The sequence below is a fragment of the Castanea sativa genome, chromosome 9, assembly GCF_040712315.1.
Source record: "Castanea sativa cultivar Marrone di Chiusa Pesio chromosome 9, ASM4071231v1".
Classification (NCBI taxonomy): Eukaryota; Viridiplantae; Streptophyta; class Magnoliopsida; order Fagales; family Fagaceae; genus Castanea; species Castanea sativa.
In genome coordinates this window covers 35,954,610-36,026,074 of record NC_134021.1, presented here as the reverse complement: position 1 = coordinate 36,026,074, position 71,465 = coordinate 35,954,610, and the positions used below count along the sequence as shown (strand labels likewise).

At 36.9% G+C, this 71,465-nt stretch overlaps 3 protein-coding genes across 18 annotated transcripts; all 3 read left to right on the top strand.

The window, feature by feature from the left end:
• The first annotated feature begins 19,226 nt into the window (after nt 1-19,226).
• LOC142609874 (uncharacterized) lies at nt 19,227-37,871 on the top strand. 15 transcript variants are annotated; one of them, XM_075781597.1, is made up of 9 exons: nt 19,227-19,487; nt 19,588-19,654; nt 20,394-20,533; nt 20,627-20,737; nt 21,532-21,611; nt 33,925-33,978; nt 34,585-34,760; nt 36,121-36,306; nt 36,440-37,871. In XM_075781597.1, the coding sequence occupies exons 7-9, from the start codon at nt 34,601-34,603 to the stop codon at nt 37,411-37,413; spliced, it is 1,320 nt and encodes a 439-aa protein (XP_075637712.1). In that variant the 5' UTR covers nt 19,227-19,487; nt 19,588-19,654; nt 20,394-20,533; nt 20,627-20,737; nt 21,532-21,611; nt 33,925-33,978; nt 34,585-34,600; the 3' UTR covers nt 37,414-37,871. The 15 variants fall into 15 exon arrangements, 2 of the variants coding, with proteins under 2 accessions (XP_075637712.1, XP_075637714.1); XR_012839711.1 differs by lacking the exons at nt 33,925-33,978; nt 34,585-34,760; nt 36,121-36,306; nt 36,440-37,871 and adding exons at nt 21,837-21,891; nt 21,971-22,010; nt 23,222-23,449 and having other exon boundaries at nt 20,627-20,691; XR_012839708.1 differs by lacking the exons at nt 33,925-33,978; nt 34,585-34,760; nt 36,121-36,306; nt 36,440-37,871 and adding exons at nt 21,971-22,010; nt 23,222-23,449 and having other exon boundaries at nt 20,627-20,691; nt 21,532-21,891.
• Nucleotides 37,872-42,110: 4,239 nt separating this feature from the next.
• On the top strand, nt 42,111-44,377 carry LOC142609135 (sugar transport protein 10-like). Its single transcript, XM_075780758.1, has 4 exons — nt 42,111-42,240; nt 42,615-42,940; nt 43,207-43,836; nt 43,958-44,377. The coding sequence occupies exons 1-4, from the start codon at nt 42,111-42,113 to the stop codon at nt 44,375-44,377; spliced, it is 1,506 nt and encodes a 501-aa protein (XP_075636873.1).
• A 1,525-nt stretch (nt 44,378-45,902) lies between these two features.
• Nucleotides 45,903-69,895, top strand: LOC142610380 (ubiquitin carboxyl-terminal hydrolase 5). 2 transcript variants are annotated; one of them, XM_075782190.1, is made up of 15 exons: nt 45,903-46,168; nt 47,745-47,999; nt 50,470-50,614; nt 50,725-50,784; nt 50,895-50,990; nt 53,750-53,780; nt 53,889-54,169; nt 59,324-59,464; nt 59,548-59,718; nt 65,860-66,117; nt 66,210-66,358; nt 66,869-67,447; nt 68,220-68,496; nt 68,832-69,061; nt 69,417-69,895. In XM_075782190.1, exons 1-14 carry the CDS (start codon nt 46,029-46,031, stop codon nt 69,012-69,014), a joined length of 2,766 nt encoding a protein of 921 aa, XP_075638305.1. In that variant the 5' UTR covers nt 45,903-46,028; the 3' UTR covers nt 69,015-69,061; nt 69,417-69,895. The 2 variants fall into 2 exon arrangements, with proteins under 2 accessions (XP_075638305.1, XP_075638304.1); XM_075782189.1 differs by having other exon boundaries at nt 53,750-54,169.
• The last annotated feature ends 1,570 nt before the right edge of the window (nt 69,896-71,465 follow it).

Sequence of the window (71,465 nt, the reverse complement as noted above, 5' to 3'; positions counted from 1 at the left end):
CTATCAGTCAAAAAATAAATAAAAAATTACCCCCTGTCCAAGGCCTGATTAATCTCTTGCTGTGTTTGAATAGTGAATACATGCACAAAATTGTTAACGGGATTGTGTGTTGTAGAATAAATAATAAATTTCCAAAAAATTTTGACTATTTCCCCTCACTTTCCCATCTTTTCTTCTTGGTTTTTAATTCAAAACTGGAACGTTTTTCATCTGCAATCTTATACTTTTGTAATAACTATAAACCTTAAATGACTAGGCCCCAAGTTCAATTCAGTGCATCATTTGAAGGTTACTTCAACTTATTTATACTAGTAGTCTCTTAAACAAATCTTTTACTTGTGTACATATCTCTTTCTTTCCAAGAATTCTACTTGGAAAGTATCTCAGCCTAAGCTAGACGCTTTGCCTTAGACCATGTAACTTGACTTGTTTGTGTTTTCCTTTCCAAGAATCCTACTTGTTTGACTATTTAAATTTGGAAAAATATAGACAACCAGGCAGAAATGAAGGGGCTGAAGATCAAATTGCCAATGCGTAAAGGAAGTGAAACCAGTTTGACCCCAAAAGTTTTGGTAAGCGGAAGGGAAGAAATATGCATAGCAACAATTCCCCAATATTCCTTGGGGAGAGAGCTGTTTCACCAAGGGGTTCAAATGCTGCCTGGAAACAAAAAATTACTCAATTGTGAAAAATCAAAAAATTGAAAAGAAATATGATTTGCAAATATAAATTTGTATTGATAAATAATTAGTACAATCTCTATTTCAATTCTTTTACAAAAGAATATCCTCTGTTTCTATCTTCATTGAACTTAACTCGAACAAGAAATCTTCTTGACTTTAGTAACAGTCTCCACAACTTTATGGAGGCTTTTTCAACTGAATTCCAATAGAACTCCAAAGAACTTATTTGAATGTTCTTCATGTGTTCTTGAGGTAAAATTTTTCCATAGCTTTGACGTCTTAGAAAAAATTCTCCTCAAAATGAGAGAGGATGTCCTCTATTTATAGTGGTTTCAGAGGATAAGCTCTCCTTTGAATTGATATGCTTGAAAATATGTAATAGGCTCTTGATTGGCCCAAATTTTGCTTAGAGATAATTAATTCTAATTATCTATTTTGATAAATATCACATGTTGATATAGATAATAATCAACAAAGATAAATAATTATCTCTATTTAATTTATTTATTTTAATAAAGATAATAATCCATCAATTCTGAATAGAAAATTTATCTTTATCTTTATTTTATTTATTTTAATAAAAATAATTATCCACAAACTTTGAATAGTGGATTTATCTTTATCTTGTAGGCCAAGTGACACGTGGCAAATTTCAATATGCCAATGTAATATCCATTTGGATGACACATGTTACCATTTGATTTAATTAATTTAATTACATATTAATCTATAATTTGTCATTAAATTTTTGATGTGGCATTTTGTAATTGGCTTGATAATTTTTTGCCTCCTACACTGCCACATTGAATCAAGGTAATGTGTCTTGCTTTTTTTCTTTCTTGTTTCTTTTCTTTTCTTTTCTTTTCTTTCTTCCTTTTTGGAGTGTGTTTTTGCTCTACTTAAACATGAGCTATCTTTGCTTCTTTATTTGAATTATTTCTACCAACGGATTTTCTGTGATGCAGAAACTGTTTCTCCTGACAATGAAATTCAAGGAAATAAAGAAGCAAAAGGTGCAATAGACGATGCATGAACAAGCAGGTGTCACCAGAAAAGATATTGAAGTGCAAACTTCTAGGAACATTGCTACAGAAGCTTGTGAGAATTCTCTTGCCATGTTTACATCAATGGCTTCTGAGCAAAATGTCCACGGTGCAGAAGTTGTATCCCCTGATAATGACCCTCAAGGATATAACGATGGACAGGTTCATTATTTTAGCTAAAATGGCATTAATGCATCACTTTTTATAAATTCAAGTACCTCTTTAGAGTCCTTGAGCTCAGATGACACCTGTATAGATGTTGCAGGAGAAAGAAGTATAATATTGGCAAATCAAGAGCTTAAAGGTGCCTTGGAAAAAACATTTGAGACAGACATTCATGAGGAAACTGCTGATGGTGCCGGTGCCAATGTTGCTGCCATTTTAACCATCATGCCTTCAGAACAAGATGTTCGAGATGCAGCTGTTGTTTCCCTAGACACTGCTCTTAAAGGAGATAATGAAGGAATGGATACGTATAGTCTAGATCGTGTGAGCTGTAAGAGTTTGGTCCCATCAATTTTTCACATGACAAGACCTTCTACACTACAAAAAAAAGACCTATTGTGGCGGGCCAAAACTGTTGCTAAAGCCCCAAAAACTGCCATTATAGGTACATTTGACCTTTAGCAGCGGGGGCCATTACGGTAGTTCTACCCGCCAGCCTTGAGGCGCCATAATAGCTCTATTGCGGCAGTACAAAAAAGCGCCGCTATAGATACACCTTTTAGCGACGGTTTTAGTCTATTGTGGCGGGCATAAAACTGCCGCCATACGACGTTCGAATTCGTGTCAAATGACTTTTAGCGGTGGGTTGTGTCCGCCGCTATAAGCTATCAAGTAAAACGAACTAATTGTACTTTTAGTGGCGGGTGGAAACACCGCTATATGTGCGTACCCTTAGCGACGGGCGATAAGCGCCGCTATAAGGTATCATTTAATACATAAAATGTGCACCTATTGCGGTGCTTTTTGACCGCCGCTATAGGTTCTTTTTTCTATTTTTTCCCGTGGGCTTTAAAACCACTGTTTTGCATCAAATATATTGTTGACCTGTTACAAAGAACCTGTAATAGTTTTAGCTCTACTAACACAATACCACAAATGTAATTAATTAACAACACCACCAATGCCTTCAAACTAACATTATATTAACATAGAAATATATTATCAAATATATAACATTGTCTATAACCATTATCATAAAATTAACAAAAAAAAGATATGGTCCTTTGTATGCAAAAAGTCCTTCAACACTTAAATTAAACTAATACTGTAAGTGCACAATTGCACCTGGCCCCAAGAACAGTTATAGGCCCAGGCCCAATGAGCCTTAAACAATATGAATTTGTAGAGTGTGGGCTTGAAACCCAGGTTAGAAGTGTATGAGGATTAAATGACAAACTAAAGATTACAAGTACTTGGAAACAACAAGGAATATTGTAAATCAGCTCCCTCGGATGTAAGCCGAGAGTTGTTCTTATATTATATCTTTCTCTTTGTTTCTTTTTCCTTTTTGGTTACAAAAAGACCGTCCCCTTTTTTGTTCCAGGTTCCTCCTTAAATACTCCTCTTTTTAATACTTTGTACACGTGTTGCCCCAACTCCCCCTTAGCCTAGATATTTCTTTTCTTAGTGCCTTTGACTAGTAACCAGAAGTTTCCCTTCCACTGTTCAAGTGTCACTTCCCCATTAATGCGGCCAGGGTGGTAGGTGCAGGGTCTTTAATGTGGAGGTAGCAGCCTTTATCTTTGACACTTTTCCAACATCGGTGCTTCTAAGACATTCAAGGGTTCACCCCCTTTAACCATTGGTGTTGTCCGTGTCCTTCCCTAACCTTTACCATGGAGTCCCGGGTTTTTCAGTGTCAATCCGAAGGGAAAAATCATCCTCGGCTGGATCCTCAGACCCTCGGCGTATGGGCCGACCCGTAGTACTAACAAGTCCTAAACCCAAGAGCAGGTCGGCCTTCCTTAGCATGACCCCACGGCCCATATTCCCATCAAGGTCTTTTTACCTCCCACAATAGCCCTTCAAAACTCTAATTTTCGACATCCGAGGAGAAAAATAGGGTTTTGATCTAACGAGGATCCATTTCACACACTTTATAAGTGATGGCACGTGTGGAAATCGTTTCGCGTCCCAGAAGATGCCACTTGGCGGTTTTATTTTCAAAAACGCGCGCATTTATTACTGTAAGTTACTCTTTGTCTCCCATGTTCAACGGTGAGATGGGCATCCAACGGTCCTCGTTACTCCACGAAATTTTAGGCGGGACAAATATAATTTCGAGGCCGCCTTTTCGCACGTCGTGACGCTTCGAGAACCTGCGCCTTCATTAAATTCATCAGGGACTAATCCCATCAAAACATCAACAATCATACTTTACCTGCAGAAAACCGTGGAAACCTGAACCTTCAACTTTGTAAGTTCTTGCTCTCTCTCTATTCTTAAACTTTTCTCCTCGGATACAGTCCTCGGCTGTCTTCGTAAATATTCTCCCCTTTAGAGTTTAGCCTTTCGTTCTTTTCTAATGGGTAGATTTAAGTGTCTAGTTGATACCGCTGCTGGGATGGAAGGCTTTAGGGCCAAATACCATATTCCCAGCGATGTAGGGTTAAAATATTGCCCGGCAGAAGCCGTGGCCGGTTCTAGGAAAGAGATAGAGGTTATCATCCCAATGATAGCCTTTATAGAGGGTGGGATGACCCTTCCAATGAAACCGGTAACTAGGGAGTACCTTCGCAACCACCGGTTGTGTCCCGATCAGTGCCTCCTAAACGTTTTTAGAGTTTTGGGTAGTGTAGATGCTCTGAACGAGCAAATGGGTTTAAACCTCACATGGCACGATGTTGTGTTTCTATATGAGTCCCATAAGCTTTCCAACGTAGGTTACTACATTAAGTCCCGTTCTAGTGTCGTTAGATTAATCTTCTGTCTGCCCAAATCCAACAAAGGCATGAAGGACGACCACCTGATCGTCTCTGGGAATTGGCACGACGGCTTCCACTGCCCAGTTGAGTGAGGGAATCCAGGTGCGATGCCGTAGGATTAATCTCCCCACATCACAACTTCTTCTAACACACACAGAAATGCATATTCATACTTACTTATACTTGTTAAATATTTGTGTGAATCTGACCAGGTTTGTTTGTTTTGATGTCTTTTTTGCAGATAAGCAACACGTGCGTCCTCGTCTGAGTCACTGTAACGTCGCAGATCTAAACCGAGTACTTTGCTCCGAGGTGTTCGTTAGCGAAGACTTACAACTCCGAGCTGCTCATCTCATTCTAGGGTACACTCCCCTTTCCTCGGACTTCCAGGAGATAGAAAACGCCATAGTTGCGGGTGACCGAAGACGAAGGAGGATAAACGTAGCTCGGCCCCACTTTCTGGACGACCGCGACCTCCCGGACGCTCCTAACACCGTTTTGTTCAACCAGCCTATAGCAGCAATTCCCCTCGCCGTGCACTCACAAGCAACTGTCGTTCCAGAAGAACAGGTGTCTTCTTCACATACTCTTGACGACGAGATAGATCAATTCCATTTCGCAGACACCGAGAGACCTCGCGGGAATCAGTTCGTTGTACTTTCCGACGAGGAGGAAGAAGCCACCGAGGCCTCTGGAATTGCAGGGTTTGTGGTCGCCCTACCCGAGGACGAATCTGAAGAAGACATGGGAAGAATGCAGGGTCTCCTCACCAATAGAGCTGCTAAGGTTGTAGAGAAAAAGACGGGGACGTCTCAAGTTCCCCCATCTTTACCACCTCCCCCTCCTCCAGCTGAGCCAAAACTTCCAGCCGAGGATCCCAAGAAGAAGAGGAAGGGGGATACCGATGGGACGATCAATAAGGACCCCAAGAAGCCACGACAACAACTCCCTCCGGTTCAGCAGCAGAAGCTGGACAAAGGCAAGGGTAGGGCCCGCTCGGTTGAAATTGGGGAAATCAGGGACGAGGCTGAAGTGCACCGAGCACCGACCACCTGGTCCCCCGATCTAAGACTGGACGGCGCACCCATCTCCTGCCAGTCCAGTATAAGGGCGGTTCAACAAGGCCATGCCCACCACTTGGCCGAAGTGTTGGAACGCCCTCTCCTGCTGCCCAAGGACATGGAGACCTTGGAAAAGATGGGCCAGCCACAACTATTCCTCTCACTAAAAAGAGACTTAGCGCTGGTAAGTTTTTTCCCTTTTTAAAGAAGATTCCACTTTTAACAATATTTATAGATGAGTTTTTTTTACAATTCCTAATTCCATCATACTTTGTTACAGGCTATTCAGGAGGTCTTTGTAGCCGAGAAGTTTATAGAAGACACTCGGAAGATAGCCAGAACTGAGCTCGAAATCGAGCCGGAGGCGAGAAGTCCTTGGGCACAGCCCTTGCTGAGAATGAGAAGCTGACCTCAAAGGTGGCTGATCTGAGGAGAGAGAAAAATGGGGTCGAGTCAAACTTAAAGACCATGAAGACCCAGATAGAAGGACAGCGTAAGCTCCTTCGCGAAAGAGATGAAGAGCTCTCCCAAGCTCAAAGGGAGTGCTCGGATCTGAAAAAGGAACTGGCGCTGATGAAGGAAGAAGCCAGCTCCTTCCAACTCTCTCTCCAAGCCGCCAAGCGAGGCAAGTTTCGATGAAGGGGTAGCAACTACCGAGGAGCGGTGACAAAGGAGTTCGCGGCTTTGTGCGGGAATACTGTCAAAAAGTATGGGGGAAGCTTTAAACGTAGCGGGAGTTCCCCAATCTTCGGATGCGAGGAAGTCCGAGAACGTTTGGCTTCCCCTAGAAATACAGGAGATTGAAGAGGCTCCTGCTGCTACTCCTACCCCCGAGACAACTCTTCCTGCTCTACCTCCGGTGGTCCCACAGCAAATTCCTGATCCTACAGAGCCTTCTGGTTCCAACAAAGAGAAGGAAGGAGGAGGGGATGCAGAGAAGGACTTGAGCCAGACAATTGAACCCAACGTCCTTCCAACGAAGACAGCAGAAAAAGGAAAGCAAGTTTTGACTCCTTTTGAGCTGGAGTTGAGAAAGACCGAGGGCACCAGTACCTCTCAGCAAGACCCCCCTCCAAAGGCTTAGGACTTATCTTTAGGACTTCTCTTTTTCCATATTTGAATTATATTTTAATGTATATTTGACTGATTAATGAAGAACAATTTCATTTGCTTTTCACTCGGGTTGTATCTGTTTTTACTTTATTCTTTTTGTACTTATTACAAAAGTTTCCCATTAAGTCATAGCAAAAGTTTCTCAGAGTACACAAATCTAACTCCAAGGATTGCACAATCATAACTTCCACATAATCATGCGCATATTATTAAAGATTTAATAAAAGGTGACATGGTTAATATATTTGAACAATGCCTCGATTAAAAAGAAGAGAGGACCTCATATAACGATTAAACCCTTGTAATGCATAGCACTGTTTCTAGTAAGATGTAAGATCCGAGGACCATTCCTTACACAAACTTACTTAACACTTAAAGATATAAAACTTAAAACGCATTAACATCCAGACATAATAAGGAGATAACTTTGATCAAAGTTGTGGCCCGAAGATAAGACTTACCCAATTCTCCGTTTGATTCTTAAAAATTATAACTTCAAATGTAAAATTTCCAAAAGCAGGAGGTCCGAGAACCCGGCATAGCTAAGGTTCTGTTTAACAAATGACAAGACATCAATTTCCACAAGGTTTGTGGTCCGAGGACTGCACTTAACCAAGTTTCTGTTTGATTCTTAAAAATGATAACTTCAAATGTTAATTTTCTCAAAGCAGGTGGTCCGAAGACCCGACATAGCTAAGGTTCTGTTTAACAAATGACAAGACATCAATTTCCACAAGGTTTGTGGTCCGAGGACTGCACTTAACCAAGTTTCTATTTGATTCTTAAAAATGATAACTTCAAATGTTAATTTTCCCAAAGTAGGTGGTCCGAAGACCCGACATAGCTAAGGTTCTGTTTAACAAATGACAAGACATCAATTTTCACAAGGTTTGTGGTCCGAGGACTGCACTTAACCAAGTTTCTGTTTGATTCTTAAAAATGATAACTGCGAGCGTCAGAACTACTCATAACTTTGAAATATTAATTGACAAAAGCTCATTTCATTAATAATAATACCTTATAAGATTATTTACATTCCATGGACGTGGTACAATTCGTTCGTCCAAATCAGCTAGCCTATATGACCCTATGCCTGCTATTGAAATAATGCGATAGGGGCCTTCCCAGTTAGGTCCCAACTTACCCCAGGCTGGGTTCTTAGAAGTGCCTACAACTTTCCTTAATACAAGATCACCAGGTGCGAGTGGCCTTAGCTTCACGTGGGCATCATATCCTCGTTTTAGCTTCTGCTGATAATAAGCCAATTGGACCATAGCTGCCTCACGCCGTTCCTCAAGTAAATCAAGATCTTTCTCTAGAAGTCCCTGGTTATTCTCTAGGCTAAAAGAACTTGTCTTTAGAGTAGGAAAACCAGATTCTAGTGGTATCACCGCCTCGGCTCCATAGGTCATAGAGAATGGCGTTTCTCCAGTGGACCTGCGCGGTGTGGTCCGATACGTCCACAGGACATGAGGGAGCTCTTCTACCCATTTGCCTTTCGCATCATCCAACCTCTTCTTGAGCCCGTTGACTATGACCTTGTTAACGGCCTCGGCTTGTCCATTTCCTCGAGGATAAGCTGGGGTAGAGTATCTATTTGTGATACCCATTTCACCACAATATTGCCTAAAGGTGTTGCTGTCAAATTGAACACTATTATCTGAGATAAGTGTATGCGGTATACCAAATCTAGTGACAATATTTTTCCATATAAATTTCTTGGAATCAACATCTCGGATATTGGCTAAGGGCTCAGCTTCAACCCATTTAGTGAAGTAGTCTGTTCCCACGAGCAGCCATCTTTTGTTTCCAGCAGCTCTCGGAAATGGCCCTACAATGTCCAAGCCCCATTGTGCGAAAGGCCAAGGGCTGGAGAAAGGGTTAAGAACCCCTCCAGGTTGATGAATATTAGGGGCGAACCTCTGACATTGATCACATTTTCTGGCATAGTCCTGAGCCTCCCTCTGCATATTGGGCCACCAATAACCCTGAGTCAGGGCTCTATGGGCTAATGACCCTCCCCCAGTGTGGCTACCACAAATTCCCTCATGCAATTCCTCTAGTAATGCTTCTGTTGATTCAGGGTGTACACACAACAAGTACGGTCTTGAAAAGGATCGTTTGTATAGTTTCTGGTCCTCGGACAACCAGAAACGCGGTGCCTTTTGACTTACTTTTTCTGCTTCAGCCCTGTCCTCGGGAAGGATGTCATTCTTAAGAAAATATATGATCGAATCCATCCAGCTAGGACCAGGCCTTATTAGATGGATGCGAGGCGCGTTAGCAGTTACAAGAGAAGGTTCTACCAAATCCTGAACGAGGATAACCCTTGGTAAACCTTGAGCCGAGGATGTCGCCAACGTAGCCAAGGAATCTGCATGAGTGTTTCCACTCCTAGGAACGTGAGCTAAGGCAAAGGAGTCGAATTCAGCCTGCTGGCGTTTGACCTGGGCCAAGTATTCCTGCATTCTGGGGTCTCTAGCCTCCATGGTCCCCATGACCTGGCCGACCACTAACTGAGAGTCTAAGAACACATGGATTTCCTTGCCACCCATCTTATGTACCATCTACATGCCTACTAAGACTGCTTCATACTCGGCCTCATTGTTAGTAGCCGAGAAGGCCAATCTTAAAGATTTTTCGAAGACAATTCCTTCAGGGGACATTAGAACAAGTCCAACACCAGACCCTTTTTGATTAGCAGCCCCATCCACATAAACTCTCCAAGCCGAGGGCGATACTGCCGTGATCACACCAACAGATTTTTCACCCATGTGTGCTTCTTTCAAAGTTTCTTCTAACAATGGTTCAGTAAACTCTGCCACCAAATCAGCGAGGACCTGACCCTTTACCGAAGTGCGAGGCTTGTATTTAACATCAAAGGCTCCCAAAATGGTTCCCCATTTTGCCACCCTGCCAGAATAATCAGCACTACGCAACACAGCTTTGAGAGGCAACTGGTTCAAAACAACCACAGTATGAGATTGGAAATAATGAGGAAGTTTGCGCGTGGCGTGGACTACAGCCAGAAGCGCTTTTTCCAAGGGCAGATAGCGCACCTCAACCTCATTCAAGGACTTACTAACGTAATAGATAGGTCTTTGCACTCCGCTTTCACTCCTTATGAGGACTAAGCTCACCGCGTGGACAGCCACGGCCAGATAAGCAAACAAAACCTCGTCCACCTCAGGGCGAGATAAAATGGGTGGGCGAGAAAGATAATGCTTAAGCTGTTGGAAAGCTAACTCGCAGTCCTCGGTCCATTGAAACCCTTTCCACTTGTTCAATAACTGAAAGAAAGGACGGCATCGGTCAGCTGACCGAGAGATAAATCTATTCAACGCAGCAATCATTCCGGTCAATTTCTGAATCTTTTTTGGGTTCCGAGGCGGCTGCAAATTCTGAATAGCCTTAACCTGCACTGGGTTTACCTCTATGCCCCTATGAGTAATCATATATCCCAAGAACTTACTAGATCCCATGCCAAAAGAGCATTTGGAGGCGTTAAGGCGCAACTTATACTTCCTTAGCATCTGGAAGGTGTCGGCCAGATCAGTCATGTGTGAACGTATTGTCTTACTCTTCACCACCATATCATCCACGTATACTTCTATGGTTTTTCCCAGTTGCTGTTCAAACATTCGGGTCATCATTCTTTGGTAAGTAGCCCCAGCATTTTTTAATCCAAATGGCATGACCTTATAATGATAGTTCCCGGTTGGAGTAATGAAAGCAGTCTTCTCCTGATCTTCTAACGCCAAGGGAATTTGGTGATAACCCTGGAAGGCGTCCAAGAAACTCATCCGAGGATGTCCGACAGTGGCATCTACCAGTTGATCAATCCGTGGCATTGGGAACGAATCTTTAGGACAGGCCTTGTTCAGATCAGTAAAGTCCACACAGACTCTCCACTTGTCGTTCTTCTTTTTAACAACAACAGTGTGAGCCAACCACTCAGGGTAAAAAACTTCTTTGATAGCCCCCGCCCTTTTGAGTTTAAGAACCTCTTCCTTCACAGCCTCAGAATGTTTTCTGGAAGATCGCCGAGGTGGCTGCCTCCTCGGAACAATGGCAGGATTCACGTTTAAACGATGACAAATGAAGCTCGGATCTACGCTTGGGGCCTCATAGGGGTCCCACGCAAAGACATCTAAATTATCCTTCAGAAATTTCAACAACTCCATCTTCTCTTGGTGTGGCAAACGTATGACAACTTGGAAGAACCTCTCTGGATCATCTGCTATTATAAACTTCTCTAACTCCTCACAAGCAGCCTCATCTCCTATCATCGCTCCAGGTGCCTCCGGAGCTATTAATTGCTATGACTCCTGGATGGGCAAAGTTGATAACTCAATTTCTGACTGACGTAATACTACAGCCGATATGCATTGCCTGGCCACTACTTGGCTGCCGAGGATTTCCTCAACATGTTCCCCCGAGGGGAATTTAACCTTAACGTGCAAGGTAGAGGAGACGGCTCCCAGAGTGTGCAGCCATGGCCTAGCGAGGATGGCTGTATATGGAGAGTACGCGTCAACCACAATGAAATCCACCTCAACCGTTTCGGTGCCGGATTGAACAGGTAAACGGATCTGTCCCTTTGGCACAACGGCTCTCCCTTCAAAGCTTATAAGTGGGGAGTCATAAGGAGTTAGATCTTCCAACTCCAACCTTAACCCTTTAAATAGATCAGGGTACATGATATCTGCACCGCTGCCCTGATCTATCATCACCCTTCTCACATCATAATTCCCTATCCTGAGGGTAACCACAAGAGCATCGTCATGGGGCTGGATAGTCCCAACTTTATCCTCCTCGGAGAAACCCAAGACGGGTAAAGTGCCCTTTAATCTCTTCGGCCTGCTACCCACATCCTCGGCCTGAGGATGGGAAACCGCCATCACCCTAGTGGGACCTGAGCCGGTCCTACCAGGTGCAGCGAAGATAACATTAATTGTTCCCAATGCTGGCCGAGATGAATTGTTCCTCTGGTTATTTGAACTAACTTAACTGACCTGCCCAGTGGGCTGACACAAGTGCTGTTTTAACTTTCCCTCACCGACGAGCTGCTCTAGATGGTTCCACAGGGTCCGACAGTTCTCGGTAGTGTGGCCCACATCCTGATGGTACTGACAAAAGAGGTTTTGATTTCTTCTCGCAGGGTCTCCTGCCATCTTGCCAGGCCATCTGAAGAAAGGCTCTTTACGAACTTTTTCTAATAACTGATGCACTGGTTCTCGGAACACAGTACTTACAGCCTGAGGTGCTGCCGAGTCGGATTGTCCGAAGTAATCCCTCCTCGGCTTGTTGTTGTGATACTTGTCCGACCTGAAATCCCTTCTCTCCTGCGGGATAACCTTCTCCTTTCCTTTCCCCTGCTACTGGTCTTCCTCTACCCTTTTGTACTCATCAATACGATCCATAAGACGGCGTACGCTGCGGACGGGCTTTTTCGTCAAAGACTTTCTTAGGTCGTGATCAGTAGGGAGACCCACCTTAAAGGTATTAAGCGCCACCTCATCAAAGTCGCCATCTATTTCATTAAACATCTCCCAGTATCGGTCGGAGTATGCTTTCAGTGTCTCCCCTTCCTTCATGGCCATGGATAGCAACGAGTCCAATGGCCGAGGGACTCTACTACACGTAATGAACCGCGAAGCAAATGCCCTAGTTAGCTCCCCAAATGAGCCTACAGACCCCGATTTGAGACCGTTAAACCATCTCATAGCCACAGGTTCCAAGCTGGAGGGGAAGACTTTACACATCAGAGTCTCGTTGTGAGAGTGCACAGCCATCCTCTGGTTGAAGTGACTCACGTGCTCCACCGGATCAGTCCGGCCATTATAGATGGTAAAGGTGGGCTGGGTGAACCTCCTGGGAAGCCTCCCCCTCTCAATCCTCCGTGAAAACGGAGATTTAGAGAGTTGGTGCAATGCCCTACTCATGGTATCGTTACCTAAGCCCCTAGAACGAAGCTTCTTACGTCTGCGGGTTGGCTGGTCGTCCTCCTCACCGGAGGATGTTGCGCTGGCGGGGGAACACGACCTTGAACTGTAGCCAACTCCCCTATCCTTCTCCGAGGAAGAACTAGACGAGGATGGGGCAACCTTACGTTTAGCACGGCGTAACTTCCTCTTCAAACGATTAATTTCCTTCTGCATGGATTTAGAACCTTCCTCGTGGTTAATGCTAAGCCCACCATGAGTATGACTAGCCCCTGGGTACTCTGTATGGACGCTTACCTCACGATCCCTTCGACGTTCAAGACGTTCGAAATGATCTTCCGGTTGTGATCCTTGTGACTCTGCATGGTGAGAGCCTAAGTCTGCCATAATATCCCTACCTCTTCTAGACTAGGTCCCCACAGACGGCGCCAATTGTAAGTGCACAATTGCACCTGGCCCCAAGAACAGTTATAGGCCCAGGCCCAATGAGCCTTAAACAATATGAATTTGTAGAGTGTGGGCTTGAAACCCAGGTTAGAAGTGTATGAGGATTAAATGACAAACTAAAGATTACAAGTACTTGGAAACAACAAGGAATATTGTAAATCAGCTCCCTCGGATGTAAGCCAAGAGTTGTTCTTATATTATATCTTTCTCTTTGTTTCTTTTTCCTTTTTGGTTACAAAAAGTCCGTCCCCTTTTTTCTTCCAGGTTCCTCCTTAAATACTCCTCTTTTTAATACTTTGTACACGTGTTGCCCCAACTCCCCCTTAGCCTAGATATTTCTTTTCTTAGTGCCTTTGACTAGTAACCAGAAGTTTCCCTTCCACTGTTCAAGTGTCACTTCCCCATTAATGCGGCCAGGGTGGTAGGTGCAGAGTCTTTAATGTGGAGGTAGCAGCCTTTATCTTTGACACTTTTCCAACATCGGTGCTTCTAAGACATTCAAGGGTTCACCCCCTTTAACCATTGGTGTTGTCCGTGTCCTTCCCTAACCTTTACCATGGAGTCCCGGGTTCTTCGGTGTCAATCCGAAGGGAAAAATCATCCTCGGCTGGATCCTCGGACCCTCGGCGTATGGGTCGACCCGTAGTACTAACAAGTCCTAAACCCAAGAGCAGGTCGGCCTTCCTTAGCATGACCCCACGGCCCATATTCCCATCAAGGTCTTTTTACCTCCCACAACTATTAATATTTGATCACCTTGAAATTTTGTAATCATGACAAATATATGAAGATAATGTAATCTAACGGTAGATTTGTCAAAATTCACATTGAATTAAGAAATATAGGGTTGGGTTCAAATTACACCTGATGTAACTCTAAAAAATGTTACACCAACCAATAACTTATTATTGAATTCATATTTTGAAAATCCAACCGTTGGATTACATGTTCTATATGTTCTTAATGTGCATGCCAATTTTCATGCCAATTTGGTGTAATTTACCATTTGATCTTTAAGTGGAAAGTCGAAAAAAATAGAGGGAAATTTTGGGGCTGGAAAATTTGAAGGTCTATTGCAGCGGTCCAACCCACCGCAAAAAGAAGTGCATATTGCGGCAGTCCAACCCGCTGCAAAAAGGAGTACATATTGCGGCGGTCATCTCACCGCCGCTATAACTTACATATTGCGGCAGTTTTCTATACCGACACTATAGAAAATGCGCAAAATGATATATTTATTGCGGCGGGATTTTGGAGCGCAGCTATATTGTAGTTATTGTAGCTAAAACATGCCTATTGCAGCGGTTTTATGTCCCGCTGCTATAGGACTCCGTAAAAAACCCTACCTATAGCAACGGTCACAAAAAACGACGCAATAGATCACATGTACAGTGGCGGGCCAAAAACGCCTCGCAATAGGCCTGCCGCAATAGCTCAGTTTTCTTGTAGTGCTATGACATTAGCTCTGATGCAACAAGCTCTGTAGATAACACTCTTGAACAAGTTGGTTCATATTGTGTGAGTGCTGAGTGTGCTCCGACTCTTCTTGCCATAATTAAGAAGTATGGTGACATTGTTAGAAATTGTACGCTCGAGTCTCCTAAGATGATTAATTACTTACTGGAGAAAGTTTGCACAGCTGTTCTTGATCTGCAGGAAATACCATTTAGTAAGCTCAAGAAGCATCATCTAGCTTCTGTTAATGATGTTATAGTTTTGTCTGATGCTGCGAGGCTGTATGTAGAATGGCTTTGTGACCATCATGATGAAATTAGGGAGATTATTGTGGATAACATTCCTTACTACAATGATTTGAAAACTGATTTAGCAAATTCCACTGAATTGCTCAAATTGAAGAAGACATCTCTTGATAATAAGAAGCTTGAAAGGTTGAAGTTGCAAGCTGAATTGCGAATGCTAGAGTGTAAGATTGAAAATGAGGAATGTCAGTTGCAACGCATTACAAAAACAGTGAAGGAACTAATTGAGAAGAAACGCAAAGTTCAATCCAAATTGCAATAATTTTGTTAGGTTCTAAGACTTTAAGAACTAATGTATTAGAACTTCAATTTGTATGTGTTGACAAACCATGATCAAAAGTTTGGTCTAAATTAAGTTTGTAATCAAGTAATTGCAGGAAATTATTATTCAATTTCTACAAAGCTCGATCGATCGAAAGTCGCATATTAACAAAAATCAACAAACATAAAAGTGCTATAACTTATCCGTTTGAAGCCCAAATTGCGATCCGTTTTTTTCCAGTATTTAAATGACATCATAAGCTAACCTTAGAGAGAGTTTTCAAAGTTTTTTTTAGAGAGATTAGAGTACATCTTATGCCTCTTTTGTAGATCTAGGTTTGTGTACCTAAAAGCTCTCTAAAGTCTTCTATCGGTTCTATTCCTTGAAGAATCTCAAGATCTGGTATTATTGAAATTGTTGCATACAAGATCAATGTCTAAGGAGATCCAAAACTTTTGAGTGGAGTCTCAAAGTCACAAGTCTGGGTGTTGTGTTGCAAAGGCCTAATAGAGAATGAGTCTATGGATTCAGAGCTTGCATATAATCATGTCAATAAGTTTTACATGTGGTAGCAATAAGATGTTAGTGGTCTAAGTCTTATTGTAAACTTCGATTATCTATAGTGGATTTGCTTTTTACCTTAAGGATAATTAGGTTTAATCCTCCCAATGTTTTTTACCGGTTTGGTTTTCTTGGGTGATTATATCATTGTGTTCTATATTTTTTGCTGCTTTGCGTGATATGATTGTTTTGTTTTAACCTAGATCTGAATAATAAACCTAAGTATTCACTTGGTTAATTAATTAGGTTAAACAATCTAGTTTACAGGGATCTAAAATCATACAAGTGGTATCAGAGCAGGTTAGCTTTTGATTTAGGTTATCATACCTAGAGTTGATCCTTGATCCCTGTTATCATGGATAATTTTAAATGTCTTACTGTTTTTTATTGTGATGTTTTGAATAAAAATGACACTATTGTTTCAGTTGATCTTTTTGAGGCTTGTGAAAGGAATTTGCAGAATTTCTGTCTTTCTTAGAAGATTGGTGTAATCCCTCAAATTCACTCTGCTTCTCATGAATTTTCACCTACAAAGCCGAAGACTTGTGCTATGTGGGTGAGAAAATATTCTCTAAGGTGAGTGTTGCTGATTTGTCCCTAATTTAATTCTTTCAATTATTTGTGGACATGTTCACTTTTAGTTTTAGGTTGTATTCAAAAATCCAAAAACATTAAAAACTTTCAAAAAGACAAATTTTTTTTTATTTATTTTGTGTCTTGTTTTATTTGTTTTGAGGATTACATGAGTTATAATATCTCTCTCTTGATTTAGAACATGCTTGACATTGTGAAGAAACTTGAATAGTATGTGTTGCATAAGTGCTAAGCTAATTCTAATTTTGTGTGAGTATGTACTAGTTTGTACATGTACTCGTGGGTTAATTAAGAAATTGGTAGTTCTTGTTTTTGTACCCTTTACAGCTTAGTTGAGCAATATCATGCATAGCTTTGCATTGTTCATTTAGCATAATGTGTGCTTTTATTTTTGGTCATAAAATTTTTTTAAAACCAAAAAGATTTTTATTTGTTTTAAACCATGGAAGTTGTAGTTACATTTTAGAGCAAGTGCTTTTATTAGCTTCACTAGTTCTTTTATCACTTCTGCAAAGTGACACCACATCCCAATCAAAGGGGCCTTATTAAGATTAGCAGTCACGTATAGAGCCTTGAGCTTAGCTAAACAAATTAATTTTATACTCCAGTTAGAGTTACAGTACAGTTAATTAAACCCATTTGAAAAGTTGACACTTCTGAACAATTATTAACATCTGGTGCTTAAATAACAGTTGCTCATAATGATAGAGCTCAATGATGCAAAACAAATTCTTTATTTCAAACCATCTAGCACTAGCATGACAACATTTAGCAATGAAAATCCAACTTTACAAATAGAAGTTCCCATTGCATCAGCAAGCTCAGATAAACAAAAGTCAGAGTGAAACATAATCGTCAGAAGTACTAGTTCTTTTCACAACAGCATTGCAAAGCTCGAAAATTTCTAAATTGGAAGACCATCAAGCCTCTCATCATAACTGAAAATTTCAAACACATTGGGAATGACATACAAACCCCTTGCACCAATGGAGACCCCCTTCACCATCAAATGATAATGAGTACAGTCAGCCCTTTCCCTGGTCTTCATGAAGCTCAGCATATAGCATTTTAAGGAGGGCATATAAAGTGAATAATAGCTAACAGCATTAGCTACACAAGCAATAAGGCATTTTTCCAATCAAATGTATTTTCCAATCAGATGCTCAATCAATAAGGCATTATTCCCCAAGCAACAAAGCCACCACAAATTAACTTTCTAGACTAGTCTTTTGATAATTGCACCTTGCAAGAAAATATTTCCATTATGCCAGACCCTTGGTTGAAAAAGCATTAAATCCTCCATGCAAGTTCTACCTGCTACTTGCTGCTTCTAAAAATCTACCTGCTGCTTTGAAAACTCAGTAATACAAATAAAATATGCTGCATTAAAAAAAGTCTACTACTTTGACAGCAAACTCAGTAATACAGAAAACTGCAAGATTGAAGCTGCTAGAATGAAAAAATATGCTGCTTTGAAAACTCAGTAATACCAAAAAAATTATGCTGCTTTGACAGCAAAACTCAGTTATACAAAACACCACTTTGCATAAACCCAATTTCATTCCAATTAATTTGAACCTCAAAACACTTATCTTTGACAGTAACTAGCCACTCAAACCTGGCAACGAGGCAATCCTATTCCCACCTGCTAATTTTAATAAAGTTAGATAATTTGGCCAATCTACGAAACTCCCAGAGTCAGATAATTTAATGGACGAATTTCTAGTTCAATGGCCACTTTGCAGAAACCAGAAAGTAAAAGAACATGTCAAAATTAAAACATGGCCACTTTTACTTTGCAGAAACCCAATTTCAAAAAAAAAAAATAACAAAACCCTAGGTTTCAAACATTAAATCTACCTAGGATAAGAGAAAAGGAGCAAATGAAAGTAAAAGAAAAATCAAAATTTCATGGCTTAGAACATCTAAAGTAGCTCACCAAGTAAAGAGAAACACGAAAGGATTCAAGACCCAAAATGGTCCCAAACACGAATCCATGCGTCTCCTTCTTCCAGAATCCATGGGTCTACTTCTCGGTGTCTTTGCACAAACAAAACCCAGTCGATTCTTGGTTTAGAATGGATAAGCAAGTGTGAGAGAGAATGTGGGAGAGGAGTTTTTGATCTGATTTCTTGTTTGATTTTTAGATGAAACGTGTTAAAGTAATGGAATATTTAGAGGTGGGTTACAGAGCACCGACGAAATGAACCACAAGAGGGCAAAGTGTCAAAGATGAAACCACAGGTGGGTAAGTTAAATTTGAAGTAAACTACAAGTGGATAAGTTGTAATTACCCCATATTTGTTATGTGCCTCCAGTTGAGTATTCTAATATATATATACTATTACTCTGCCTCGATTTCAACATTTTGCATACTAAAATACTTTCGTACAAATTATTAAAATCTCTAAAATATCTCTATCTTTTAGTTAAATAATTTTAAATTAAAGGGAAATACTAATGGATGCCCTTAGGGCACTAGTTAACAATCTATTTAAAGAAAGTTTTATGGGAAAAGAAAAAAAATAATTAATATTTTGACAGCTTTTCTCATCTATATCTATATCTATATAATACTAAAAGCTAAGACGTAGCATTTAATATTGCTACCCTCTCATTAAGTCACATCAGCAACTATGTCATTACCAACATTTTTTTAAAATTTCTCTTATAATTTAAAATGCATTTCCCAAATTTTAAAATATTAATAAAAGAAAAATGATTCCCAATCTTTATCCCACCATAAAGCCCAACCTTTATAGCTTTAATTATAGACACTTATCTCACATTAATGATGACTAGCATGAAGCCCAACCTATATGTTGTCCACCATAAAGTCCAAACCCAGCCGAATGGTCTTTTATTTTTAACGGCAAAAAACCCTTTATGTCTCCCCACCTTTTGCCTTACCCCTGTTTCACGGTTTCAAGCTTGCTAACGGCAGCCTCTCTCTCTTCCAAAGACAGTTTCAAGTTCAGACTTCAGATTCATAATGCCAGGGCTCTCCCCCTCTTCCTTCCTCCAGATGTTCAAGTCCTTTCAGTTGCTGCCATTTCAGAAAAACCAAAGGCAGAGTATTTAACGCAAGGTGAATTTTTTATGGTCTTCATGTATCTTTTAGTTTTGTTTTTAATTTTTCCATTCTACTTATCTTTCAACCTTACAATGCCATGGCTACACAATTGAAGAGCTCATCACCAAGAGCCTCAACAATGTCATCTAGCAATCAGATTGGCTAGATGAATATGGAGAAAGGTACATCATGACAACAATACCTAATCTTTCTCCCTCTCTCTCTCTTTGGTATTGGAACATCCACGTTTCATTTTTTAATCCTTTTGGGTTTTCAATTCTGGCATATTTTTATTTTATTTAGTTTCTCAATTTTTGGAATTCTAATTTTTTTTTTTATTTGGTTTCTTTTTGCCACTCAAGTGTTTGAAGAAATGCTTAAACTGAACTTTGGATTGGATGTGTGGAACCCAATTGCTTATGCACGTGCAATGCTATTTACATATTTCTTTTAAATTTTGTTGTCAATTGTGATATCAATATTAATTCTTTGGACATTTGGTTTTCTTTTTAATGTTGTGGTTTTATTCAAGTATATGTATGTGAGATTGACCTATGTAAGCTCTACATATATATTCATATTGATATATTCAATTTGTGTTTGCTAATTGGGTTTGTGTGTGGCCTTGGGTCCTTGCTACCTAATTGTTACTTTCTCTCCCTCAAAAGGCTGAAACTTTGTTATGTTGAGTTATTTGGGTTTCGTTTGAATGGTTTTCGTGGTTTTTTATAGGTAAACTTTGGCTTTGGGAATTTTTTTTTTAAAAATTTTCTGTTAATAAAGCATATTTACACTCAAAAGTTGTTGGGTTAGTAAGTGAAGGGTTCCAGTGTTGATTAGCTTCTTATTTCTGGTTTTTAGGGTGCATATACTTTATAGGAATTTGTAAATGTTTTGGTGTTTTGGCTGCTTTTTGTTCAGGTGAATTTCATGTAAGATGTGGTTGAGATTTGTAATAGAAATTCAATGTGAAGTTGACCACAAAGCACTTGCATGCCTTAAAATCAAATCCACCATCTGGTATGGTTGTGCATATTCTACCTCCAGTTCTTAGAGTACAGGTAATGCCCTCTTCAGACTTATCAATCTTTGAAGCCTATTTAGTTACATGATAAATCATTTTATCTTGTGTCTTTCACATCTTATTTCCCCAGGACCATTATTTTCCATAAATTCAACCATTAGTGCAAATTGTTCAATGTTGATTGGCTTCTAAAAGGTTAGGCCTAACAAGTTTTCATGGGGAATTCAATTGCCGACTTTTGGTAAGTTGGGTTCAGCAAATTAACAAATCATTTTTTTTTTTTTCACGAGTCCTTCATTTGCTACTTAATATAACATTGCAAGTGAGATTTTAGATGGTGGTTTGTTCTAAACCTCATGGATGCTATTTCAATGTAAAGGACCTGGTCACTTTTCTGAACATGTTAGCCAAGCAAATTATAAGTTTGAGTTTCTTGGTTGCAGTTAATCATTTTGGGGGGGGGGGGGGGGGGGTTATTTTAAATTGCAAAAATTTGGAACTTTTCTATGCAATTTGGATTTTTTTTTTTATATGAAAATTTCAATCTAGGACCATTAGCTATTTAGGTTTTGCAATGCTAGCCAACAACTACAGCTCCTAAAACATGGCAATGGTAGCCACCTATTTCTCCTCATCTCAAATTGAATATGGCACTAACCTTTTTCGAAAAGCCACCAATTATGCAGGTTTGGGCATTATTGTTAAAGATAGTTATGGTTCTCTTATTATAGTCCATACTGAATTAATTCCTTGTCAAAGAATGTGGATGGCTGCCACAGCTATGTTGAGAGCATCACATGCGTTAATTTAACATTTTCATTTGAATACAGCAAATTGATTTACAAAGCAAGCAATGTTATGGTCAAGGGTGAAAGTTTTTAATTTGAGTATTTTCCCTTGGCTTTTAGATCCTTTGGGCATATTTTGATATGATTAGGTAAGGTTACTGTGCAAAATCCATTGTACCATTTAGAGTACTTAATATTTTGCATTTCTTACTCTATGCGAATTGAGTGCATTTTATTTTATTTGTAGGAACTAAGGGCAACAATGCCAAAGCACAAGAAAATATGGTGGCATTGATGAATAACTACCAAATTTGAAAGCCATTAAAGGTACTCCCTTTCTCTATCTCTCTTGCCTTTATTTTTTTTTCTTTGAATTGTATATGGAGGTTCCATTTTTTAGGTTTTAAGTAGTTATTGAAGAGAGACACAACTTGATTATTTACTATTTAATGGTCCTTTCTTCTTCTTCTATTTTTTTATTTATTTGGTTTTGTTGTGTGGATTGCAAATTGTCAAAGTTGAACTTTAATCTGAAGGAAAATTACTGGCTAGGGTGCCTTAACGTTATTTTGGAGCATGGGATGCTTTTTTCACTATAGTGAGGAAGGTCAATTTACTTTCTATAATATTGTGCCTTTTGTTTTCCGTATCTTAATGCATTATTTCTAATACCTTTTAAAAATTAGGATCTCTATGGACTGATCTCAGAACCTCCAACTTTATTAGGTAAATCAATTAATTTATGAGAGGTTTATGTATAGATTATTGTGTACAAGTCAGATTAAATTTCTTGAGAGGTTCATGCTTTGAAGGAACGGAACGGTCGACTCTTGAGATTAAATCTCTCCTTCTCCACTCTCTGTTTGCTTGGTGTTCTGCTTTCTCTTCTTTTTCTTGCTCTAATCTTTTTGTTATGCTTGATCATTGTAATTTTCGATTTTGATGTAAATCTTTCCATGTACACTCCTGGTGTACCTGGGGCTTTTGTTTTATGAAATATCATTATCTATCAAAAAAAAAAACTGTGTAGAAATCATATGGATACAAGGAAAATAGAGAGATTGCAGAGAAATGGGTTCAACTATTTAGTACTCCCTATATCTTAGTCACAGCTATGAATGCAATGGACACATTCAGTTGATAAAAATTAACTTTACAAATTAGTTGGCTAGAAATATGAGGCATCATAATTGCAAATTGTTTATAAAATCCTTGACATGAATAAAGGAATTGTCTTAGAGTGATTTGTAAGTAGATTTTAATACGGTAGAAAAATAAATTTAAATTTCCATTTTATATGTTGGGTATGATTTGGTGCACATCAATCAATCATTACATTCATGCTTTGTTCATAATTTCTTTATATACTGTTATCAAATTAATCCAAGATGTGGAAGGAGTTGAACTATGTGGTACCCTTAAAAACTTTGTTGACTTAGCAACATGTTAGTAGTACAATTTAGTTCTTTCTCTTCTTCTTTAAACAATTTTTATAAGTAATGGAAGAATTATTCACTTATGGGACAGGTTTTTTGGATGACTTGGAGATGGGAAATAAGAGATGAGGGCATTTACCAAGTTATTGTTTTCATTTGTCAAGGATACCACCCTCTTTAAGATCCATGGTGTGGTTGATCTGAATAGAACATGCTATAAGGAAGTAGATAATTGTAACATTTATTCATGCATAATCTGCAGAAAGAAACAACTATAAGTTTACAGCATAAAGGCAAGTTAAATGATTTGCAATATAAATGCACAGACCCATAAGATAATTGGAGAGAACTAGATAGTTTACCAATGGTTTCTGTGCTATATTACATGGAAAAAAATGCTAAGATTAAGTACTTTTAATGATCTTTTTGTGCAAGGATAATTTCTAATTAAAAATATATATGTGCAACATAGCAGCATGACATAAATGTTTTGGTTTACAGACTCATCAAGTTTAAATGTCGAGGTGCTTCAATTCTAGGGGTAGTAGCTTGAGATGAAATGCAGTCTTATGTTAAATCTTGGACAAAGAAATTTACTTTGAATGATCCTTCAATGGCAGAAGCAGTGGTCATTAAAGGATCACTGTAATCAAAGGGTTGGAGCATATGGTTTATTGTGTAGGGACTGTGGCATTATTATGAATCCAATGGATGGATATTTTTAATAGAGGAGTTTAAACAGATACTTTGATTTGTACAATCTCTCTCTCTCTCTCTCTCTCTCTCCAACACGAGTTGCCCATATTTTTGTAATGAAGCTGAAAAGGATAGAAGTTGTTAACATGCATATTCTTTTGAAAAGCTTTGAGAATACAATGCATTTAAACAGATATTTCAAAGTATCTTTCTCGTGCATCGCACGGGTTAGCGACTAGTTTCCCATAAAAGTGGTGTCAAAAGTTTTCTTAAATGGATTATTAATCATTGTCCTAAGGGCACTCATTAGCATGACCCAAGCACAAACTAGTTAAAAGAATAATTTATTGTTCCTAAGTTTTACTTTTTCCTTTATCTTCTCTATTCAACCTAAAACTTAGGACATTATCTCTATTTCATTTTTAAACATTATTTCACTTTACCTCACCTCTTTCTTTTCAAAAAAAAAAAAAAATACACATCGTTTTAACCTCAAACCACTCCCACCTCCTTTGCACCTTTACAAACCTTTTAATTGACAAAAAAATACACGGCATTAAAATGGAGCATGAATCAATGGATCTATTTCATTTATAATCAATAATAATTTACTACCTAGAATTTGTTATAAAGATATTGTAGACGTAACACATTTCATTACAATCAACCCCTAAACAGGTTAGGCTCATTTATAGTTGTACTCTAGTTATATAATGTATTATAAACTCGGTTTAAAACACTATTATTATATTTGTGTGTGTTCTAATAAGTATTATTATTTACTTTTAAAAAAAGCTACTTATTAATAATTATAATGAGAAAAAAAGGACTAGCTAGAAACCATTGCACTGTTTATTTATTCTTTTCCTCAAATAACATCATTATTCATTTCAAACTTCACATTCTCAAAAAAAAAAAAAAAAATCAAACTTTAAAACAGTTAAAGCCTCCACTCATTCTTTCCACGTGTCATTGGCCTGTCCTTTCTCAAGAAGCTCATACCAAATATGCGCATGGCATGACAAGCTTTGCAGGAGACCTATTAACTTCATCAACTTCTATCTATAGAAACAACCCAAAAAACCACGACACTTTACACCCATGAAATGAAATGCCTATGTCCAAAGATTTTTTTAAAAAAGAGAGTAAGAAATTTAAAAAATGAAAAAAAAAAAAAAAAACAGTCCCAAACTCATATAATCCAAACCAATATATAACTTGGGTCAGCTTTTGTAAAACTATTCTGTCTCTCTTTCTCACTCACTCCCTTTGGTTTTGCAAACTGCGTTTGGTACTGGTCCAAGGGTCACTAAGAAGACAAAGCAAGTAAGAAAAAAAAAACATTATTTTCTTGTTTGACTACTTTTCTATTGTTTTTGTTCACCCTTTTGCATGTATACATGTGGGTGTGGGTGTGGGTGTGGGTGTCAGTATTTGTGATGTGTCTGAACTTCTGATGGGTATTAGAGGCGGCAAGGCTGAGCTTCATATAATGTTTTAATGTTTGAAAATTTATAAAATGAAAATAAAAGGAAGAATTTTTGAGATGGGTTGGGAATGTTATGGTTGTTTGTTACGTGGAACCCAAGAAAGGAAAAACCTTTAAAATTCGATCTGTTGAGTTGGGGGATTTTTTATCCCTTACAAATCCCAAAAGACATAAGACAACATTTTCTTTTATGTTGCTCTTACTGAGATTTCTCAGTCAACAAAAAGGGCTAAATGATTTGATGAGAATGAGGCCTTTACAATCACCTTTTAGTTTTTGGTAATTTACAGTTTGAGGGTTATCTTTTTAATTTATAGTCCCACTGTTATTATAGTTTTCTTTTTGACAATCAAGACAAATCTTAAGTGAAAACAAGCAGCCATAATAGCAACACAAATTACAACAACATAGAATACAACTGGCTTATATGCCAGCAATCACCTATTCATTAGTTTAAACAGAAGGCCTACAAGACCTAAGAAAATCTGTAGATAGTCCCCATTTGCAGCAAATTTCCCTGTTCTCTTTAGCACAAGGGAATGACCATTTGAACTCAAGTCTCATTTTCACTTGCTTCTTAATTGAAGTAATAATCTGCTCTTCAGAACTAGGACAGCCTTGATGCAACACAGCAATACTGCATTTCCATAGTTCATAAACAGTAGCTCCCAAGCCAAATTTACAAATTACAGCCTTCAAGCTCTGCCCTCTCCATTGGTGTTTACAGCCCAACTAACTATGTTTTCCCAACCAAACTCAGGAACACATTGTAGACTGAATTCCACAATCACTTTCCAGACTCTTTGTGGAAAAGGAAATTCAAAGAATAAATGGTCCTGACTCCCTAAAGTTGCACTGCATAATAGACACAGTACATCACTGCTTACTCCCCATATCTCCAATCTAGCCATTGTTAGCAACCTGTCTTTCATTGCTAACCAGCATATAATGGTATGACTAGGAATCATTTGTGGAAAACACCCTTGTATCTGACTTGTTCCCCAGTTGAATCACAAGGGTAGCAGCCATTTGCATGCACCCAAACCACCTGGTCTGAGTCCCCAATAACTATCCTAGGAAGCTTACATTGTATACTTACAAGGTCTTCAGACCTAGCAGGCAGCCAAGACCGGGAATGGTTGCTAATGACTGAGGAGAGCTTAGCATTTGTAGTGCTGGCAGTATGACACACCACATGATGTTCACACTTCAAATACAAAGGACCATCCTGGTATAAAAAAACATACTAGAGCCATCACCAACCTGGAAGTTGATACTTGGTCTCACTAACTCTTGAAATTTTAGGATTTTCATCCAACCTTAAGAACATTGTTGAGGAACCTTCACTTGCCAAAAGCATTGGTTCTTCAACAAGTTGTTCCTGACCCATGCAACCCAAAGAAAGCTAGCCTGCTTGAACAAGAGCCAAATGGATCTCATAATTGCTACTTTACTCCATTCCTCACATCTCTTCAAGCCCAATCCAACCTCCCTTTTGGGACAGCACACTTCTTTCCAAGAAACCCTAGCCCTTGGGGCAGAACTTTTGGCACCATTCCATAAGAACTGGTTTAGAATTTTCTCAATAGCTTTCAAAACCTTTTTTTGGGAGGATGAACACACTCAACCTATAGACTTGAATGCTAAATAACACTTTTTTATAGTTTCACTTGAAAATACAAATGATTCAAGGTGGGAGGGGGGGGGGGTGAACTCCCACCTATCTCAAGAATTTAACTTTCCAAAAAAACTCTTTATTTTTACAATGAAATATCTTTTTTAATGGATAGGATTAACAAGGGTTACGTGTAACACATTATGCTTACCTTTCTTAATAATGGACCTGGTGCGGACACAAGATACAGGCTCCCAATTATACACACGTATGGGAGGAAGAGCGAAAAGAAGACGGCCCAACCTGTGGCCTTATGGATGGAGCCTATTAGTTATTGGGCTTGAGATTAAGCAAGCTTGAACATTTAATAATTAGGGTTTTGTGTTGTTAGCTATTTAAACACTTTTTCTGATTATTGTAACACAACTTTTGAGAATTATAAAAAAACGTTTGTTTTCTTTTACACTGGTGCCGACTCCAATTTGCTTGGTGCTGACTCCAAGCGGCCCTTAGGTGCTGACTCCTAGGGTTATCCTATTATTTTCTGTTCTATTATACTATTGTGGTTGTCCTACGTCAGTTTTGGTATCAGAGCAGACTTCTGATCCATTCAATACAACCGTAGACAACCACGTCAAAGCAAAACCATCAAAAAGAGCAAGCCAACCATGACAGTACCTTTCAAGTTTTTGCCCCATGAGATCTTGAACAAGCCCAAGCCCAAGCCAGCCTCTGCAATCCGTGTATTCCCCCAAGCCCCACATGAGTTTCTCACCCCCAAACCAATAGAGAAGCCAGCGACGCCTCCCAAGCCGGTGACCACCATCTGTGCCTACCTCTGATCGCAGAACCCACAGCCCCAAAAAAAAAAAAAAAAAAAGACCCACGAAAGACCCAGCCACCAACACCAACAAAATAAAAAAATAAAATAAAAAAAAGAGACAACCCACGCATGACCCAGCATTCACCAGCCGCCAAAACCCACAACACTAACGCCCACTGCCGCGAAACCCAACAACCACCAGCCATCAGCCGCCGCAAAACCCAACACCTCACCTTCGACCATCGCCGCTGAGGATAACGACCACCGCCGATGCCAAGGCCGAGACAAGCAAGCTCCAATCTGCACCATCGAGCACCGTTGACCGTGACGCCGGTGAACCTAGGCCGCATCTCCACCGTTGACTCCAGCGTCGCTTCGTGCTTGCTCCGCCGCTCCTTTTCATTTTAGCTCTGTTGTCTTTCCTTTTTTTTTTAAGTCTATAGTTTGGTTTCTTATTTGAGTTGTCGTATGAACATGTTTTTTTTCAAGTCTGTAATGTCTTAAACGCAGTGTACTTTTTATTTTGCAAAAAAAAAAAAAAAAAAATGTTGCTGTGACAGCCCATTGCTTGTATTGGGCTTAAATTGTTTTCACAGGTCCATTCAGCCCAAGTCAATTCACTCACTTGAGGAGCAGACCGTGGCTATCTAGTGCAATAAGTCGAGCCACTGACTAGGGTACAATTCTGACTCTATTTTTTTTTTTTGTGGATTCGATTTTGTCTCATTAAAAAATATTATCTTTATGTTTTTTTATGTGCATATTCCACCATACTCCATTATCCTATCCATTTTGTGCTCAAATTAGCTGTTTTACTGTTTGAGTCCTCTTTCAGTACCCACTCTAAAATTCCCAAAAAAAAAAAAAAAAAACCAATTTCTTTGAAATATCTTAAACTTATTATTAATTGTGGAGCTTATTGAAATTTGACTTTTGTTTGGGCTATCTCTTAATATTGTGAACACTGTCACTATTTGTCTGCAATTCCTTCCTTTGATTCATCGATCTAGTCTCTACATGCACTCTTGCTTGACCTTTAATTTTACATTGAGAATTGATTACTTGAATTTTTGGGAATCTCAACTGCATTCATAAATATTGTGTTGCATGCATCTACGTAGTGGTCGCGTCATGTCAAACCCTGAACATCAATCCACTTCCGAATCTAGGCCCTCTTTAGAGCAAACCATAGGAGACCTAACCAAGAGTGTCCGTGATTTGCTGGATAGGGTAGAGCGAATTGAAACATCTCAAAGAGAGATCACTAACCATGAAGGAGATAACATGCTTGGGCAAAATAACAATGGTCACTTTAATAGGGCTCCACACTTTGAACATGATCACTATAATCACTATAGTCCTAGGGATTATGATGATAGGATGTCTAAGGAAAGGATAGAAGCACCCACCTTTGATGGCTACCTAGACCCATGGGTTTTCACTGATTGGTTACGTCAAATGGAGAAATTCTTTGACTATTACCATTGGGCTGAGAATAGGAAAGTGAGGTATGTTAGGATGAAGTTAATTGGGAGAGCTGATCTTTTCTGGGAGGACCTTGAGGAAACTCTTAGGCGACGACGTGAGCCCCCAATTATTGATTGGATGGAGATGAAGGACGCCCTCTCGAGGAATTATCTTCCTCCAACTTATAGGAGCTCCCTCCTTGAAGAATGGGATCGCCTAAAACAAGGCTCTGCTCCTGTGATTGAATACATAGAGAAATTCAAGGAATTCCAGAGGCGAATTCGAATAGTTGAGGAAGAGGTTGTCACACTCAATAGGTTCAAGAAAGGTTTAAATGCTAACTTACTAGGCGAGATTATCACCCGAGGAGTCACCACCTTAAGAGAAGCCTATGACCTTGCTAGGAATTGTGAGTTAGCCTCCAAATCTATCTTTTGGCGATGTTCTGAGCTTCGAAGCATTCCTCCCAACCCTCAACCTTTTGGTAGCAAACCTAAACTTGCCTTACCCCCTAAGGTCAACCCCAATAGCATCCTGATAGAAAAAGAGGACAAGGGAAAATGTGTGATCAATGAGCCCTCAAGATTAGGCTCTCACCTCCAATGCTTCAAATGCAATGGGATTGGACATGTCGCAGCTAGATGTCCCTCTAGGACCCTTGTCATTCAAGAGGATGATGAAAAGGTAGAAAATGTTGAAGAACTAGTGTATGATCCAAATGCTGAAGAAGTCCAAGATGTTGAGGCCGAATGGGAAGATGATCCTAGCTACCTCACGTGCATTAGAGCCATCTCTCCCCAGGTTGATGATTCCAAGGCTTTTTTGGTGTCCCTAGAGTGAATGTGGTAAGGTGTGCTTTGACAGAACAAAGGGAAACTGATGATTGGCGAAAAAGTGCCATCTTCCAGACTTACACTAAGTGTGGAGACAAAACGTGCAAGGTTATTATAGATAGTGGGAGTTGCATTAATGCAGTGTCCTCTAACGTTGTTTCCCGCCTAGGGTTGAAATTGATCCCACAACCTAACCCATATAAAGATTCTTGGGTGGATACTTCCTCCATAGCCATAAAAGAAAGATGTGTTGTCCCACTTCAATTCCTCACCTACAAGGCAGAAATATGGTGTGACGTAATTCCCATGGATGTAGGGCATATTATCTTAGGTAGACCTTGGCTTTATGATTTGGATGTCACCCTTCATGGGCGATCCAATTCTTGCTCATTTATGTTTGAAGGCAAGAAGATTGTGCTTAATCCTTTAAAACCCAAGCCAATCGACATGAGCAAGAAGCCAGAAGTACTGAAGGCAAAAGGTCTAAACATCATAAGCCCAAAGGCATTTGAAAGGGTAGCAGTTCAGGAATCCATTGTGTTTGTCTTAGTTGCTAAGGAACTTCATGGAGAGACCTGTGAGGAGCAACCTAAAGAAGTGAGGTCCGTGCTCCAGGAATTTAAGGATGTTTTCCCTGAGGAACTCCCCGATCATTTACCGCCCATGCATGATATCCAACACGCCATAGATTTTGTACCCGGAGCGACCCTACCTAACTTGCCTCATTATAGGATGAGCCCTGCAGAACATGCCGAGTTGCAAAGGCAAGTAGAAGAATTACTTAGGAAGGGTTTTGTTCGTGAGAGCATGAGCCCTTGTACAGTCCCTGCACTCTTAACTCCAAAGAAAGATGGGACTTGGAGGATGTGTGTTGATAGTCGTGCCATCAACAAGATCACTGTGAAGTATCGTTTTCCTATCCCTCGGTTTGATGACATGTTGGATATGATGGCTGGAGCAACGATCTTCTCCAAGATAGACTTGAAAAGTGGCTATCATCAAATTAGGATTCGTCCTGGTGATGAGTGGAAAACTACCTTCAAGACAAAAGATGGTTTATATGAGTGGATGGTTATGCCTTTTGGATTGTCCAATGCTCCTAGTACCTTTATGAGAGTGATGACTCAAGTGCTCAAGCCTTTTATGGGAAAATTCTTGGTTGTGTACTTTGATGATATCCTCATTTATAGTAAGTCTAGGGAGCAACACTTAGACCACCCAACTCAAGTTTGTACAACCCATAGGAAGGAGAGTTTATATGGTTACCTCAAGAAGTGCTCTTTCTTTACCGATAAAGTTGTCTTCCTAGGTTTCATAGTGTCATCTGAAGGAGTTTCTGCCGACCCCCAGAAGGTTCAAGCAATTATGGATTGGCCCGAGCCCAAAAATATGCATGAGATTCGAAGCTTTAATGGGCTCTCTTCCTTTTATCGCTGATTCATCAAAGGGTTTAGTACCATTATGTCCCCCATCACTAACTGCTTGAAACATGGGGAGTTTATTTGGACAAAAGCTGCTACTAAGGTCTTCAAGGAGGTGAAACAGAAGATGACTGAGGCACCTGTCATGCGTCTCCCTGATTTCACCAAGCCTTTTGAAGTGGAATGTGATGCCTCAGGTATTGGCATAGGGGGAGTACTTAGTCAAGAGCGCAACCCAATTGCCTATTTCAGTGAGAAGTTGAATGATGCTAAGCAAAAGTACTCCACATATGACAAAGAATTTTATGCCATTGTACGAGCTTTTTGGCATTGGCGCCATTACTTGTTGTCTCGAGAGTTTATTATCTACTCTGATCATGAAGCTTTGCGCTATCTCAATTCCCAAAAGAAGCTAAATTTTAGGCACGGTAGTTGGGTTGAATTTCTGCAACGCTACTACTTTGTGGTGAAACATGGGGCGGGAGTTGAGAATAAGGCTGCTAATGCACTGAGTTGAAGAGTGTCTTTGCTATCAGTCATGAGTGTTAAGGTCATTGGGTTTGAAGGACTTAAGGATGACTATCAATCATGCCTAGATTTCGGGGAGCTCTACACTAGCCTAAGTAATGCTTCATGTCCCGTCTTGGATGATTATACCCTTCAAGATGGTTACTTGTTCAAAGCCAACAAATTGTGTATCCCTCGGTTGTCAATGAGAGATTTCCTAGTTTGGGAGATACATGCAAGAGGCCTTGCAGGTCATTTTGGCCGAGATAAGACAATTAAGGAAGTGGTCAATTCTATTGGCCTGGTCTTAAGAGGGGCGTTGCCAAGATAGTTGGTCAGTGTCGTACATGTCAACTAGCCAAATATCACAAGCAAAACACTGGTCTGTACACGCCTTTACCTGTGCCAGATCGCCCGTGGCAGGACGTGAGTATGGACTTTGTGCTAGGTTTGCCCCGCACCTTTAGGAAGCATGATTCTATCCTAGTAGTTGTTGATCGCTTCTCTAAGATGGCTCATTTCCTACCATGTTCTAAGACTTCTAATGCTTCTAAAATTGCAAAGCTTTACTTTGATGAGATTGTCAAGCTTTATGGTCTTCCCAAAACCATAGTGTCTGATAGGGATGTTCGCTTCATGAGTTATTTTTGGAAAACCTTGTGGCATTTAGTAGGCACCAAATTGAAATTTTCCTCGACATTTCATCCTCAAACTGATGGTCAAACTGAGGTGGTTAATCGTAGCCTAGGAAACCTCCTTCGATGTCTAGTGGGTGAAGCCAATCGGAATTGGGATTCAATTCTTCCTATAGCCCAACTTGCATATAATAGCTCAGTCAATAGGTCTATAGGCGTTAGTCCTTTTGAGGTTGTGCATGGATTTACACCTAGGAAGCCCTTAGATCTTTTGTCCATGTCCCCACATGTTAATATTTCTGAATCTGCTGAGGTATTTGCACGACATGTTCATGATTTGCATACTGAGATTCACAAAAAAATTTAGGTAAGTAATTCTCAATATAAAATTCATGCTGATACTCATCGGCGTCATGCAAAGTTTCAGATAGGAGATTATGTCATGATTCGGATCCGACTTGAACGGTTTCCCTCTGGGACCGTTAAGAAATTGCAGGCTCGTAGTGCCGGTCCGTTTAAGGTATTGAAACGAATGGGCCCAAATGCATATGTCATTGACCTTCCTCATGATTATGATATTAGCTCCTCCTTTAATATTGAGGATCTAGTTGCTTATAAAAGCCTTACAGCTTTTCCTGATACTCCTTTTGATGAGCCTTTGCTTAATCCTATTGATGCCCCTATGCCTACCCCTTTACCCTTAAATTTTCCCTATGCACATAAAGAATCTATTGATGCTATTTTAGATGAGCAAATTGTTTCTACTAGGGATGGAGGAGTTCACCATTTCCTAGTTCGGTGGCGCGGGCGACCAGATTCTGATTGCACATGGATTACTAGAGATGAGCTACAACGACTGGATCCTGACTTACTGGAGTACTATCAGAGCTCTTCAGCTTTCCACTCAACGGGGTCGAGTTCCTCTCACCCGGGGGGAGTTGGTTCGGACACAAGATACAGGCCCCCAATTATACACACGTATGGGAGGAAGAGCAAAAAGAAGACGGCCCAACCTGTGGCCTTATGGACGGAGCCTATTAGTTATTGGGCTTGCGATTAAGCAAGCCCGAACATTTAATAATTAGGGTTTTGTGTTGTTAGCTATTTAAACACTTTTTCTGATTATTGTAACACAGCTTTTGAGAATTATAAAAAAACGTTTGTTTTCTTTTACACTGGTGTCGACTCCAGTTTGCTTGGTGCTAACTCCAAGCGGCCCTTAGGTGCTGACTCCTAGGGTTATCCTATTATTTTTCTGTTCTATTATACTATTGTGGTTGTCCTACGTCAGGACCATTATTTAGAGACAATCAAAAAAGAAAATGAAAAGTATTATTTAGAGGCAGAGGAGTAGCATGTAGCTAGGTTCTCAAGTTTTCACTCCATTTGCATGTTGTTTTGATTGACATCATAAACTGATTGTGTGCAAGATATGGGAGAGTGTTTAAGATGGAAGTAGTATCATAAACCGTTCTTTAGTTTACAATAACAAAGAAACTTGTTATGATTCTGTTGCATCCCTTGATTTTCCATCCTTGAATTCCAATTTCTATTCAGGGTTTACTTTCTTTCTTGCTTTAGATCTCTCTCTTTTCTTTTCTTTTTTTCTGGCTGAGGAGTTTTAATCTATTTGGTTAATAATTAATAGGTGTGGCTTAGTTTGGTGACGGATTGCTATATGCTGTGCTTACTTATTGTTTGTTGTTTTTCGGCCATAGTTTGTCTACCTGTGGTGACAACAACAGCTACTCTCAAGTCTTTGAATTACTCAGGTATCAAGTTGCTGCATTGCTCTATCAAGTTACATTATGCCCAATTTAAATCACTTCATAGAATGGGAAGACAAGTTTTGATGCCCAATTTCCTTTTGCAATCTTAAAGAAGCCAGACTCATAGCTAATATAATAAGATTGGAAGGACACTATCTTCAAAATATTAAACTTGATGATATTGGAATTGAAAAAACTTGTGTTGTTTGAAATACAAATCACAACTTACTCAATTAAACATTCTCCATAGAGCAAAGACTTGCCAAATCCCTTTTAAACAACTGATGCACTTGTTGAGGCTATGCATCTTAGAGTATTCCATCATTTTTTTTCAGCTCGATCCAGGTCTAATACCTTGCTATTGTTTGGCCTGAAAAAACTGTATTTAGTAGATAAAGAGAAAAGGGGCCTTTTGCAAAAGGTTATCAAAAGTACTCGTATATTGATTTAGTGTGTGTGTGTGCGCGCTCAGGGTGTAGGTATACCTCTTTAAGTAGTTCATTAGTCCTTCCTCTGAAAACTCCTGTTCATTCTTCTTCATCTCATCAACATAATTATATAATGACCTTTTACTTATATTCTACTTTTCTCTTGTTGCATTGTTCCCAGTAATCACTTGCAAAAAATGAAGGAAAACTCTGGTGAAGAGTATATGTTAAGTCCAAAGGTATCTAGGCATGCAAACTGGGGTTCTATCCCATGCCGAAAAAGTGCACGTGTACAATCAAGAAATCGTGAACAAGAAAAATCAAGAAATATATTGAAGGACTGTAGGGCAGTTGCAGGTGATCCATCTTCCTCCATTATTCTCCTTTTTCTTTTCATATGATTTTGCTCTTTATACCATCTGTTATAGCATTATAAACGTTATTGTTACTTCTGCTGACTGCTAGGATAAATATGATCTCTTTTAGAAGTGGACATCTTTCTTAGTAGTGGGATATGGGGAAAGAATAGCAATGACTTCACTATTTTCCTGACTAGCAATAGGATCTTTCACTAGAATATCTTATTTTGTAGGGAAATATTTCTGAAAGTCAATCTTTTCTTTAATCTTGGGAAGAATTTGTTTCCTTGGGGTGGAGGGTTTTATTTCAAACCTTTCTGGTAAAATATTAACAGTTGTTATACTGAAAGCTCTCTTTTTACCATTTCAAGAACTTGTTTAATTGCATATTATAATGAAGCAAACAATTGCTTCAATTACTGTATCAGGAAGTACCATTTAGTTTATTGTTTTGCAACGGCTACAGCTCCATACTTTTCTTTTTCTTTTTTTAAAAGAATCAGGTTATCAATAATTGACAAAATTATATGTTGTAACTCTGTTGCCTACATTTTATAGAAGTATGTAGCTTTGGGAAATTGCACTTTGGTAATATCATTTTTTTGGAAAAGCCAAAATCTTAGTGTTGGACAAATTAATTGACCCTTAACTTGAAAGACTATGATGCCTATTTGCTGCTGGACCATTCTGCAATTGGATCTGAAACTCCAATAAAGACAAATTTGTATTTTGTTCAATAGAACTGTCATTAATTATGGAGCCTTCTTCTTTTTTTGAATGATAGGTTTTAACTGTTAAGCATATCAGGGCAGAAGTTTCAACTTTGGATGTGAGCATAATACTAATAATTTTTCAAAAATGAGTTGTTTGTATTTCAGTATAGTTAACAATCACTCCCTCTTTCACTAAAAAATAGAAATACTCCCTGTGTCCAAGGCCTGATTAGTCTCTTGCAGTATATGAATAGTGAAGACACAAAATTATTAATGGGATTGTGTGCTGTAGAATAAATAATAAATTTCCAGGAAATTTTACCTATTTCCGCTCACTTTCCCATCTTTTCTTCTTGTGTTTTAACTCAGAACTGGAAGGTCTTTCATCTGCAACCATATGGTTTGGTATGAAATGGCCCCAAGGTTTATTGAGAGCATCATTTGAATGTTCAAATTCTTTATACTTGTTCTCCTAAAAAAAATCATTTTTCATGTGTACATACCTCTTTCTTTCCAAGAATTCTACTTGGGAGGTATCTCACCCTAAGCTAGACATGTAGCCCTAAACAATGTCATTTGACTTGATTGTGTTTTGCTTTTTATTGGCATGCATCTCAAATAACATGTAAATTTGGAAAAATATAGACAACCAGGAAAAAAGGAAGGGGTTGAAGATCAAATTGCCAATGGGTAATGAAAGTGAAATCAGTTTGACCTCAAAATTGTTGGGTAAGCGGAAGAAAAGAAATATGCATACTAACAATTCCGTCATATTCCTTGGGGAGAGAGCTGTTTCACCAAGGGGTCCAAATGCTGTCACATTGAAGCAAGGTAATGTGTCTTTCTTTTATCTCTCTCTCTCTCTCTCTCTCTCTCTTTGGGAGTGTTTTATTGCTCAAATTAAACATGAGCGGTCTTTGATTCTTTATTTGAATCATTTCCTAATGCAATGTCCATGATGCAGAAACCATTTCTCCTGACAACATAATTCGAGGAAATAAGGAAGCAGAAGGTGCAATAGACAATGAACAAGCAGGTTTCACCAGAAAAGATATTAAAGTGCAAACTTCTAGGAACCAATCTACAGAAGCTTGTGAGACTTCTCCTGCCATGTCTACGTCAATGGCTTCTGATCAAAATGTCCAAGGTGCAGAAATAGTATTTCCTGACCCTCAAGGATATAATGATGGACAGGGTGATCATTTTAACTGCAGCGGCATTATTGCATCTCTTCTTCAAAATGCACATACCTCTAAAGAGTCACCTAGCTCAGATATGCCACTTTGTGTTGGAGTTGAAGGAGAAAAAGTTGTAACATTGGCTAAGCAAGAACTTAAAGGTGCCCCAGAAAAAACATTTGAGACCCACATTCCTGAGGAAACTGCTGATGGTGCTGGTGCCAATACTGCTGCCGTTTTAACATCCATGCCTTCAGAACAAGATGTCCCAGATGCATTTGTTTTTCTGGACTCTGATCTTCAAGGAGATAATGAAGAAATTGGAACATACAGCCCAGATCGTGTGAGCTGTAAGAGTTTTAGTCCATCACTTTTTCACATGGCAAGCACCTTCTTTGAAACTAGCTCTGATGCAACAAGCTCAGTGGATAACAATCTTAAACAAGTTGGTTCATATCGTGTGAGTGCTGAGTTTGCTCTAACTCTTCACGTCATAATTAAGAAGCATGGTGACATTGCAAGAAATTGCAGGCTCACATCTACTGAGATGTTAAAGGACATACTGGAGAAAGTTTGCACAGCTGTTCAGAATCTGCAGCAATTACCATTTAGTAAGCTCAAGGAGCATCATCTAGCTTCTCTAAATGATTTTATATTTGTTGCTGGAAGTGTGAATCTGGATGTAGAATGGCTTCGCCATTTTCATGATGAAATAAGAGAGACTGGATCAAATTCCTCACTACAAAAATCTGAAAACTAAATTAGTAAAAACAACTGAAATGTTTGAATTAAGGAAGAGAGATCATGACTTTATGAAGCTTGAAATAATGAAGTTGCAATCAGCATTACGAATAGTTGAGGCTGAGTTGGAAGGTATGACAGACAAAATGGATGATCTACAGAGGGAGATATGTGATGTTCAACCCAAATTGCAAAAATTCCATCACGGATTCGTGGGGCATGGGTTGCTGTAGGAGTAGGAAGTTCTTTTTCTAATTTAAGTTGCAGTTCTGAGGTTGATGATGACAAAATTAATTTAATTTAATTTACTTTTTTTTTTCAAAGAAAGAAGGATGGAGTTGAAAGATTGCTCATTATGTCTTTGTTCTAAACTTTTGAATACTTGGGTAGGTTCTTTTATTTCAAACTAGCAGCAAACTATATTGAATCTATATATATCAAATCTATCACCTTTTATGTATGTTTTGTTATGTCCCTGCAGTTGTGTAGTTATTGTTAATGTTTGAGCATGTATTTAGAGGGAAATTGAACTTCTCTAAGCCATAAAAGTCCATCATGATGGTTAACAATAGGCTTAATTGCTATGCTAACATTTTTTTCCTGTTACTCTTTGCTTAAAATGTTCTGTTCTACTTATCTACTGAATATTATTGTGAAGTATTTTAGGTGAAATTTTTGTTATTATCTGCATTGAACTGCTAAAACTACAGGTTTTGCTACAAGCAAGGTTTAATACAGAAAATTACTGATCAGATTTGCATTTTGGGTAACTGTGTGATTGTGGATTCTATGATAGGTTACTTGACCATATTTGTCGTAACGTACAAAATGATGGCCACAAATACATTTTGATGTTGTCATGTTCATTTAGGCATTCATCTTTAAGACCACTGTGAAATTTATATTGAAATACTTATATCTAATAGTTCTTGATTAGTCTTCTTGATGATAGTTCTGTGAAGAAAACTCAAAATCTATGTTGGTCATGGCCGATAAATTTAGTTTTTAGACGCAGGATTTTGACTTTCATTTAGAATTTTTGCTGTCTTTGACACACTTATCCTTTGCATGGCAGCCCTTCCCTTATGGCAAAATTTGTGTCCTTATCATATAAATTAGATATGGTTGTATTATGTCATAGGAGACCAAAACAGTGGCGGTTTCAAGATTTCTTTTCTAGAGGGTCAGCAGTGGCGTAGCTAGGAATTTGTCATTTGTCATGGGGGCAAGTAAAAAATAAAATGCGATTATAGGTAATGTGTCTTTTTTAACCTTTAAAAGAAAATTTTATGTATATCATAACTAAGGTCCTACTAGTTTGATAATCACGATAATCGCATTAATTTCAGATTCCAAAACATATACCAAAGATGGTCTTCTCTCAAATTATGGTAAGATCAATTTTCTCTAAGAAGGTTGTCAAAGCATAGATTGGTGGACGAGGAGGCTGCTTGAGAATAGATTGGTGGAAGTAAAAGCTATGGAGCATAAATTGGAATACAAGGATATCTTTGGTGGTGGAGTTACATAAAAAGGAGAATCATTTTGAGATTTAGTACATATAATTAATCATAAATTAATCATAGATGAATTTAATAATACAAAAAAGGCCGAGTTCCTTTTGATATATCATAAATGATTAAGTTGAAATATATTAAAAAATAGTTATTTGCATCTTCTTCTTTTTTTTTTTGTTAATATGTTACTAGTTTTATTTTTCATGCATTAATTTAGCTTTAAATTTTGTATATTTCTTGTTCTTGGAAGATAAATAAATATATATATATATTTTTTTTTTGGCCCTCCCTAAGTTAAGTTCTTGATTCTATCCCTAGATGTCTCATCGGTGGAGAAGATGACATAAAGAACTCAAATCAACTGTCTAATAAGTCCTCTACATATATATGTTCTTCAAAATTGGTGTTTGAAATGCTTGAGCCAATTTTAGTTGATATCCTCAAAATTAGGTAAAATTTGCTAAATAGTACTTTTTAAGGAAAATTTTAGGCGGATAGCATGAGGACGAAGTTATTTAATTATGTGAACTCTTTCTGGAACTCAAGTTTGTCAAACTCAAGTTCCAATTCAAAATCGAGTTTATCAAACTCGAGTTTCAATTAGTTTAAGTTGAGTGGCAATCTGACGTTGTTTGACAAATTAGAACTCGAGTTTGGTTGAAACTCGAGTTCCAAAAAGAGTTTATATAACTAAATAACTTCTACTGCATGTTATTTTCCTAAAATTTTCCTTAAAAAGTACTATTCATCAAATTTGGCCTCAAAATTATTTAGACATCAAATGGTGGATGATCCATGATACCCTAAATTGTGTGGATTGTATTGAATAATTTGAATGAATATTTGTTGTATGAGCATGTACTGAGTCCTTAGGTGGTTAGAGCATTTGCAGCAGTGGAGCTAAATAGCTATATAGCTATTTTAGCTCCACCAAAACACCAAAAAGAAGCATGCAGCAGTGGAGCTAAATCTATATTTTTTTAGTTCATTGCTACAGTGCACATCTCTATAGATGTGCACTGTTCATGAGAGCTAAAAAAAAATTAATTTTTTATTTTGTATTCACATTACCTTTTTATTGTGGTGTTTTTATTGTAGTGAGATGTATTATTTTATTGTGGTAGATATATTATTTTATTGTGATGTTTATATTATTTTATTGTGTTGAAAGCTAAAATAGATTCACTGCTGCAGCATGTGTATAGGTAAAATAGATAAAGTAACTTTTGGTGGAGCTAAATTGCTAAATTTTTAGATCCACTGCTGTGGATGCTCTTACAATGTTACATGGTCAGTAACTAAAATCATTGGTTTCCGTAAAATTCCAATCAAATATCCAATCGCAACAATATTTTTTGATGAAATATCAACAATATTATGAGCATTCGAGAAATTCTCATAAATCCCAATTAGAAACTTAAATCATCCTCTAAGATACAGATATGTTCACAATCCTTCACAAACGCAAACAAACTAAATCCCAATACACCAAAAGGAAAATTTCAATACAAATTCATAATTTTAAAATTCACATCATATCTATAATTGCGCTCTTTAAGAATTTAAAATTAATGTTCCTTGTTGAAGAATGTGATATCGATACCTTTATAAGGGTATTCATCTCATATTTATATTGATTTAAAGAGAAATTTTAAAACTAATATAACAATGGAAAGTCTCAGCAAAAAAAAAAAACAATGGAAAGTCTTTAAATCATGAGTACGACTTTCACTTTTTGATTGCCTGAATTATTCCCCAAAATCCTTAAAACATAAGCTTTGCTTTCTTTTGACTGACTAGAACTATTCCTTTCAAGAAATATATATATAATATTATATACAAGATATAAATTCTATTTTAACTTAATTTAAACTGATGCTATATGTTAAAACTCTCTAAAAAATTAGTGTATATATATGTGAAGTCCTCTCATGGAGACTTGAACTTCAACATTTGCCCCCCCTCAACCCACAATAATCTTGTGCTTGTAGAGTGATCATTACGTCAAGAGTGCGCAATGGTAAAGGAAAAAATAACTTGATTCAATAAGCCTGTTACACTAATTACTTCAATCAAGCCTTTTGTTCTAAGTTCTAATCAATCATTAGTTCATTTATAGATCATATTTCATTTACTATTTTTTTTAGGGCATGACTTAGGTATAATAATTAGGCGATGTTTTTTAGGTTCCCATCTTAAGATTTTGCTATGTGAATTTTTTCTCATAGGATAGAAGTGTATTTTTCAGTTAAGTAATTATATGGCTGAAGCTTAAAAGGGGAACTTAAAGAATAGCACGTAAGGTACTATACTATACCTAAATTTTGTCCTTTTTTTTAGTAATGTTAATGGTATTAAAAAAATTCTTCATTAAATCTTAAAAAAAAAAGAAGATAAAAAAGATTTAAAAAAAGTAGTTAAAACTAGTTATAGTCGTAAAATTTTCCTTTTTTGTTTTTGTTAGTTGTAAAGTTAATATTTCTATATTTAGAGTTTGTTGTTTAATTATATCCATGGTATTTTTCTTTTTTCCTTTATTTTTAACAGACCATAGTATCCTGGATCATATCACGTGCAATGCATTAAGGAACAATTGTTACAATGTGACTTAGCTGACTAATTATAGCTTGCCATCTCAATTAAATATCCAAGTCATCAAAAAAAGAAAAAAATCCAAATCAGCCCCAACCCACCAAAATACTTAAAAGATGCCCGAATAGTTTTGGCTTTTAATTGAGGTGTCTAGTTCTAATTAGGTCAGCTAAGTCACATTGCAACAATTGTACCTTAATAAATGATTATCAAAAAAAATTGTACCTTAATAAATAGTAACTTTGTCTAGAACATGTGCGCTTAATAAATAGTAACTTTTTTTTTTGATAAGTAATAAATAGTAACTTTGTTTAGAACAAGTGCGACAGATCTGTAGTAGTTGTAACTTACTTTTAACTATGCCAAGACAGCTTTTATTTGCCAAAACTTCAATGTAAACCATTAAAAATTAAGTTAGGAAGTTAACTTTAGATTTAGATTAACTAAAATCTTATTAGTTGAAACTAATTATAATATTGAGAATCAGAAGTGGACAAGCAAGAAAGCTACTTAAAAGAGCAAAAAGAATGATCAATGGAGCAATTTTAAGAGAGCTGTGTGTCTTTAAGCTAACGATTACAATATACTTCTTCTAGTTCACTTAAAGATGTTACAAGAAGATAATGCTCAAAGAGAGGGAAAAATATATGGAGGCAAGGTCACCCCCCTTGTGTTGGTGATTTGTTTGGTTGCTGCCACAGGTGGTCTCATCTTTGGTTATGATGTCGGGGTTACAGGTTTGATTCACACTTTGTCATCTTGTTCTATTGACCATGCATGAACTTTTTTTTTACATGATTTCAGTTGAAAATAGCCACTTTTAAGAAATATGGAATGAATTTCAAAAAACATTGGAGTGTTTAGTAATGATAAGTTACAGATTGTCTGATTATTTCAAAAGTTTTAGGTTGTTAGGAAATGGTTTAACATTAGTTTCAACCAAATTACTCTTAATTAGTGGAACTCAACATGTCAGAATTTAGGATCACTTTGAAACCATATTATATTATGAATTTTGATGTATATAAAAAAATTAAGTTGTTAGAAAATAATGAATTTAATCATATAATATTATCTAACAAGTTGGTGGTTTGCTTTTATGTTTTAGCAGCAGGATCGACTTCATCAAACGAGTTTCTAAGGAAGTTCTTCCCATCAGTGTATATAAAAATGAAATGTGAAATGGATGATGAAGATGGGTACTGCAGATTTGATAGCCAGATGCTTACATTGTTCACCTCCTCCATTTATATGGCAGCAATGGTAGCTCCCTTCTTTGCTTCTTCAGTAACGACGGCCTATGGCAGGAAAGCCTCAATGATTTTGGGAGGTCTGGTCTTCTTTGTTGGATCATTCCTAGGCAGTGCTGCCATGAACATAGAGATGCTCATCATTGGTCGTTTGTTGCTCGGTGTTGGTGTTGGCTTTGGAAATCAGGTACTAATTGACAAATTATTAACTATCCCCGAAAAATTAAACTGTTAGGAAACAGTGTATTACATTCCTGAGAAAGTGAAGACAAGTAACGTAAGACCATATGCTTTGATACCATGATATATTATCGATTACAGATCCCAAAAGCTTAAAGATTTAGGAAAGTAAATGTACTCATTTGATTATTATTCTAGCACTAACCATTGCTCCTGCCTAAACACTCTCAATGTAGAAGGCATAAAGCTAATGCTAATATTGATGCATTGCAGTCCGTTCCAGTTTATCTATCTGAAATGGCACCAACAATGCTTAGAGGAGCACTCAACATTTTTTTCCAAATGGCCATTACAATTGGTATTCTAGTTTCTTCCCTTGTTCACTATAGCACAGCCAACCTTGAGGGTGATTTGGGCTGGAGATTTCCTTTAGGTTTTGCAGCCATTCTCGGATTAATCATGGCTCTTGGATCTCTATTACTTCCAGACACTCCCAATTCCCTTCTTACAAAAGGCCAAAATGGCAAGGCAAAGGAACTGTTACAAAAAATTCGTGCGACGGAGGAAGTGGACGAGGAGTTTCAAGACCTTTTTAAAGCAAGTGAGGCTGCAAAGAAAGTGGAAAACCCTTGGAAGAACATCACACAAAGAAGACATAGGCCTCAACTTGTGCTTTGCATTCTCATTCCATTCTTCCAGCAGCTCACTGGCATTAATGTTGTGATGTTTTATGCACCTGTTTTGTTTAAGACTTTGGGTTTTGGTGACCGTGCTGCACTGATGTCGGCAGTCCTTACCGGCATTGTTAATGTCCTTGCCACATTGGTTGCCATCCTCTTAGTTGACAAGCTAGGGAGAAGGTTTTTGTTCTTTCAAGGTGCCATACAAATGATTATTTGCCAGGTAATCTTTAAAACTAACATGGTTAAGGAAAATCCTTCATATATAGAAAACAGTAACACATTAATTAACTAATTCAGAACCATTAATTCCAAGGTTTACAAATTCTTTTGTTTCATTGTAGACTACAGTAGCAGTCATGATAGGCCTGAGGTATGGGTCCACTGGTGAAGGATTCTTTACAACCACAGAAGCCAATATGGCCTTGTTCTTAATCTGTGCTTATGTAGCTGCATTTGCATGGTCCTGGGGTCCATTGGGGTGGTTGGTACCCAGTGAAATTTGCCCTCTAGAGATTCGATCAGTAGGACAAGCCATCAATGTCTCCCTTAACATGACGCTGACCTTTGCTATTAATCAAAGCTTCCTCTCTATGCTTTGCTACATGAAGTTTGGTCTCTTCTTCTTTTTTGTATTATTTCAGATCATGATGACTATTTTCATATATTTCTTTGTGCCCGAGACGAGGGGAGTCCCAATTGAGGATATGAAAAGAGTCTGGAAGGCACATTGGTTTTGGCAAGATTTTGTTCCAGATTATTAGAATTTGTTAGAATATTTTAGGATATTGCCATTAATGTGTATAAATATTACCATAAACTTGTAACCCTTTGTTTGTAGGATATCATGAGCTACCGTAGTTTTGTAATGCCATAAGTGGCTTTAGGGTTATCATAATAAGATGACTGTATTCCTATATATATACTTCACATTGAGTTTATTATAAGACAATTAGTTGTTTAGCTTGCGTACAGATTGTCAAGGTGAATCAAGTTTTTTTTTTTTTTTTTTTTGTCTCTCTACCTTATTTAATTTTCTTCTTTCTATTTTAACATGGTATTAAAGTATTAATCGTTCTTTCTCTAAGTTTGCGTATTTGTGCACCTTATGACATTGAATTTAATTTGCTAATAAATCACGTAATTCCACTTTTCTTACGTCACCATGAGCATTGACTTTAGAGCCGACACTTGAGATCTAGATTCATGGAAATTTTGTCTATATCTAGACTCCCCAAATCTACATTAGGCCTTTAAGACTTGTCCTTTCAACGTTGCTTTGCTTACACCCTAACACATACTTCCTAGTATGAAAACACCCTTCACATGTCTCACATGTGTTTACATTTGATCTTTACCATAGAAAAATTGTTTTGAAGGGAATTGAAATGTTTGTGTTCAAACAAATGAATTTTCTAGTTAAACATGGTGAAACCACTTCTTCTTATTTATTTATTTATTTTAATGTGAAAAAACTCTTGTATTTGGCTAGTTCTTATCGATCCGAGGTAATTGGACATGTTTCATGCTTTTTGTTGACTTTCCAAGTCAAATTAAAGTTTTCTCAATTTTCTTGTCCAATTGAATAAGTGCATTTCAAGGGGCAAAATGCATATGGTAGTGACACCCATTATTCGAAAGAGATTCCAATATGTAAGAGACATTCCTCATGACTTAAAGTTTAACAAATTAACAATATATATATGAGCTCAATAAGTAACCAACAGCTCTAATTCGCTCTAATTTTGATTTAATCATTTTAAATAAAAATTTTTAGGATTAAAAATGACACTTAAATTTATTTAGAATCGAAATTTACCCGGTTAAATGGAAATAACAATTAATTACTAAACTTTTTCACTCAAACCATTAATTACTTCACTAAACTTTTTCACATATATATATTTATTTATTTTTTTTGAAAAATAATTATAATATGCTAATCCTGCAACTTGAACCCTTTTCTCCCTAGACCCCTAAGCACTTTGTATATGAGGAAGTGCCAATTAGCTACAAGGGCTTTGACACTTTTTCACATATTTGATTTAATTTTTTTTAAAGAATGTTAAAAGCCATAACATGAAATTAATATAATCTAAACTCCATCATTTCAATAAATAAAAAAATTCTAATATTTTCTCATTGAAAAACTTAAATAAAATATTACTTTAAAAAAAAAAAGATATACGGGTCTAGTTCGGGTTTATAAGCTCTCAACCCGTTTTATGAGAAAATTCGGGTCTGGATTAAAACCACATTTAAAAACACTTCCCTTTAGCCATTTCTCAGCTTAGTTTATCCTTACCACCTTGTTTGGTTACTGAGAAAACGAAAAAGAAAAACACAAAAAAATTTTCTCACTCGCTCATTCGTTCACTCAGCAAACTGAGATTTGAGGCGAAAAGAGAGAGTGCAATGGTGGAGGTGTCGATGTGCTGCAACGCGAGCAGTACGGAGCTGACGCCAGAGGAAGAGAGGATTACGATCCGTGACATTGCTTTGGCCTCCGAAGCTAATAGCAAAGAGGGCGACACTTTTTTCTTAATCACTCAGAGGTGAATTTCTCAAATTTGTAATTTTGTTTTTTGTTTTTTTGGTTATGAATTATTTCAAAATTTCAATCTTTTTGGAAAACACTTTTTTGGTAGAAAATCGAAAGGATTGTAGGAATATGAGAGTTGTGAAACCAAAATCCTCAATTTCAGTGTGGTCTTTATGGAAGAGGAAAAAAAAAGAGTGAATTTTCAGTTTTTTTTTTTTTTTTTTTTTTTTTTCAGTTTTAGGCTTTAGCTTTGGTTGTGAGGGTTTTTCGGTTGAAATGTTTGTGTGTTTGTAGCACTCTAGGGTTTCTATTCAACATTTGCAAATTGGGTCTGCCTCAAATGCAGCTTTTCTGGTCTCATAAGAGTGGGTGGAGGGTAAGTTCATATTCATGGGTCCAAAATCCACTGGGTGTGTGTAAGTTTGTAACTTACTAATAAAGAAAAAAAGAAGTTTAGTATGGTGAGGGACACTTTCTATATGTGTTGGGGGCTGTTTTTGCCCTCCTTTGCCCATTTAATGGGACAAGGATGCTTCTGGGAATGAGCATAAGCTGTGTAGCTCGTCATCGTCAGGGGGGCAAATGCCCCTGAATTACAGGACAATTGGTTCTGGCAAGTGGGGTCGGTTGCCTGTAGGTTTTATTGGCTAGAGGCTAGTCCAATGGGCTCTTCTTTAGAAAGGTTCCCTATGCTATCATAGAAAAGGGGTGAGCTCACTGGTTCAAGACTCATGGAGTGCATGTGTAACTTACCACACAAAAAAGAAATGCTACGTTGGGGTGTTTTATCAATGGGTGAGTTCTGGTATTAAAAAGATGCGGGTGAGTTTGTGTGTTGAAGTCTCATTGAGTGTGTGTGTGTAACTTACCATTTAAAAATAACAACCCCACTATGTTGGGGTGTTTTAGAGTTATTTGTGGAGAAATTGGATATAATTGTTGTAGCTTTATATTTGGAACATAGCTTGCTATTCTAGAACTTGGATGTGGCTCCATGGCTTGAATTTTGTTATAGATGAATTAAAACAAACTGGTTTTTTTGAGGGGGGTGGGGGGGGGGTCAACACCTGTTCCTTCATTACTTCATATTTCATGTTTTGTTCAGTGTAGGTTAAATATATGGTGGGATTCATGGGGGTAACATTGCTCCTTTCCATGAAGCCATCATGTCCAATCTCTTTGAGGTCCATTTTGGAATTTGGTCCTGATGTTACCTTAACGATGTGGAGGAATTTTTGAAATGAAAAGCCTCTCATACAATTAAAGCCCTAAAATGCAAAGAGCTTTGTGGCTTAGCAGCACTTCCTGAACTCCCCCAGAGGGAGAACTTGAGTTCAAATCCCCCTCTTCACCACTTGTTGTAAGCCGAAAAAGAAGAACGAACAATTAAAGCCTTAGCATTAGCTGTTACCTTAATGATGCAGCAGTTTATTTATTTATTTTCAGCACTCAATAGCTAGTATCTTGTGGTATGTTTTGCTGTCTAGTCTGAAATTCCTTGTGTGCTGGTCCCAATTTTCTGTCCTTTTAGATTTGGGTTATATTAAATGCGAATATATTTTTATTGTGTTTATAATTGGTTTCTACAGATGGTGGCAGAATTGGATTGAATATGTGAACCAAGACCAGCCAAACAATGCAAATGATGGATCCTCATTGATTGATCATGGTGATTTTGTCGGTTCAAGTTCTCTAAAGAGGCCTGCTGGTATTGATAATTCTGATTTAATATATGATACAGCATCTGAGAATTCTCGTATGGTTATTGAGATTCACGATACTCTACTAGAAGGCCGTGATTATGTATTGCTTCCGCAAGAAGTTTGGCACCAATTATATATTTGGTAAGTTAAGTGGGAATGTACAAGATTTTGGATGTGAGAATGTCCTTCCATAATTTGGTTCCATTTTTTCTCTGTAATTCTTAGCATTATGCTATTTCATATTAAATGAAGATGGTTAGCAACATATTTTATGTTAGTTTTCTTATGTTGATTGCTATTACAATAAAACACTAGCATCATGAGTAGAAAATATCAGCAGGCTACTTTTTGATCAATCAGTGTATGTACTTTTTGTCTTGTTTTATAAAGGAATGCTGGAGAAAATTCGTAGCATTCCTTTCTGGTCTATTGGAAAAACTAGAATGAGTAAATAGTTTCTTGAGCTGTAATACACCACTGATATAGTGTCAATGATCTTCGGAATGTAAGATATGTTAACCTTTCATTGATTGAGGGTAAATATAATTTTTTTTATGAATGTTCTGATATGTTAGAAAAACTGTAAACTGGAATGATTTCTCAGTTGAATCTAGAGTTTAGCCATTTTTATGTGAAAAGAGCTCTAAATTTAGCAAGGTCCCTCTTGATGACATTGTGGTGAACATATATGATGTAAAGGTGCTTGATCAATCCATAATCATCTCTATGCATTTTTTTTTAATTGGTATCTTACATATGCTCTTAGTGGGTTTTGCACCCACAACCTCACTCTTTATCCCATTATTGTGGGAGGAAGAAGTTCTATTTGATTTAAAACTCATTGGCCATAGTCATCTCTACATAATGCTATAGACTAATTAAAATGATCCTCTATCCTCATAAATATAGAGGTTTCATTTGCAACCTCATGCTTTTATTAAATATAAGTTTGCTTGAATAGATTTTAGCTCCCTTTGTGTAGTTCATAGTTTCAATTTGATTCCTACAATCTTGATTATTTCAAACAAACCATTTGATATGGTCCAAATTGTGATGGAACCAAACTTATGAAAATCTTATTCAGTGGATTTTTGTATGAAGTGATATACTATCTGGTTGATGTGGTACTAATGGAGACTGACATGGCACATATATGACATGAAGAACATTCAACAAAATCCTTTGCAACCCCCAATCACTCTGCTTACATCTCACATGCTTTTCTCTCACTTAAATCTCTCCATGTTTGCTTATTTGGTTGAAATTCAAAGTTTAGTGGATCACTAAAAATTGTTTTCCTCAGACTGATTTATGAAATCCAAATTAAAATCTGCACTGACTCATTTCTCAGATCTGTGTCTCTCCTTTTAATCCTGATTAAGTGAATGCAATTGAATAGTAAAGGAAAAGATTGCATAGGAGAAGCATCTGTCAAGAACCATTTCCGTTTATTTTACTCCAGATTTCTCCATTGCCTCCATTTCTTGCCTGGATTTCTTCAATCTCTTTCCTTTTCTCCTTTGTCATATATATATATATATCAATCCATTGTTTTGCCTCTGTCACCCACTGCTCTCTATTTTTTCATCTATTCTCCCTTCCCTTTAAATTTAAAACAGAAAAAAAAGGAAAACGAAAAAATATCTTGCAATTGAATTGTAAAAGAAAAGATTGCATAGAAGAAGCATCCGTCAAGAACCATTTCCGTTTATTTTACTCCAGATTTCTCCATTGCCTCCATTTCTTGCCTGGATTTCTTCAATCTCTTTCCTTTTCTCTTTTGTCATATATATATATTAATCCATTGTTTTGCCTCTGTCACCCACTGCTCTCTATTTTTTCATCTATTCTCCCTTCCCTTTAAATTTAAAACAGAAAAAAAAGGAAAACGAAAAAATATCTTGCAATTGAATAGTAAAAGAAAAGATTGCATAGAAGAAGCATCCGTCAAGAACCATTTCCGTTTATTTTACTCCAGATTTCTCCATTGCCTCCATTTCTTGCCTGGATTTCTTCAATCTCTTTCCTTTTCTCCTTTGTCATATATATATATATATATATCAATCCATTGTTTTGCCTCTGCCACCCACTGCTCTCTATTTTTCATCTATTCTCCCTTCCCTTTAAATTTAAAACACAAGAAAAAGGAAAACAAAAAAATATCTTCCTTCCACAACCTTATCTTTTCAATGCCTTATCCATTTGAATTGAACTTTCAGTAGAAATTATGTACCTATTTTAATAAAAGAAAACTTATATTTTTATTCAATGCATAAGATGAAAATTAAATGTTAAATTTTTTAATTATTTCCTGATGTGGCACATGCCATGTGTCATATCAGCCAAAAGTAGCCACGTCAGCAATTTACATTGGATTTGTAACTTCGTTTGACAGAATGATGGTACAGTAATAACTTAAAAGTTTTAAGAACTTTATTGCAACTTTTAGATTTAGAGGGACCAGGTTGAAACCATCCTTAAACTTCAAGACTAAATATTTTACCCATGTTTAATATGAATGGATGAATCTATTAAAACTACTTCTTGTATCTTCTAGTCTATCATTTACATTAGTATTAAGGAGACAATTATAGCCTTCTGCGTGTCTTAGGTACGGTGGCGGTCCAACACTAGAACGGAAAGTAATCAGTTCTGGTCTTTCTCAGACAGAGTTGGCTGTTGAGGTGTATCCTCTGCGTCTTCAGTTACATGTGATGCCAAAAGGTGACCGTTCTACTATTAGAATAAGCAAAAAGGTATAATATTGAGACCTCATTGTTTATATGACTTCCTTTTAGTGTCTGTTGCACCTCTTTTGTTACAAGGTATAAGCCTATTGAATTGTGTCTTCAAACTTGGTGGGCAGGAAACCATTGGAGAGCTTCATAGGAAAGCCTGTGAAATTTTTGATCTTAACTTGGAACATGTAAAGACTTTATATATCCTATTTACATGTATAACTTGTAGTCTATTTTTGATAAATATTCTTCTTTGGGAATCTTTTCTTTCAGTCTCAGGAGTATTACTCTGTTGTAGGTGTGCATTTGGGATTACTATGGCCGTCGAAAACATGCGTTGATGAATGACATGGATAAGACGCTTGATGATGCCAATGTACAGATGGATCAGGATGTAGGTTTACATTGCACACTTGCTATCCTTTTATGACTACTATGTTTTCTCTAAAGAAGTCACTTAGCATATGAAATAAGATTTTGCATTTGATGTAATTGCTGTTGAATATCTTTTTTTTTTGATAAGTAAAAGTTTATTGATCTCAAAAAGGTGAAACACCCTAGTACACAGGGTGTGTACAAGGGGTCAAACAATCAAGAACATAAATTTAAAATTCATCCTTGCTTTTGTGAGTGATGAAGGCTAATTTTTTTGTCTTGTCCTTTTAATTGTGCTTAGAAGGCTCTTAGATAATTCCAAGTTGCTTACTATATATGTTTGTTATGGACAATTTATAATAATATATTCAATAAGTGAAAAACTATTTATTGTATTCTATATTAGGCCAAAAATGGAACAGTGAGCCATGCAGTTGATATCAATTAGACTGGTCATGTTCCTGGAGGTTTGAAACATCCCAGATAATGCGCTTCCTCTTTTGAGCAAGTAATGGATGGATGGTTGAAACCTGAGTGCTTGGTTTTTAGATGGCTTTTTTTGTATTAGACTTTTTAGTTTGTGGTTTTATGATATTTTTGGAATGATATAAAGTTTTGATAGGTTTAAGATCAATGTTGATGTGGTAGGGAGGTGGTTGTTAGAAAAAAGTCTTGTTGGTGTCCATTTATTCCTTAAGATAGAGGAAACTCTTGATCTAGATACTCATAGGGCTTGGTCATTTAGGCTGCAATAAAAAACGGTTGTCAAATGGTTTTGGTGATTCAAAGTTAAGATTCTTCTTTGCGTTTGTGAGCGTTGAAAGTTTTTTTTTCTTGAATTTATCTTCTCCTTTAAATTGTGCGTAGAAGGCGGTCATACACTTAAGGTTGCTTACTCGATACTCTTGTTGTGTTAGAAATTTCTAATAATATATTCAATAAGTGAACATAATTGATGTCATTTAGGCAAATGGTCTTGTTCTTGGAGGTTTGAAGTGTCCCAAATAATGCCTTTCCTCACTTTTATGCTGACATTCTTATCAAATTATAATCATAAGTGGTATTTAATGCTCACAGAGGCCTAACCACCACCATCACCCCCCCAACACACACACCCAGTGCAAAAAAAAGGCAAAATTCAACTTATTAATTGTTCAAAGATGTCCCGTGATAGTCATGCTAATGCAGCCGGAACATAATTGTTATAAGCTTAGTTGCCTCATTTATGCTCTGTTATTCTCTGCTGCTCATTACCAGATGCCCCTTGATTGATAGTCATGTTGATGCAGCCCCAGCTTAGTTGCCTCATTTATGCTCTGTCACTCTTTGGTGCTCATTACCTGTGGTATTCAGCACAACTCTCTGTTGATGGTTAGCATGCCTCCCAGTGTTGGTAAAAGCACACTTTATGCGCACTTTAGTGTAAAGTGGGAAGCTCCAAGGATTGGCTCCAATGCTTTTTGCCTCTAAAGTGAGGCACATTCAAAGAAGCACAATTTAGGCACAAGAAAAGCGCTTTTTCAAATAGCTGAAAGCGCTCTTTATTGAACTTTTTTATTTTTTTATTTTTTTTATTTTCCAAAAAAAAAAAAAATTAAAACTGAAATAAAACTATAGGATCTTGAAATTATTGATATAACCATTGATTTGGCATATTTTTAGTGTAACTTTTCAAAAAAAAAAAAAAAAAAAAAATTTTGAGTGTAACTTGTGCTAAAATCCACAACCCCTAGTTCTTCTCTATTTTTATTTTCATTTTTTCTTGGTTTTTTCTCCCCGAAACAATAACCCACCCAGCTTCTCCTTCTTCTTCTTCTTCTTATTTTATTTTTTCCCTTTTGAATATCTGCTTGGTACCAATTACCATACTGATTTGTCCTGATATTCTTAGCTCATTCATGAAAAAAAAGGTATGATGTATTATATTTTTGGTAATTGTTTAGTTACTTTAGTAGTTGATGTTGAACATAGTAGATTGATTCTTAAAAACTTGTAATTATTAAGTGATTAAATTATTAAATAATATTAGTAATTAGTCATAGGGAATTATGGCTATAGGAGATTTAAGAAAGGATATTACATGGAAGTACTCATATCTGATTCAAAAAATTAAAATGACTTGACTTGCAATTTTTGTGTTAAAATTGCAAAAGCAGGGCTTATGTAAATGTTTTTTTTTTTTTTTATTAATATGATAATTTGATTGTTGTAGTTCTCTTTAATAATTATTTTTAAATTTATTAAAATTTTCTTTTAGAATGTATGCTTCACTTGAATCAGGCACATGCTTGCGCTTTGCGTCTAGGCTCCAAGAGGCCTTTGCGCTTAAGTGCGCCTTGTGCTTTTACCAACACTGATGCTGCCCGACATTAGCTTGCAACATCTGAACACTTAGTTTCACGAGGTGCAGACTATTTATGAAGCCTCTTTATTAATGTGCATTTGCCAAGAAATGGTCTATTTCTTATAATTTGTATTAATTTTGTCATGGCTGGTGTTTTTCCTGCTGAAGACATTATCTGTAGAGTCATCTTTACACATGAGCGCACACACTGTTACAAAAACACCAAAACAGTGACAGTCATGTAGTTCATGTATGCATTAAAATTTGAGAAAGTCACATACAGTAGAAGGTGAAATAGCCTCACCCCCTATAATAATCATTTGGCTATTTTTCCTTCTGGCTTCTATATATTTGATGATGGCCATCTAGTTAATGCCGTACTTTTCTGGTTTTTAACAGACATTTTTCTTTTGTTCTTTAATAATTTAAAACAGATTCTGGTGGAGGTCCTTAACCATGTGAATGGTACTGCACTGGCTGGTTCCATAACTTCTATTCAGGACAATGGATCTTCACAGAGGGAAGCTACTTCTTTTCTTATAGAGCCGTCTAAGTCAAGCTTATCAATTGCAGGAGGCTTGTCCGCCAGTAAGGGTGCAACTAGAAGCAACGCGATGGAGCTGCCACAAATTACTAACCTGACTTCTCCAGTAAGAGAGTCGGATAATGCATACGGTACCAGCGGCGTAAGTACAAGGGGTGCTACTGGTGGTTTGACTGGGTTGATGAACCTTGGGAACACTTGTTTTATGAACAGTGCAATACAATGCCTTGTTCATACTCCAGAGTTTGCTAGATATTTTCGAGAAGATTATCATCAAGAGATCAACTGGCAGAACCCTTTGGGCATGGTTGTAAGTATCATATACAATTATAAAAGTTATTACTTATAAAAATAAATTAAAACAATTTTAAATGCGAAATAACTGATCTTTTGGCCAGTGAGCTTTAGCTCAAATGACACTTCCTCCCTTTGTAAGAGCAAGGTGGAGCTTGAGGTCATGTGTTCAATATCCACTGGGTGCATGTGTAACTTACCTATATACAAAAAAGTTAAAGAAAATAGGAAAAATTGATCTTTTTTATCAAAGCCTGATTAATGATTATAAAGCCTTTTGAGATTTTATGTGAAAGCTAGAGTTTGGTGTCTAAGGCATTGTAGGTTGAATTTATTGGATCAGTTTGTAGGGTTTTTGTTTTGTTTTGTTTTTCCCATATATATATATTTATTCTTTTTGATAGTTTGGTAAATAATTTTTGGTCTTCAAGGTGCCTTTATTTGATATTTTTTAAATACTACAATTCCATTAAGATCCAGTACCCTTTGTGGCTTTGTTAAATACAAGTCCTGATGCCTCATGTTTTATCATTCTCGGTGTGCTTTGTGCATGAATTATTATGCTCACCTTTTCTTTTCTCTTTATAAACGAAACACAATGCAGCCATCAGTCATCAGAATATGAATTAATATGTATTTGACTTTTTGTTTAGAAGGCACTCACGTTTGAGTTTAGGTTTAGATATAGATATTTATTGTTGTGTGGATTGCATCACTGTTGAAGTAGGTTGTTTATTTTATTTTTTTAATTGTGTTGATTGCATGGTTCTATACTTTTTACTTTTTTATTGTTTTTATTTTTAATTTATAATTCTTTGCTTTGCATCAATGAGAAAGAGTGAGTTGATTTAAGTTGAGAGAAAAAAAAAGGTTGAGAAAATCCAAAAATAACTAAAATAGAAGTAGATAAAAGTCATGTCAATTAAGGAAGTAACAAAAAGTACGACTTTGGATCAAATAGAATGTTAGAAAATAATACATGGGTGACCAACCCTGACTAGTTTGTTAAGGATCCATAGCTGACCCCAAAATTTTGGGACTAAGGCTTGGCGGTTGTCATTGTTGATTCCTTGCTCTGGCTAACATAATATGCTACACTGATGTATTGTGGTACAACTAAATAGTAATAAATTATTTTGAAATTTTGTTCCAAATAAGCTTATTTGAGTTGAGAATTTTACATAGACTTGTGTGGATTTCTATTCCGGATCTATTTTTGTTCTCTAGTGCTAGTACTTGTGAAACTTTGACTTTGAATTCTATAGGTGGATGGTTCTTGACTCTTTTATTATCTTTTATTATTATAAAATTTTTAAGGCCTCGTTTGGGAGGAGGGAATGGAATGGAATGGAAAGGAATGAAAATAATAATTTTAGAATATTCTTCCATTCCCTTGTTTGGGAGTTTTAATGGAGGGAATGGAAAGTCCATCCCCTTGTTTGGGAGTTTAAGTGGGAGAGAATGAAATAGGTAGGAGGGAACATTCATTCCTCTCTATTCCTTAAAACTCAAAATTTTTATTTCCCCTGAAATTGGGAGGGATGGGAGGGAGTGAAATTAGATTTAATGAATTTTTTACTAAAACTCCCAAAATACCCCAATATATTCAACCCTTTATTTTAAAATAGTGGTCTAATAGTAATATTGTCATAAAATGATTTCATTCCATTCCCTCCGTGTTACTCCCAAACAAGATTACTTAAATTCTATTCATTTTCATTCATTTCCATTCATTTATTTTAAAACATTCAATCAAGGTTACTTAATTCCATTCTATTCTATTCTTTTCCATTCATTTCTCTTATTTAAATACATTCCATTCCCTTCCTTTCCATTCCTTTATGATCATTCCATTCCTTTATGATCATTCCATTCCTTTCCATTCCATTCCTTTCCCTTATGAACTTCCAAACAGAGCCTAAGTAATGATATTTTATTGAAAAAGAAGACTACCTCATGGTCAAAGAACATAAAGAAGTCTAAAGAATTATGAAGAATAATGTGATGTAAAGATAGCCACTCTTTGAAATGTACAACGGAAATTCTGGTGGTGAAACTCCACACGTGGGTATCAAACATAGCTCTAAGCAGCCAGTTTTGCAATTGAGTCATCGAACATTTTGCATCTTCAAAAGTATGTCAATTTTTTTCCCCTCCACAAGGTCCACATCAATCATGAAGGAAATATATTCCAAATATGAAGAATGTTTCCCAAATCAATTCCTCCAAGTAAATGGAAGATATATACATATTTTTTTGATAAGTAACGGAAATTTTATTAAAAAAAAGAAAATAGCCAACCCAAGTACATTGAGAATGTACTATGGGGGCATAAATTAAGAACCAAAATTACAATGATCAAGTAAAACAGTAAGGGAAGAACAAGAAAGATGACAAAAGACCACACTCCAATCAAGGATAGTGTGTAAAAAAAAAGACTTAATCTCTAGCGTAGAGCGTTCACATCCCTCAAAGCTTCTAGCATTTCTTTCACGCCAAATACACCATATCAAGCAATGAGGCACAAGTCTCCACAAATCTATGTTTCGATGTCGTCCAAACATGCCCTGCCAAGACTCAAACAACTCAATAACCTTGTGAGGCATAACCCAGTGGAATCCAAACAAACAGAACACCAACGACCACAACTCACAAGCTATGGGGCAGTGAAGAAGAAGATGATCCACTGACTCCCCACAACTCTTACACATACAGCACCAATCAAGAACTAGCACACGTCTTTTGTGAAGGTTATTTGTTGTTAAAATCTTACCTAAGGAAGCAGACCATGAAAAGAAATATGATTGTCCTTGGTAAACTCATTGAATATTGAAAGAACTAAAAACATAACTTCACAAAGCATGAGCTAGAGAGCAATGCTTCAATAGATGATCTACTATCTACAACACCATCCTGCTAAAGTAAAACCTCTCTTCATGAGATTCTCACATCTAAGGATCTTACCCCAAGATGTCCGTACAAAAAACTCTCCTTGGAGCCTTAACACACCAAATACTCCTCCAAGGGAAAGAGACTGCACTAGTACCATGTAAGACAGTGTAGAATGCATGAATATCAAACTTACCACTCCCATTCAATGTCCAGCTCATTCGGTCACAACCTTTTCTCATAGAAGTGTATGTTTAAAGAAGATATACGAAGGAATGTAACAATTCCAATTCACAATCATTAAAATCTCTATGAAATCTTTCTCCCCAACTCCGCACCTTCCCCATTTGTGATTTATCTGACCAACAATCAATGATTGAATTGATGGATCACTGTCTAATGAGCATACAAACAACTCCGGAACAACTCCTTCAAAGGATGATTCCAGCACCAATTGTCATTCCAGAACTGTACTCAGTGTCAGCACCTACATCAAAGGACACAATCTATTCGATCCTACTCTAATACATTTCCATAGGCTACAACCATGGGTCCCTTTAGCAGGTTTTAATATCCATCCCCCCATTTCTCACCATATTTTGTAGCTATTACCAATCTCAGTAAATTTGTTTTCCATCTTGAAGTGCCATAACCATTTCCAGTTTCCCAAGAGAAACTTGGGTGGAAAATCTCCACTTAGACCCTTTTCCATCCTCCCTCATTTCCACCACACCAAACAAGAGAAACTCTCATTTTGCATCCTCCCCCTTTTTTAGCCAACCTAATGGGACTCTGATGCCAATTTTGATGTAGGATCCTTTGGAATTCAGCACGAAATTAGATTTCTTGATGAGATCATGAAGGGATCTTGAATAAGGTTTGATGTTTAAGGGTTTAGGTAATGAAAAGATTGGATCTTGAATATGTTTGATGGTTGTTTTTCTTGTGTTCTATGATTAGATGGCTGTGATGAGTGGTCATCCTTTCTCTCCTCTTATATAATTTTTAGATCTTTGTACTTTCTGTTGATTTCCATCCATCCTTAGTACACTACCTGTGTACTAAGAAGGCTTGCTTGTTAATTTTTCATCAATAGAGTTCCATAAGACGGGAGTGGTTGACTTTTTCCATTGTGCCTGGTCCATATTGTGTATCTCTGGAAATTCATGTGTATATCTTTGGTTGATTTTTTCCCAGTTTATTCTATTCAATGTAGGTGATGGTCCTAAGGTAAAATTTTGGCATGACTTGTGGTGTGTGATTGTCCTCTTAAAGAAGCCTTCCTGGAGTTTTATGGAATTTTTCATGATAAGGAATCTTCTATAGCTGAGATTATGCATTTCCCTAATGGGATTCTAGATCAGTCTAGGATTAGGAGTTGGAGAGCTTGACTGCTTTTATGCATTTAATTCATTCCACCTCAGTGAAGGGTGAGGGTCTTGATAACCTCTGTTGGAGGCTAGTCAAGAGTTGGGGTTTTGAGGTGCATGAGTACTGCCATTCTCTTTCCCCAGCTACTGGCATGCCAATCCCTTGGAAGTTGGTGTGGCAATCAAAGGTTCCTTCTAGGATAGCTTTCTTTTCATGGAGTGCTGCCTCAGGGAAGATTTTATCCATAGAAAATCTACGAAAGAGAAGTATTATTTCCTTAGAATGGTGGTATATGCGCAAACAGAGTGGGGAGTTGGTGGATCATTTGCTTCTTCACTATCCCATAGCTTATGAGTTATGGGCAATGGTGTGGATTTTGTTTGGTCTTCTATGGGTTATGCCACAGAGAGAGTCCTTGATTTGTTGGCAGCATGGCAAAGTACCTTTGGTATACATTGAAATAGAGCTTTTTGGAGGGTTGTGCCACATTGCATTATGTGGTGTCTTTGGCATGAACTGAATGTGTGATGTTTTGAGGGTAGTGAACGGACATTCTTGAGATTTTTTTTGATACAAGACATTCTTGAGATTAAATCTTTCTTTTTTCACACTTTACTGGATTGGAGTGTTGCCTTCAAATCTCCTCCCTGTTATTCTTTATTAGATATGCTTTAGCATTGTAATTTGAAAGTTTGAATGTACTGCTCCCTACGTACACCGCTGGTGTACATGGGATATATTTTTGGTTCAATAATTTTTCTTTACTTATCAAAAACAATATGTCACACTTTCTGGTAGATATTCTTTCTATTGAAATAAATTTGTGGAGATGAAAATTCTATAATGAGTATAACTTGATAATAGTGCTATTATGCTATTATTCTTGTGAATTGATGTAGTCGTTATGTAGGGTGAGCTAGCTCTAGCTTTTGGTGAGTTACTTCGAAAGCTGTGGGCACCTGGACGGGCACCAGTTGCTCCTCGATCCTTTAAAGCGAAGCTTGCTCGCTTTGCACCTCAGTTTACTGGATACAATCAGCATGATTCTCAGGTTTAGTGCTTGACTTGAAGCTTTTATTCGTTCCATGGTTTCCATGCAATTTGCATCAGTAAAATGGTTTGTTATTTTGTCAGGAGCTTTTAGCATTTTTGCTAGATGGTCTTCACGAAGATCTGAATCGTGTCAAACACAAACCTTATATGAAGACCAGGGATGCTGATGGCCGACCTGATGAAGAGGTTGCCGATGAGTATTGGGCAAATCATATTGCTCGTAATGATTCTATAATTGTTGATGTGTGCCAAGTGAGTATAACATTGATATATTTTAAATCTAAATCTTGAGTGTAGTTTATGGTTTTGTACTTTTTTACTGTATGCAAGCGCCCTCTTTCTGGAATCAACTATTCTTGTATGTCTTGCTATTTTTGGGGATGGGTTACTTGGACTCCAGGTCAAGCTTTGGGGGCAAATCTCTTGCTTATAGGTTGCAGGCAGAGTTCTTCCACTTATTAAATAATATTTTCACCTTTGACATACTCTGCACTGAATGTATAGCGCAGTCTATCTTCGGTATCCACTGATACTAGTCCATGTTTATTTCTCATGTGAGAAATTTCGACTTTGAAGAACTTAAAAAAAAAAAAGGTTGGATCTTGGGCAATGTCCTTGCTTAGATCTTAAGCTTCACTAATAGTGAGACACCATCAAACTTATAATTCTAACCAAAATTTTTCTGGTTCTGCTTAGATTTTCTGCGTCCATTCATTAATGTAGGATAACAATTGCGCTTAAACAAAAAAAGAAGAAAAGAATAACTCACACCAATCTTTTGGATTCCCATAAAATGGCAAGGAAACTTATCAGAATTTAAGGATTTGGTAACTAGTTTTAAAAAAGGCTGTTATGTAACTTATGGTTAGGCTTTTATTAGTATTTGATGGTTGGACGTTTGGAAACTAAAATACAGAGGTAGAAAGTAAAAAGTTAGAGAGAAGACAGAAAGAATCTAACATTAAACAGGCATAAAATCTAAGGTCTTTACGCATCTTAACCTAGATTTTGTCACACATTGACACATATCAAACCATTCACCAAAGGAACTAAATTGCTTCTTTGTCATTGCATCCTCAAGATGTTTTTTATTGTTTTTTGTTTTTTTTGTTGATAAAAATGAAATTGTATTAATCAAAGATCGAGGTACACTGGGGGTGTACATGGGTAGCAGTACATCAAACTCTTAAATTACAAAGATCAAGCATTTTTAAAAATTAGAACATGGAAAAAGATTAAAATCCGATAAGACACAATGTGGTACAGCCCTCCACAGATTTATGCTTCGATGTCTACCGAAAGAACCTTGCCAACTTGTAAATAAATTAGTAAGATGTTAATATGGTGACAATATAGATTTGGAACCCAAGTAAACGTGTTCTGGAAGCCAGTAAAACTGTCCTATCAGACCTACTGAAAACCTTAATTGAATTTGTAGGATGATTCTTTAGGGTTTTGCTTTTCTGGATAGTAGTCTTGGTAGTCTTGTCAAAGACCTCCATCACATTGTAATTATTGTTTTCGGTCTAGATTCTAGATATGGTTTTAAGCCTCTCAATGCTAGTATTTGAACTTGGTTGACATTGGTATTGACTAAAAATATTCTATGAAATCACTTATAAAAAAACAATATTTTATGAAATCTTATGCTGTAAGCAAGTTGCAGTAACTTGTATGTGTTTCCTTCTGGCACCAGTAAGAGCCAATTTCTTTGGATGTTTATACCATTTAGTGAGTATTGTTCATTGGAGGAAATTTGCCAGGAATAGAGGTTCCATTTGTCTCCCATTGTTTCTAGGATATTCAAGCTTTCTTGTTATAGTAATGTCTCTCAAAATAGAGGAGACGGTGCTGCTTATTCACTCTAGAATATTCAAGCCTGTTGTCCATATGTCATTCGAGGTAATTTTCCAGGAATAGAGGTTCCTTATGTCTTCTATTGTTTCTAAGATATTCAAGCTTACTTGTTATGGTAATGTCTCTCAAAATAGGGGAGAGGGTGCTGCTTATTAGCTCTAGAATATTCAAGCCTGTTGTCCATATGTTTTCCTTCATTTCTTCAATATTAAACCTCACAAGTTTCTCACACAAAATCAGTATTGTTTTTATTTTATTTTATTTTTAATTTTGAATTATATATAAAAAGGTGTTGTTTATCTTTACTGTTGGCTGTGGTGATGACCCTTCGGATAATTTTCTATCAGAAATCTTTAAGGTTTCCTGGTTTCTTATCTTTTCATCCCCTAGGAAACTGTTTGGACTCGATTTTGGAAATGATTCTAACTGTAAATAACTTGATTTAAAGTCAGGTTGTCAGCAGTCCTTAACCAGATGTTTTCCAAAGATAGTCTGTACCTTTGCACAATATGTACTCTTATAAAACGAAAATTCTCTGCACAATATGTTATTTTGTACAGAATACATTTCGAGATGGATTAAGCTTATTATTAGCCATGTTTTTATTAGTTGGTGCAGACTCGTTGGAGTCGGACTTTGAATTTGAGTATTCAAAGCCAGTATATCCAAATTTAATCCAAAATCCAATGTGTTTTAGAATTTTACATTTGAGTTTGAATATGACTGAAGGTTCGAAATTCAAATAGGCATTATGAATTTTTATTTTCTTTATGCATTTAATGTAATTTGGGAACTCTATTTAAAGGGCCCAAAGTAAACTATTGTAGATAGTTGATTATGGTTTATAAAATTTGGGTTCGAAGTTTTCTTTTGGTGTTTGGTGGTGACTCCGGGTTTCCTACCCTTCTCATGCTTGGTGGTGATTCCTAGGTCCTATTCTTTTGTTCTTCTTTTGTTTCCTCAAACACCAAGTTCCCTTTTGAGAGTTCACTGTCCGGCATTATTGTGTTTTTTGTTCTATGGTTACTTCCTGTTATCTTTCGCATGCTTGGTGGTGATTCCCAGGTCCTATTGTTCTTTTGTTTCCTCAAACATCAAGTTACCTTTTGAGAGTTCATTGTCCTGCATTATTTTGTTTCGTGTTCTACAGTTACTTCCTATCAATAATACCTCCATTAAAATTATAAAAGAATTTAAATCGTTATAAATTTTACAAATCAGTTCAGATGAAGCTTGGCTGAGATAAGTTGAAATTACGTTGTTATAAGTGCCCCTTATCTTCTTCTCAAAGCCTCATAACTTTAGTAGGGTTGATGAATGAAGCTTGGCTGAGGTAAGTTGAAATTACCTTGTTATAAGTGCCCCTTTGAGTCTTCCTCACAAAGCATCACGGTCAGATTCTTACCTTGGATAACCTTATGCTTCGGGGTTGTCCTTTGGCAAATTGTTGTTGTATGTGCTGTTGTAACGTGGAATCTGTGGATCACATGTTACTTTTTTGTCCGTTAGCTCATTCTTTGTGGATGTATATGCTTCGGCTGTTTGGGATCGATTGGGTCATGCCAGGATCAGTTGTGGACTTATTATTTTGTTGGTATAATTGGCTTGGGAAGCATTGTTTTGATATTTGGAATTTGGTCCCAAATTGTTTATTGTGGACCATTTGGACCGAACGGAATCGGCGGTCTTTTGAGGATGAGGGGAAAACTGTGGTTCAGTTATTAGAGCTTTGCCAACGGACCCGCTTTGACTGGTCTCGTTGTTGGGGTTTCTCGGATTGTTTTACCCTTATGGATTTTCTTTCGTCTATTAGAATAGATTAAGGGCTGCTTCTATCTTTTTGTTCATTTTTCCTTTGTTCACTACTATGAACTTCTTGTATTGTTCTTGCTTTTCTTTTATTAATAATATTCTCTTCTTACTTATAAAAAAAAAAGTAAATGAAGCAAGACATTCTGATTGTAAATCTAACTTTCCAATGCTTATTCTCAAGTTCTAAAGTTTCAAGAAAATGGCTAATCATTGGTTTATTCTTTCTACAAAAATGAAATATTCACAATATACGAGTAATATTTTAGTGGATAAAACTAGAAGTAGAGTGATGCTAAGTTAGAAATTTGGCATCACATTCTAGAATCTAAAGGTTTTTGATTAAGTAGGACTAAAACAGAGTATATGAAATGTAAGTTTAGTAAAAGTAGAAAAAAAAAAAAAACGAAGGGGTGGTAAGACCTGATGGCCAAGAAATACTAGAGGTCAAACAATTTTGATATCTTGGATCAATAATCCATAAAGATGGAGAGATTGAAGAGGATGTCAATCTCCGTCTACACTAAAAACTGACTGGTGTCTTAGTCTGATGATAAAGAACTATTATTACAAGTGGACGGACGCCATAGGATGAAACTATCTCAAAAAAAAAAAAAAAAGATTTCTCTTTAATTTGAAATCTTTTCCTATCAAAAAAAGTAAGAGAAAAAATACATTTTAAGTTAAATGGAAAATTGTATAACACTGCTTTATGACCAACTATGCTCTAAGGTACTGAATGTTGGGCGGGCTATTAAGAAGCAACATACTAATGTATTGATTGTAGTTGAAAGGAGAATGTTAAGATAGATAAGTGGAAATACATGGAAAGATAGGATTTGAAGTGAGGAAATCTCCTTAAAGATAAGGAGGGTAGCCTTTATTGATGAAAAGATGAGTGAAAGTCGCTTGAGATGATTTGGTCATGTTTAGAGGAGAGCGATTAATGCATAGGTAAGAAAGAGTGAGTTGATCCAACTTAAGGGAATGAACACAGGTAGAAGACGACCAAAAATAACTTTACTAGAAGTAATGAAAAATGACATGTCAATTAAAGAAGTAACGGACTTGTTTAGCATAGAGTATGACTTCGGATAAATTAGAGTGGAGGAAAATAGTACATGTGGCCATTCCTGGCTAATCTATTGATGATCTATAGCCGGCCCCAAAATTTTGGGATTGAGGCTTGATTGCATAAACATTATCATCTTGTAGAAAATGCAAGTGTAATAGTGAAAATGTTGACAATTTTTTCCTTCATTGCCCGGTTGCTTTGGAGTTGTGGGATATGGTTTTTGGTTTTTTTGAAGTTTGTTGGGTTAAGCCAATGTCTATTGTTGGGCTGCTTGCTTGCTGGCAAGGTCGTTTTGGTTGCCACCGTAATGGAGATATATGGAAGGTTGTTCCTCTTTGTTTGATGTGGTGTATCTGGAAGGAGAGAAATAATAGGTGTTTTGAAGACAATGAGCATTCCATGCCAGATCTCAAGCTTCTATTTTTTCGAACCTTACTAGATTGGTTCTCTGTGTGGAGAAACCAATCTTTTTCTTCTATTTTGGATCTTCTTGACTTTTGTAATGTCCGTTTTTAATTTGTTCCCCCCTTATACTTCTTGTGTACTTGGGTGTCTCTCTCTTTTTGATATCAATGAAGCTTTATTTACTTATAAAAAAAAATTATCATCTTGTAGAAAATCTAGAAGCTAAAATAATATGATCTTTATATTATTATATGAAAAGTTTTTATTACAGTATTGTGCTTTAGCCTATTGTTTAGTATTATGGTTCAATTATGATCTATTCAGATTTCTTGCCCTGATTAATGTAAAATGCTTCGGGCTCGTTTGGTAGTTTTGTTTAAGTATTGTTGTTCAAATTGATGTAAAAACCGTGGTTTAAAAAGTGTTGTGAAGACACTTGTTTAAAGTACTTATATTGCAAAAAATTTGTTTGGTACCGTATTTCAAATAACATTTTTTTAAATGTGAAAAAATATAATTGTGTGTTTGGTATGTATATATGTCATTTTTACAATAGTGATGGTTGTAGAGTAAAAGAATACTATTTTATTTAAGGAGAGAGAAAAAGAGAAAAAAAAGAAGAGAAGGACAAAGAGGTGGGTTTGTGGGAGAAAAAGAAAAAAAAAGGGTTGAAGCATGAGAGAGAGAGAGTTTGGTCTTGTCAATGGGCCTTACTATTTTCAACTTATTTACAAAAAGACCATTTAACATCGTTACTTGAAAACTGAAAACTAGTATAGATGAGTTTTCAAAATTCATGTTTGAAACACCCTAATTTGAGAATTTTAACTTAAATACCCATAATTAAACATTGCTACCAAACATATTTTTTTTGGGCCCATAGTTTTAAGTGTTTAAACATTGAAAGCTGTTGTTTGAACATCTCTACTAAACAGGCCCTTAGAGTCAATGATCATAAGTTCAAATGAAAATTTCTTCCTTGTAATAGCAAGGGGGAGGATCCGGACATGGGTTTAAGATCCACCGGGTGTGTAACTTACCAATAAAATTGTGAAAGGCTTAGATGAGGTTCAACTAGTACTATTTATGCCTCACTTTTTCTCACATTAGATAAATCTCTTAATCACATCCTGCCACAGAGCATGCTGTTGATTTTCATTGTTGTCATCCCCCCCCACCAAACAAAATTTATTTCACCTGCCTACTAATGCTTTTGAACTTATACATCTAAATTGTCTCCATTACAGGGCCAATACAAGTCAACGTTGGTGTGTCCAGTATGCAATAAAGTCTCCGTCACATTTGATCCATTCATGTACCTCTCCTTACCTCTCCAGCAGACCATCACCCGCAATATGACAGTAACAGTTTTTACTTGTGATGGAAGTGCCCTGCCATCTTCTTGCACTGTGACTGTCCCCAAGCAGGGACGTTGCAGGGACTTAATCCAGGCCCTTAGCAGTGCATGTTCCCTGAAGCACAGTGAGAAGCTTTTGCTTGTTGAGGTTTGCAGCAGTAAACATTCTGAATTTGTGTGTATGTGGCTTAATTTTTATATGTTTAATTGGATTGAATTATACAAATGTTTTGTTCACAGATACGAAACCATTTGATTCAAAAGTTTCTAGAAGATCCTCTGATAATGTTGTCCACCATCAAAGATGATGACTACCTTGCTGCATACAAGATGCCAAAGTTGGTGAAGAATACAAAACATCTTCAGTTAATACACCGCCGTAGAGAACAGTATGTATAATTTCATGACACTATTTTAATCAGTGACAGAGATAAATTGGGCTGCTTTATCTCTATCTTTTATCTAGTGTTCCAGAAGGCAGGGCCTCCAGAAAACTGGCAGTAGTTATTGAGTCCATCAATTTTTAAAAATTATGTTGGCTGCTTTAATTACTACATCAACTGCTTTATGCTTTTAACTATCATAGATATCCTGAAGAAACAAATAGTTCCATAGTTAGTCAAGACTACAGTTTCTCTTTTTCATTTTTTCTGTGACCAAAATTGTCTTTAGTCAAATGGCATCCCAGTCTAATTTTAGTTTTCAAAAATGAAAAAACACGGGAGGAAAAGAAAAATGACATCCTGGACCAAAAGGATGCCAGGTGGTGGGTGAAATTGATCCAATGCTAACATGTTATCAGTTTAGAAAAATACCAATTTCAAGAATTTTTAGTTTATATGGTGGGTTCTTGTGTTGAGCCACTTTCTAATTTGTTCTTGTATATATTTGTGTCTTAGGGAAACAAATGATGCCCAAACTATGTCAGGGTGGAAGCCTTATGGAACACCTCTTGTCTCATCAATCTCATGTGATGATGTAATTACAAGAGGTGATATACAGCTACTTGTTCACAAAATGCTTTCTCCAATGGCAACAACTGAAAGCCGAAGAAAAACTGATTTTTTTGATACTAGCATCTCTATTATAGCAGCATCAGACCAGAGTCATGATATCAGTTCTGGTGAAGCATGCACTGATTCCTCTATGTCAAATTCAATAAATAAGGAAAGAACTAATTCTGAAGCAGTAGCATTACTGAAACTACCTCTTCAGTTGGTTGATGAAAGCAATGCTTGCATTGATCTTTCAGTGGGAGAAGATAAACCTGTTAGACTGTCCTCATCATCAACTTCGATACTAGTTTATGTTGACTGGTCACAGAAGCTTCTAGACAAGTATGATACACATTATTTAGAAAATTTGCCAGAAGTGTTTAATGGGCCTCCTAACAAGAAAGCTCGTACTGAACCTCTCTCCTTGTATACATGCCTGGAAGCTTTTCTGCGTGAAGAACCCCTGGTCCCTGAAGATATGTGGTTAGTTTCTTTTTCTTTTTCTTTCTACTTATTCTTGGTGTTGTCATTGTCAATGTAAATGTTGTTGTGGGTAGGCATGTTGTTCATGACGGACTTTGATTGATATGGTGGTGATCCTACCTAAGGGTCAAGAATTCAAGATTGATATATAAACTGTTGATCCAACAAAATTGTATTTCTTCTAGTTGGTGGATTGCATTACTGACCAACATTCTTAGTTGTTCAAAAGAATGTTACTTTCTATTGCCTTATGCAAATAATGTTTACTGTCTTAAGACAAAATTCAAATAGAAATAGGGGTATTGAGACTGAATTGGTGAATATTGATGGTTTCAACCTTTCAACCTTTTGGGGAGCAACTTGCCCCTTTGACTAGTGCCTTATGATTGTGGTGAAATATAAGAAAATGTGGCTCTGACTGTTAGTTAACCTTGAAACACCATGTGAATTTGCAAGTCATGCCTTGCAAATTTAATGAATGCAAAATGCTTTCCTTGGTTACTTAATGGAACAGCTCTTAGTTTGTGTTCTCAGATTTTGTGTTTTGCTCAATCATTTTTTGATAGTGCATAAAGTCTTTTTGTACTTTACGAAGCATCCTTGAATGAAGAATGTTGGGTTTCCACTACTTTGCACTTGCTATTGATATTCGTAGTCTAAAATTCTTATATCAATATCTAAACTGTTTGATCAATGCAAAAATCCTTTTGAAAGAATGGCTACCTGTTGAACAGCTAAACACTAATCTGATTTGTTTGTGTATCTGATGAAGGTTCTGTCCTCAATGTGAAGAGCGACGACAAGCAAGTAAAAAGCTTGATCTATGGAGGCTTCCAGAAGTATTGGTCATCCATCTAAAGAGATTCTCATACAGCAGGTCCATAAAGCATAATAAGTTAGAAACCTTTGTCAACTTCCCCATTCATGACTTTGACTTAACAAATTATGTTGCGAACAAAATCACATCCCGACGGCAACTCTACGAACTGTATGCTTTAACTAATCATTATGGTGGCATGGGTAGTGGGCACTATACTGCACATATCAAGGTCAGTGAAAAAGTTTTGTACCTTTTTCTCAAAGATTTCATCATTTTCCCCCCTCCAAAGATCAGCTGCTCTCTCAGTTGCAAACTATTGTGGTTGACACTGATTTGGGTGTTGCTTTACTGATCATTGTTGATGCCTAGTGTCTTTGTTATAACGAGTACATATAAACCTTTAGTCCTTCACCTTTATGGCACACCATTGTTTTTAGTTCAATTTTAGCCTGCAGATGTGGATAAGCCTTTCTACCAACTAACTGTTCAGTTTACTTTTTAGTGGACTTTTTCTACTTTTTCCAATATTTCGTCCTGATATATACTCTTTTCTATTAAGTGCAGCTTTTAGATGAGAATAGGTGGTACAATTTTGATGACCACCAGGTATCACCCATACATGAGGAAGAAGTAAAGACAGCTCATGCATATGTCCTCTTTTATCGAAGGGTCAAGAATGATGGTACATCTGCTAGCAATGGGGCACAGTCCTGTGCAGGCGGCAATCACATTAGCTCTCAAAAATGAGTCCATGGACAAGTATGATTCTCTTCAAACAAGAGAGCATTACCCAGGTGCGCATGCATTAATTTTGTAACTTTTCTTTGAATTATGGAACCTTACAAGCCTTTGGCTGAAATGATTTCACACACATATTTAGCTTTGAGTGCTAATGCTTGCAAATTGTCTGTCTTGAACTTACATTTTGAGATTTTAGTACAATTTTAAAAGCAAGTGGCAATCATATTATGAGAATAAGTGGAATGTTCTTATCTGGCCTTGATGTACCAAGCAAACAAAAAGATAAGAAAAGAGGAAGGGCCAGGATGTAAATTTTATGCAGCTGTTGCTTCTAAAAATATTGAGTTTTAGTTGATGGATTTTCATTGATATTTTAGTAAGTTCTGGCTTATGTTTGGCATATTGCAGATCCCTAGGCAGTTTACTGTATTGATGTGGAGTCTGATTCTAGTGATGGTTATGATGGCGTGTTAAGTAAGCATGAAAGAACTAGTCCTTTGTGGTTTTGAAGATGATTTTATAGTTTCACAGCCGCAAGGCTGCTCAAGGATTGATTGGTCATCACATTACATGTCAAGGAGCCTCCTAATTCACTTTTGCGGGACAATTTAAGCGTGGCATCTAAAAGACCTGAGGATTATACTACTTTAATTTGTAAAAACATACCAGTCTGTTTGTAAGCCCATGGATGAACAATCATCTCTGACTACTTCCTGGAGTATGAATTGTTTAATACTGCAAAATCTCACAGGGGGTCATAAAATCAATCACTGTGGTCAGTTTGGTAATTTTGAAGTTTAGGAAGCATAAATTCCAAACAAAATGTAATTGTAGAATAGTTCGATTGACAGGATCTGGCTCAAAGAGGTCTATTTTTTTGGTTTAAAGGATGATTCTTCCCTCTCTTACCTTCTATAATTCTCAAATGGATGTGGTTGTGGACCTTGAATTGCAATTGAACTGAATGAGCAGAGTCGATTTACTTTGTATAATTTATTTTTTGTTAGTCTTTTAGGTTACTTTGTCCATTTTGTGTGCATGTGGTAGAATGTGAGATCATGTGGGGGTAGTATACGTGCTCATGAATTTCAATTGGAGATCAAAATGAGATGGTGTAAGGGTTGGAAAGTAGGTGCAGAATATATATATATATATGTGTGTGTGTGTGTATGTGTGTGAGACCTAAAAATAAGTTGTGAATAATTCTTTGCTTTTTGAGCTGTGTGTGTGTGTGAGACATAAAAATAAGTTGTGAATAATTCTTTGCTTTTTGAGCAGGTTTGGCAACATTCTAGTCTGGCAATTTGCACTTCATTAATAAGGGAAAAATGGAATGGAAGTTTATTGAAGTAACTTATCACTGCAGAATGCTGTTACATTTCTAAAATGATTTTAAAAAGAAAAAGAAAAAGAAAAAGAAATAGTAAGACTACTTTAGAGCAGTCACTTACCATTGCTGGTAGGATCAATCGTGGGCCTAAGAGGTAGGGGTTTAACCAGTTGCAGATGTTGGCGATTCGAGTCTACTTATCTCTAAAAATAGATTAACAAAGGATCGAACTGTTTCATTTTTTTTTTGTTTTGGATGAACCGAACTGTTTCATTGCTACATTTGCACATATCACACTTATATACTAAAGTGATACATGCTTTAGAATAAAAAAAAAAAAAAAGGCTTTCAAACCATTATAAATGAGGTAACTACAATGTTTGATTCTTTTTTTTTTTAAGAAATAATTACAACATGTTGCTAACCCTGCAGCTCGAACCTTTTTTCTCCAAGACCTTCAAGTACTTTGTACATGGGGAGGTGCTAATTCAGCTACAAGGCCTTTGGCTACTACAATCTTTGATTCCACTACTCCATTGAATGACAACCCAAAATTCACTTCATAGAGTAATATGTCATCCTTATTTCAACTAAAAGATATGATGAATCTTATCTGTTTAAAAAAAAAAAAAAATCAATAGGACCTCAAATTCTTTATTTAATAATTTATTCTTTCAGTTTCTAAATAATAAAAAACAAAACCTCTTTCATAAAACGAGTAATAAGCAAAATAAATTTTTAGGATAATTACATAAAGGTAAGTTGTACATGGTGTCTATCTAATTATTAAACATCTTTTCATTCATAAGTGGAATTTTGATTTTGAAATTAAAAAAAAAAAAATCATAAAACGATTTATTTATGGCAAAAAAAAAATCCTTGAAATAACTTGGGGTTGATGGTAAAGCAACTGTTTTAGATGGAATGAATGGTGATTGAGATTGTTTGAAGAATTGGATTTGGATGGCTCAATTATTTTCTTTAAATCTTGCAATGGGGTGAGGGATCCTCATAATAAGGGAAATAGAGGGATCAACAAAATTGGGAAGATGGGAAACCCCAAAAATCGACACAAAGGTTTTAGAGACATGAACACACCAGTCTTTGGAAAATAGGTATCGGCTAAG

What these genes read in the sequence shown, in the direction of transcription:
- LOC142610380 (XM_075782189.1), top strand. Translation starts at nt 46,029, where the DNA reads ATGGTGGAGGTGTCGATGTGCTGCAACGCGAGCAGTACGGAGCTGACG. An exon ending in AGAACCCTTTGGGCATGGTT is followed by an intron (nt 54,170 to 59,323) that starts GTAAGTATCATA and finishes GTCGTTATGTAG; the next exon opens with GGTGAGCTAGCTCTAGCTTT. An exon ending in ATACACCGCCGTAGAGAACA is followed by an intron (nt 66,359 to 66,868) that starts GTATGTATAATT and finishes TTTGTGTCTTAG; the next exon opens with GGAAACAAATGATGCCCAAA.
- LOC142609135 (XM_075780758.1), top strand. Translation starts at nt 42,111, where the DNA reads ATGTTACAAGAAGATAATGCTCAAAGAGAGGGAAAAATATATGGAGGC. An exon ending in TTATGATGTCGGGGTTACAG is followed by an intron (nt 42,241 to 42,614) that starts GTTTGATTCACA and finishes ATGTTTTAGCAG; the next exon opens with CAGGATCGACTTCATCAAAC. An exon ending in GTGTTGGCTTTGGAAATCAG is followed by an intron (nt 42,941 to 43,206) that starts GTACTAATTGAC and finishes GATGCATTGCAG; the next exon opens with TCCGTTCCAGTTTATCTATC.
- LOC142609874 (XM_075781597.1), top strand. Translation starts at nt 34,601, where the DNA reads ATGAAGGAAAACTCTGGTGAAGAGTATATGTTAAGTCCAAAGGTATCT. An exon ending in GGACTGTAGGGCAGTTGCAG is followed by an intron (nt 34,761 to 36,120) that starts GTGATCCATCTT and finishes GGAAAAATATAG; the next exon opens with ACAACCAGGAAAAAAGGAAG. An exon ending in TGCTGTCACATTGAAGCAAG is followed by an intron (nt 36,307 to 36,439) that starts GTAATGTGTCTT and finishes TCCATGATGCAG; the next exon opens with AAACCATTTCTCCTGACAAC.